General features: G+C 44.3%; 1 protein-coding gene across 2 annotated transcripts; it reads right to left on the reverse strand.

Annotated features, from left to right (window-relative positions):
* Window positions 1-23414: 23414 nt before the first annotated feature.
* LOC111156955 (fibroblast growth factor 1) lies at window positions 23415-41045 on the reverse strand. Of its 2 annotated transcripts, none has more exons than XM_022518129.1 (3): window positions 40843-41045; window positions 28153-28256; window positions 23415-24002 (listed from the first exon to the last, which is right to left on the reverse strand). In XM_022518129.1, exons 1-3 carry the CDS (start codon window positions 41009-41011, stop codon window positions 23808-23810), a joined length of 468 nt encoding a protein of 155 aa, XP_022373837.1. In that variant the 5' UTR covers window positions 41012-41045; the 3' UTR covers window positions 23415-23807. The 2 variants fall into 2 exon arrangements, with proteins under 2 accessions (XP_022373837.1, XP_022373838.1); XM_022518130.1 differs by having other exon boundaries at window positions 23415-23999; window positions 40843-41011.
* Between the last annotated feature and the right edge of the window lie 30853 nt (window positions 41046-71898).

Genomic DNA, 71898 nt, shown 5'->3' on the forward strand with positions numbered 1-71898 from the left:
CTGATTGAATGGCTTGCTTGTAAAATGTTCTTTCACTGGGTGACACGCCCTCACCCCCCCACCCCCTAGCCCAGTCAGGAAAGGTGAGGAAGTATACGATGTGATAAAGCAGGGCAGTCTGTCTCTGTCTGCTTTATCCCGTGTGTGTCCGGCTCACATCCAGGGCCCGTAGCTGCCCGTGGCTGCCATAAATCATGTCCCAGGGGTTTCCAGAGGCTTCCAGAGGCCAGAGCTGCCAGCGTAGCATGAATTACCGTGGAAACATGAGATAGCTGGGAGCTGTCTGTTACCATGTTCTTCCTGCGGGCCCTTGGTTTACATCCAGAGTTTCCCACAGCTTTTTTTGGTGTGCTTTCTAGATGGAGCCTTAAGATTTGGGCTTTTGTGGGATTGTCTACTTCCAGGTACTCAGAGTCATGAAACCAGAAGGTTTTCTGGAGCTGTCATTATTGAACGACCTAGGAGACTCATGAGAGAACCCAAATTTCGCCAGGTTTGTACCTCAGAGAAAGTACTCTAAATGTTTTCCTCATTGTGTTGTGATAGATGTGTGTTCTTATCATCCAGGACCCTGTGGACATTATCACTGGGACACAGACACCTTTCTTTTACCCAAGTGAATAGAGTTTTGTTCAGGAAAGGTATCCAGGCTAGAAAGACAGTGTGATTTTATGGGGATGGATGAAGTGCAGGGAGAAGAATTCCTTCTAGGAATAGAAATATGGATGCTTTGTTATAATTTTATAAAACATATTTTCCAGACTGTGATCTTTGGACATTTTTTTTTTTTTAATTTTTATTTATTCATTTGACAGACAGAGATCACAAGTAGGCAGAGAGGCAGGCAGAGAGAGAGAGGAGGAAGCAGGCTCCCTGTCGAGCAGAGAGCCCGATGTGGGGCTCGATCCCAGGACCCTGAGATCATGACCTGAGCCGAAGGCAGAGGTTTAACCCACTAGGCCACCCAGGTGCCCCGATCTTTGGACATTTTGAGAGAGGGAATTATGGGGAGCCCAGGAGTGGCTATACCTCTCTGTTCTCTCCAGCCCCTGCTACTCTCTGTTTGTCTCTTCTAGATACCTCATATAAATAGTATCATAAAGCATTTGTCCTTTTGTGTCTGGCCTGTTTCACTTAGTTTAAGTTTTCAAGGTTCATCTGTGTTATAGCCTATCGGTATTTCCTTCCTTTTTATGGCTGCACAGTATTCCCTTGTATTTAGGTCCTGCATTTTGTTGACGCATTCATCTATTGATGGACACTGGGTTGCTTCTACCTCGGCCATTGTGAATAACACTGCTGTGAACATGGGGGCTCTCGTATCTGAATCCTTGCTTTCTGTACTTTGGCCAACCCTACTTCTTAATTTAAATTGGTGGTGTGGGCATGTATGTTGGAATTATTTCTATGAATCTAGTGTTTTTTTTCTCTGAACCTAGCTGTCATTGTTCTTTGTATTTAGCATTCTTTTTTTTTTTAAGATTTTATTTATTTATTTGAGAGAGAGATAAGAGAGAGTACAAGCAGGGGGGAGAAGCAGAGGGAGTGGGAGAAGCAGGCTCCCTGCTGAGCCAGACCCCAATATGGGGCTTGATCCCAGGACCCTGAGATCATGACCTGAGCTGAAGACAGACTCTTAACAAGCTGCACCACCCAGGCACCTCCGAAGTGGTCTTTAATAAATGTTTTACATGATGTACATTATCTAGCCTTTGCTATACATTTCATCACAGAGTTGGCTGAGCCATTAGGAGAGGACTTAAGGTTAGGGACAAAAGTACCTAGTGAGAAGTAACTCTGAAGGGTCTGTGCTTTTTTTTTTTTTTTTTTTTTAACATTTTATTTATTTATTTGAGAGAGAGAGAGAGAGCAAGAGAGAGCGAGCATAAGTCAGGGGAGGGGCAGAGGCAGAGGGAGAAACAGGCTCTGCCCTGAGCAGCTAAGCAGTAGCTCAGTCCCAGGACCTCAGGATCATGACCTGAGCTGAAGGCGGACGCTTACCCGACTAAGCCACCCAGATGCCTCTTGAAGGATCTGCTTTTATTTGTAAGAAATGTCTGAACCTACCTAGTGTCAGATAGCTCAGCTAAATTCCTCATGCATTTAGAGTAATTGGAAGTAGGGCCAGTCTGAACTACAAGAAGTACAGAAAACAGATTATGACCCTCAAGCATGGACCTTTAGGGCCAAGAGCCTAATAGACTTGCCTTGATTAAAAGATAGCTATAACTTATTTTTAAGCAGCTTCATTTGTATACAGTAGGAGCTGAAGTCACTTTAAAAAATGGTGGTTTTTTTCAAGCAGTGAAAAGTTTATCCTCTAGTGTTACTAGTTTGCTTATTAAATTTCTCTTTCTAAAAAAATATTTTTATTCTTTTTGGTGGGGGGTTAGGGGCAGAGGGAGAGAGAGAAGCCCAAGCAAGCTCCACACCCAGTGAGGAGCCCAGCATAGGGCTTGATCTCAGGACCATAAGATCACGATCTGAGCTGAAATCAAGAGTTGGATACTTAACTGACTGAGCCACTCTGGTGCCCCTTAAATTTCTCTTGACAAACATTATAAAGATAGTTCAGTTTCATCCAAGCCTTTCTTACCATAAATTACCATCCCATAAAGATTAAAACTGTAAGATTTTGTTTTAAATAGTGAGCCTGCCTTCTTGGTAGACTAAATATATAGTGTGGTTTTTGTTTTGTTTTGTTTTTTTGTTTTTTGTTTTCTTAATGTTATAAGCATTCTTTTGCCCCTAAAGGATGACAAACCCTCTCCTTTATTACTGTGCTGCCACAGCCTGCCACTAAGACTAAGGTTCTCACCCTGGAGCAACTCCGTTGGCTTAAAACCCTTCATTTCCAGGAGGCTGTTAAATCTAAGGGTGGTGTTCTTGTTGTTGGTGGTGGCGTATGTGTATTTCTGTTTCAGAGAGGATCTCTAAAAGGGAATGTAAACCTATTTTGGATTGCTTGGATGTTTACCCCGTTGCTCAGTCTGGACGCATTGTTACAGCTCCCAGGTTTGCATGGGAATTCATGCTCACACTGGGAGCAAGGGAAAACTGTTGACTTTCCATCACAGGGTAGACTTAAGGGAAAACATGATGTGGAAATTGAGTCTTCAGGAGGCTCACACCAGCAGAGGCATTCCAAAGTGAAAAACCTGATGTGATGGCCACCTTTTTCATTACAGGCAAAGACTCGGCCAAGAACCAGCTTGTAGATTCCAAGTTCATTAGGACTTTTTACTTGAATAGAAATTTTTTTGGTATTGTATTTTAAGGTGACTCATTAAGTGTCAGAGTGATGGAACAGAAGTTAAAATGGGTTTATTATCAAAGAGGACAAATTATAACAATAGTAATAATAACTGGTGAAGCCCATTTTATGTGCTGGGCACTGGGCTAAGTACTCCTCTCCTCTTGTTGCATTTAGTCCTCATAACATCACTGATTTGGGTCTCACTCTCTTCATTTTAGAGGAGAGAGATGGGGGCTTAAAGAGATTAAGTCACTCGTCCAAATCACACAGTGGCCTTTCAACCCAGGCAGCCTGACTCTACTCTGAACCTGCTTCAATGAAGGAAAAGACAATTTTAGAGGTTCCTGGGCGGCCAGTCAGTTAAGTGTCTGCCTTTGGCTCAGGCCATGATCCCAGGATCCTGGGATCGAGCCCTGCATTGGGCTCCCTGCTCAGTGGGGAGTTTGCTTTTCCCTCTCCTTACACGTGCTCTTTCTTGCTATCTCTCTCTCTCTCTCAAATATATAAAATTTTAAAAAAATAAAATAATCACAATTGTAGCCATTTGTCTCAGCAAAATAGCATCATCTGCCACACATAGCTATATTTTACGTTTTATTGTCATAATTTTGCTTATAATTTCTTTATCAGTAAATCCTATTTCTTTATAAATTTGTTTTGGTTTAATAGGTGTTTAAGAACGATAAGCATAAGGGTTTATACCTACTTTTATATATTTGTATGTATTTAAGTAATATTATAATAAAAATGGCTTAGGTCAACACTGGCAACCCACAGCATTGAGTCATTAGCACCCTCAGCACATTAACACTGTTTACTTGAAATAAAATCTCTTAATAGCCCAAGAGACTGGACATATTTGATGGATCGGGAGTGAAGAGGTAATGAGAAGGCTAAAAACAGAAGGGGTGTTCAGAAATAGCTCTGCAGCTGGTTGCAAGGTACCGAAGGGAGGGGGGCGGGATGAGGTCGAGATCTATTTTCTCTCAGCACTTTGAAGACCAGATTCTGTTCTCTCTTGGCCACTGCTGTTGTGTTGACAAGTCTGCTGCCAGTATAAATGCCACTTCGTAGGCAATCCCTCTTTCCTCCACCTGTTTTGAAGATACTCTCCATGGTTTTCTCCCCCCTCACAGCTGTTCGTCTAGATGTGGCTGTAGTTTTGTTTCTACTGTGTAGGGCTCCATGTGCTTCCTGAAACTTAGGATTCATGTCTTTCATCAACTTTGGAAAATTCTCAGTAAACATCCCTTCAAATACTGTCTGTCCACATTTCTACTCATCTCTCATTCGACAGCTCCTCCTGTCTTTCTTTTCTCCCTGAACTTTTGTTGATTTCACCATGTTACGTTCTGGTTAATTTCTTCAGATTTATTTTTCTCTTTACCCATATTCTCTCCCATATGTCCAGTATAATATTTAACCCATTCCTTAGGACTTTTTTTTTTTCCTTTGAGAGAGAGCAAGAGAGTTGTGCAAGCTGGGGCAGTGGGGGCAGAGGAAGAGGGAGAGAGAGAATCTTAAGAAGGTTCCATGCCCCAGCACAGAGCCCGATGTGGAGGTTTGATCTCATGACCTTCAGATCATGACCTGAGCTGGAATCAGGAGTTAGATGCTTCACTGACTGAGTCACCTGGACTCCCCTCATTAGGGCTTTTTTTTTAGTGGAAGAGAGATAGTTCATCATTTACATTTTAAAATACATTTATTGAGATATCATTTATGTACAACAAAGCACACCCACTTAAATTATATATTGGAGGGTTCTGATGAATGTATGTGCCTATGAAACCCCCACCACAATAAAAATACAGAACATTCCCATCACTCCTAAGAGTTTCCTTATGCCCCTCTATTAAGTTTTCAGCAATTCTTTCTTCAAATATTTTTTTCTACCCTTTCCTTCCTCCTCATCTGCCATTGGAATTCTGATTAAATATGTTTTGAACATTTGGATATTATTCCCTCAGGTCTCTGAGGCTCTCCTTAATTTTCCTTAATCTTTATTCTTTCTGTTTCTTGGTACGTCTGTTGCTCTATCTTCAGGTTCACTAATTCTTTCTTCTGCCCTCCTCAATAGATAATTGAGCCCATGTAATAAACATTTTAAATTTCAGTTTCTGTGTCTTTCAGATCTAGAATTTCCTTTTTTTTTTCCCATTTTTCTTTTGAAAATTCCTAACTGTCCTTTCAGTATGGTACCATATTTTCTTTTACTTCTTTGAACATATTTCTAATAATTGCTTTAAAGTCTGCTAAATTCAACATCTGGAGGCATTCAGAATCAGTTTCTATTGGCTGCCTTTTCCCCTGAATACAGAGCACACTTTAACATTTCTTTGTATGTCTAGGAATTTCTGGTTGAAAATTGAGCCTTATAGATAATACGTTATGGCAACTCTAGATTCTCTTTTATTCTTCCAAGGTGCATTTTTTTTTCTAGTAGGCAATTAACTTGTCTGGACTCCAATGTAATTTTTGTCACCCTTGGGTATGCAGCATCGAGTATCTCTATTCTTACGGCTTCTCATTGCTACTTTTTTCACCTGGTCCTTTGGGAGTTCTCCACTTCTTGTAATATAGTGGTTAGTCAGGATTTCAACAGAGATAGAGGTCTTGCTTTTAGGGATTCCCCTCTCTTTAATTCCTAGCTATTTGGCTGGTTTGGGGCTCTTTCTCTGAACTTTCAAACCTGTAAAATTCAACTTTCTGGTTCCTGACTTGTGCATGTTTGGGAAGTTAAGTCAGTTTTGAAGAAAAAAACCAGCAAACTCACAGATAGGGCCGTACACAGCTTTCTTACTGAAGAGCACATTGCTTTCTGGTTTCTGCCCATTTTTTCTCTAGGCCCCTTAGCACCTCTTCCCACACATGCGTAGTTTAGCTCTTGGCCCAGGATTTGGACAGAGTTTATACTCAGAGTTTTATACTCCTTCTGTGGTTTTTCTGCTGCCAGTACTTTTCCTGTAGATTTCTAGCTACGTTTTCAGCCTTGAGCTCTGATCTTTGGCACCTTAGCTGGTAAGGCTGTGGTTTTCCACTGCTGGTTTATTTATTTTATTTTATTTATTTATTTATTTTATTACAACTAGAGCTGTAAGGGTTGGGCATCACCCTCAGTCCGGGAAGACATAAACTCTTAATTCTGACTCCTTCCTGTGGCAGTTTTTTAAGATTAAACTCTCTTGCTTCTGTCTGCTTTTGGACTCTCTTCAGGGTCTAAAATACTGTACTTAGTTGTCCTCTAAAAAATATTTCTTTAATCTTATTTCTACTATTGTTGTCTATGGGAGGGCTTCATGTCTGCTTCACTCCCCTGACATTTCTGGAAGCAGTCTACCCATTAGGTTTTTAATTTCAGTATCTCTATTGTTCTTTTGAAATTTTATTTCACTCCTATGTGAGTTAAACCCACCTGGTGTTCAAGATAATCTTTTTATTTCTCACACTGTAAGTCCCTTCTAAAAAAGTGTATTGGGCCACTTTAAAAGTACTTCTTGATGGTCTGTATCCAGTTAGAACTCAAAAGTCCAGTGTCTGAAATGCTTGAGTGTCCCACAGCACCACTTTTGTCTACTGACTCCCTCTTGCTCAACATTTAATAAGTAATTTTTGTTTTGTTTTAGAGAGAGAGAGAGAGAGAGAGAGAGAATGCACATGTGTGGGCAGGGGAGGGACAGACGGAGAGAGAGAATCTGAGGCAGGCTCCATGCTTAGCTCAGAGCCGAGGCAGGGCTCCATCTCATGACCCTGAGATCATGACCTGAGCTGAAACTAAGAATCAGACACTTAACCAACTAAGTCACACAGTAATTTTTATGTTGTTTGCTTGTACTTGGTGTGTAAAGAATATCAGGGTCCATTGTCTTACATTAATTTTTAAGGGTATGGGTTCCTAGATGAGGCAAGTAGTATAAGTTTGTGGCCCAATTCTACTTGAGGGTAGGCTCATGATTATAGCTTCTTAGAGGGAGACTTTCCTTTCTCATCATACAGACTGAGGACAACCATATCCCCAAGCCAGGGGATAGATTTTTTCCCTGTGATCCATCCCACCACTGACAGAACAGCTCTTTGAAACTCCTGGTTAGTAGTTGTCTGTTATAGTTTCTGCTTACCTCCAGCTCAAGACCTCTCCTTTGTCACCCCACCCACCAGAAGACTTTAACACTTCATCTACTTGATTACTATGAGAAATGAGATGAACTTCTAATACTGCCAGTTCCCACTTACTACTCTGATTTTTTAAAAATATATTTTATTTATTTATTCGACAGAGAGATCACAAGTAGGCAGAGAGACAGGCAGAGAGAGAGGAGGAAGCAGGCTCCCCGGTGAGCAGAGAGCCCAATGCGGGGCTCGATTCCAGGAACCTGGGATCATGACTTGAGCTGAAGGCAGAGGCTTAACCCACTGAGCCACCCAGGTGCCCCACTACTCTGATTTTTTAATTTTCTAATTGATTTGACTTACTACTCTGGAAAGTTTTGAACAGAAAAAATTTTAAAAGAATGCAATAAACTTCCATGTACCCACTTCTATATTTATTCATTGTTAATATATTTTTTTAAGATTTTATTTATTTGACAGAGAGAGATCACAGTGGACAGAGAGGCAAGCAGAGAGAGAGAGAGAGGAAGAAGCAGGCTCCCTGTGGAGCAGAGAGCCCAATGTGGGACTCGATCCCAGGACCCTGAGATCATGACCTGAGCTGAAGGCAGAGGCTTAACCCACTGAGCCACCCAGGTGCCCCTATTCATTGTTAATATTTTGCCTATTTGCTTTTGTATGTGTATGTGTGTTTGCTAAACCATTGTAAATTATATATCATGATATTTTACCCCTAAATATGTTACAATACATCTCCAAAAATGAGGATTTTCTTTACAGGATTGTAATACTATTTCATACCTAACAAATTGTATTAATCAGGCTTCTTCAGAGAAATTTTGTGTGTGTGTGTGTGTGTGTGTGAGAATATGTATATATATATAGAGAGAGGGAGAGAATGTATATGTATGTAGAAGGGGTACGAGAAGAAAAGAATTATCTAAGAAATTTTGCCAGAAAATTCTCTAGAACCAAAAATCATGTATTTCTAGACTGAAAGGGTCCACCACTAACCTACCTCAATGTATGAAAAGATCCTCAGCAAGGTGCATCATTCTAATACTTCAGATACTGGAGCCAGAGAAGATAATGAAAACTTCCAGAGAGGAAAAGAGGTAACATTCAATAATCAGGAATCAGAATAGCATTATACTTCCTCACGTCAGCACTATAAGCTTAAGGGACACAGAGTAATGACTTCATGTTTCCAAGGGAGGGTAATTTACAACTGAGACTTCCATACCCATCTAGACTATCAAATGAAGACAGAAACACCTTCTAAAAAATAACTTTCCATTTACCATTTGTGAAAAAAGCTACTAGATGTAATATTAAATAGCCAGGGACTAAATCAAGAAAGAAGATTGCATGGGAATCCTGGAATAGCAAACCTAAAACAGGAGAGAGGCATGAGGAATCCCAGGAAAATAGTGGTGGGAAGCCACAGGGTCATGACGCTGCCAAAGGCCCTCACAGATCTGAGGACTCCAAGAGGGATGTCTTGATGAAAACTGAAATGGTAAAAAATGTGGTTGAATATATTGAGAGGCTTTTTAGAATCTGTCTGAAAGTTTGAGGCTAAATTAGTGATGAGTAAGCTGAAAACAGGGAAACGAAAGACAGGCACTTGTATGAAAAATGACATGAAATCATCCCCTCCCTTATGTGTAATTAACAGTTACAACATTGTACTAATCTGAACATTGAATCTTGAACTAACCAGTGATGTGACTCTTTAGGGATGATGGGAAGGGCCCTGGGATGGGGGTAAAGCTTATGTAGATAACTGGCTGACAGATCTACAGATAGCTATCTACATAACAGAGGTTATGTAGATAACTGTATCTTCCATAGAATGAAACTAATACATACTGTTTCATAAATACTGCTTAGAAATACAAAGTGAAATATCAGGAGAACTATCTAGAAGAAATAAAAGTAGTTGCATCTGGAGAGCAGGAACCGAGACCACATGGGGAAGGGTACTACTGCTATAAATTTTGTAATACTGTATTATTAAAACTGTGTGCCTGCATTAATTTGATTTTAAATTTTTAAATTAAATATAAAAAATTCATCAATTTCAGGATGTTCAATGCTCTTTGTAATTAATTAACTGTGACACACATAAAGTTGTGTCATAACATCACCATATTGGTAAAGATCTAAGTATTCCTTACCTTCTTCAAGGGCAGAGTGTTCCATCTCCTAAATTTGCACTGTCCAATGCTGTAGCCCCTAGGCATGCATAACTATTTTATTTAATATTAAATAAAATTCAGACTTCACTGTTGTAGTTGTACTAGTCACATTTCCAAGGGCTCAATAGCCACATGTGGCTAGTGGCTGTTGTACTGGACAATGCTGTCCTAAATCACTCTCAGATTCTTCTCTTCATCCCAGCTCATCGCCAGTATGCAGTATGGCATTTTGAGACAATGTGCAGTAGCAATTGAAGGTATGGGCTCTGGAGTTTCAATGCATGAGATCCAGCATGGGTTTCATCACCTCCTAGCTATGTAGCTTTGGGCACATCTCATAACCTCCCAGTGCCTCAGTTTCCCCATCTGTAAAATGAGCATAGTAGTAGCACTGATACCTCCTGAGGGTTGTAAGGGCAGATCGTGGTCATGAATTTACATGAGATGCTTAGCATCATGACTGGCCCATGGTAAGCACTCAGAAAAGGTTACCTGCTGCAGCCAATGTCCTCTCATCATACAATATCATTGTCATCGTCGTAATCCCTTGCCCCATATCTCTTCAGCCACTTCTGAGCTTGCATACAGCCTTGTTGGACAGTCCACACACAAACCGGCAGCTTTCCCTCAAGAGCCTGCCTCCCTTTTTCTCTCTCCCCAAGGGCTTCCTTGGGTGTTAAAGAAATCTGCTCAGTCTGGAGGCATAGCAGCTCAAAAGTGGGGGGATCTATACCTACAAGGGAATCCCTGAGCTGGAGAAGGGTAGCATCACTGGACAAGTATCCCACCTCCATGACTGGGGCAATTCTGAGCTGTCTTCTCCACAGCCTTGTGGAGACCCCAGTGGAATTGAGCCTCACTTGTCCACAGAAGGGACCTGTTCTGTGAGGCATGATTAGCCCTTCTCCTGTCTATCCCTGTCCTGTTCTCCCCTCCTGCACTTGTGCTTTTTGGGATCTCCTCCCAGCCTGTGCCCAAGTCATGGTCTCAGGGTCTGTTTTGGGGGAACCAGCATTAAGAAAATCATCACCATCACCACTGTCATCAGCTCAGGTTCTCCTCATCCCAAGAACATACATACTCTTTTATTTTTTGAAGATTGATTTATTTATTAAAGCAAGTGGGTACATGGTGAGGAGGGGCAGAGGGAAAGGGAGACAGAGAATCTCAGGCAGACTGCCCACAGAGTATGGAACCCAACACGGGGCTTGATCCCATAACCCTGAGATCATAACCTGAGGTGAAACCCAGAGTGGGATGCTTAATTGACTAAGCCACCCAGGTGCCCCCCAAGACCACACTTTTACAGTAGCTTTCTGATGAGTTTTCCCCATCTTCTTTTTCACACAACAGCAAGAGCTATCTTAGTTTAACATAAATGTAGAGGTATGACCTACCTGCTAAATGTCTCCATTGGTTTCTTCTTGCCCAAAGATAGAATTTAAGCTTAGTCCCGCAAGAAAGAATGTTCACAGATCCCCCAAAGCCTCCCTTATCAGCTTCACCTCTGGCTGGCTACGCTGGCTGGCTATGCTCCATCCTCTGAACACACCATTCTCCTCTGTCACTCTGTGTCCTCACGTGTGCCGTCTCCTCTGATTGGAGTGATGATCATAGCAGTAAGGGTCGAACACTTACCTTGCACCAAGCAGTGTTCTATGCAGTCTACACTGTATAGCTCATTTCATCTTCCCCATAACCTTGTGAGGGAGGTTTTAATATTTTCCCTGTGTTAGAGATGCAGAAATCACATACTGAATAGTGGTGCTGGGTCACTCCCAGCTTGTGCCATGTGCCTGGAAGGAAAGTGACATCACACACACACAGAGTTAACGTAAAAGAAATCCACTTTACCAGCTCAGGAGAGAGAGAACGTGGGGGAGGGAGGAAGGAGAAAGAGAACAGTAAATACTGTGGGTGATCTGCCTGACATTCTACTCCTGCGTCTGTGTGCTCCCAAGGGGAGCAAGAGTCTGCTGCTGTCCTGGTTTTCCAGGCCTCTTGTACTGGGAGCACCTGGCTGGCTGAAGGTGATTACAGGGCTTAATTTTTCACGGGGTTCATACAATATAGGTCCCCCAAATGCATGCTGGTTCTTCACTGAGATATGGTACGTCCATCTAGGGGCTTTTCAGGACTGAGCTTGACCATGGGGGTACTGACTCCTCTTTGTAAGTGGAATTTCTCACTCCTAATCTTCGTAAATGAGGTGAGTATCATCCTGCTTCCCCCTGCACCATTGCCCCATAGTCCCCCCCCTTTTCCTGCTTCCTTCCCCGCCTGGGAGACACCTGCTCATCTCTTCTGACACAGGTCAGACATCACCTCCTCTGGAAAGCTTTTCCCTAACTCCCCCGGAGAAGAATTTTTCCTTCCACCCGTGCTCCTGGAGCACCCCACATGCATTTCGTTCCGTGCTCTCTTAGGTTATGTTTTGACGGTTTTGTTTATAAACGGCATCCCCCAGCTGAGTGTCGGAGTCCTCAATAGACCCTTTTTCTCTCCTCTTCCCCCATGTCTGTTTCAATAACCTCCTCGACGGCAGAGACTCAGGAACTGTCTTCTTTGTTTGGTTGTCAAGAAGGCAGGTCTCCTCGTCTTCCAGAAAAAGCAATGAGATCAATTCAGAATTGTTATTATAAAGAGTTGGTCATGTTTCTTAAAGAATCTGGAGTGCCCGAAATAACCTATTCTGCCTCTGTTCACTTTCTGTCCTTTGAGTTCTTTGTTTTTCCCACAAGGTCACTGTTTGGCTGTAGGACTTTAAGAGCCCACTTTCTACAGGGCAATGTGGTCTGTTGAGTTTTCCTCATTAGAGCTGTGTAAATATGTTTGTGTTCTCTATTTTCATCCCCAGATTAAGACATCTCCGTCAACCAGCCAAATCCCCCCTAAACCCTGAAACTGGCACCATGTCTGAAGAGTTTCCAAGTTGCCTCTCTGTGTTGTTGTTTTTTTTTTTTTTTTTTAATCTTATGAAGGATGTGGGTTTTGGTTATGTGATTCTTTTTAAGCCGCTTCATTTGTTTTTGGACTGATTAATAGCATAGCTCCCCAAACTTGGACAGAAACGTCAAATTCAGAATCCCTGGAAGCATAGCAGTAAGAAGCTAATTAGCTCATGTTTTTCATATGAATGAGACTCAAATACACAATCACTGCTTCCTTGTTCTATCTCTCACCCTTGACTGTGCTGGCAAACCTTGCTCTTCCTTTTTCGATATGAGGGGATTTGTTGGGAACCAAAAACATTTCCCTGTACTCCACCTGCTGGATGGAATGAATAAAAGCCTGGGGGAAAGGTCTAAATATTTAGCAAATGTAACCTCAGCCCCCAAAGTTTCAAGTCTGGAATATATTTCACAGTCCCAGGCCAGAAATTTGCATGTCGATGCTGCGTATTTGTGTCCTTTGGCAGAGGGTCTAGAGAAGTGTTAAAATTCAGTTGTGTGGGGGAGAGAAAGAGGGAAAGAGAATGATTATGTACATAGAGCTTCAACTTGGTTATCTACAGATGTTGGAGAATGGAATCTACCTAACTTCCCTTTTCCATCACTGGCCTCTACTTTGCCAGCTAGCCTCAGTTCGCCACATGCTCCCTGCCCTTTGGTCACCACACTTGAGCCTCATTGGCATTGTGTTCCCTCCTGCCACAGGGCCTTAATATATGCTGCTGCCTCTATCTGGAATGTTCTTCACAACACACACTCTACCTCTTTACCTTGCGAGTTCTAATTCTTCTTTCATTTATTAGCTCACTTCCTTAGGGGAAGCCCTTAAATAAGTTAAATCCCCCTGTTATATATTCTGAGGACCCTGGATACTTCTCATTATAAGTGTTTGTCACACTTGCAGTTTTACATGTCTCTGTGTGATCCTTTGTATAAATTGCTTCCTAAAGTATGGTACGCATATGGCACAAATGATTTGCAGGTGTTCACTTTTTTTTAATTTTAAAGTTATATGTTTAGTTTAATGTGTATTAGAAAAAATATGGATATACTCATAGCTTATCCTTTTGTGAACATTTTAGCCTACATTGGGCCTAACGTCAGTAAAACTGTGAATCCACCATCCATAAGCCGGAGGAAGTAGAAGTATTGTGATCAGGCAATGGAGACACAGGTAGGTGAACATTTTGGAAGAGGTATGCAGATGACTGAAGTTTGGGAAGTAGGTTGATATGTTTCTCCTCACTAGAATGCAAGCTCCAGAAAAGAGCTCTTTTGTGCACTGTGTCTTCACCAGGCTCGGTGTATTTCTGGGCCCTGATAAATAGTTGTTGAAAGACTTGACAAGTGCTTCAATCAACAACGTAATGACTCAACAGGTGCCCCTTGTTAGTGAGTTGAGGCCAGCCGTAGATCAGACAATAACGAAAGAAGGCTAAGATTTCTCTTGAGAATCATCTGTATGGATCGCGCGCAGTGGACACAGACCAGAGCTTTGTAGACTTAGAGCGTTCAGCTTCAGATGCCCAGTGGCTTTGTCGAGTCATGGGGCTGCGGGGCCCTTTGCAGTTATCCTGCTCAGAGCCCTGCCCCTAGCATCCTGGGCAGGTGTCATCACAGGCTGGGCTTTCTGAGAGGCAGACAGTGAGGTGAAGATCCACCTGCCGGCAGTTTATTAGGCATTTGGGGATCCACTTCTGTGGGAGGGAAGGAAGCAGGATAGGGCAGAAGGAGAAGTGAGGCCTCCTTGGTAGGAGCCTCAGCCGACGTTTTGAGAAGCTCTGAAGCTGAAATGATCCTTGAGATCTGTCTGGTGTTGAAGCAAAGGAGCCGGGCAGGTATACCCTATGCAGACTGCCTCGGGGAGGTGTGCCCTTGAGTAAGGCGGGTGTCTTCACCTAGGCCATTCCTGAAGGTTGCTGATGGCTTCATCTTGGGAGGGAGACGTGGATGATGTGTCAGACTCTACCACAGGTGTCCATCCAGTGTCTGTGCGAAAGTCTGTGGGAGTGGCAGATACCAGCTGCTAACCATGGGTGTCCTTCAGCCACAGCTGGAATGGCTATAGTTGTGACAAGTTTTTTTTTCCCTTTATGCTGAACCAAAACCCCTTCCTTGTTAAGTTCCCTGTACCTATTCTCATTTTGACCAGCAGAGAAAGAAAACCAAAATCACCCTTGAACTAGCTGAAGAGAGTGAAGACAACTCATTTTAAATCCTTTACCAGGGGCGCCTGGGTGGCTCAGTTAGTTAAGCTGCTGCCTTCAGCTCAGGTCATGATGCCAGGGTCCTGGGACCAAGTCCTGCATCGGGTTCCTTGCTCGACAGGGAGCCTGCTTCTCTCTCCACCTCTGCCTGCCGCTCTGACTGCTTGTGTGCTTGCATGTGTGCTCACATTCTCTCTCTCTCTCTCGTAAATAAATAAAATCTTAAAAAAAAAATAAATCTAACCAAACACAGTTTCTTCAGCTCTGTTTTTGCACATGTCTTTCTGGCCCCTTACTACTCCTGTGTTATCTTCCACATACTTTTTTTTTTTAAATTTGTAAGATTTCATTTAAGATGTGCCATATAAAAGTAAGCTTGGAGATGATCTAGACTTTTATCCTTTTTTTTTTTTTACAGATTTTATTTATTTGAGAGAGAGACAGAGGTAGGAAGAGAGTACAAAGGGAGGAGCAGAGGGAGAAAGACAAGCAGACTCCACTCTGCATGCAGAGCCCATCATGGGGCTCTATCCCAACACCCTGAGATCATGACCTGAGCTGAAAGCAAGAGTTGGATGCTCAACTGACTGAGTCTGGGTGGTTTTTTAAAATATTTTTTTAGAAAAATTTTTGTCAAATTTTTTAAAAATTTTCAAAAATTAAAAAAATTTTGTTATTTTAAAAAAATATTTTATCTATTTGAGAGGGAGAGAGAACGAGGGAGAGAGAGCACAGGCAGGGAGAAAGGCAGAAGGAGAGGGAGAAGCAGACTCCCCACTGAGCAGGGAGCCCAATGCGGGGCTTGATCCCAGGATGCTGGGATCATGACCTGAGCTGAAGTTAGACCCATAACCTACTCAGCCACCCATATACCCCAATTTATATCTTTTTTAAATGAACTGATTAAAAGCAAGATCTTTCTAAATGTGGGTTCATGAAAACAATCTCTGGGAACCTGAATGGAGATTCTAAAAGATCATTTTTAGCTCTATCTTATACTATGTACAATTTATATTTATTATAAAACAATTGCAAATGTTTATTCAATCCTTTTTGTACGCCACATACTGTGTTAAAAGTACTTGCGTGCCTCCATCTCAGTTCATCCTCTCACCAAGCCTGTGAGGCTGATACTGTTTGGATCCTCACTCTTTGGAGGAGGACATAGAGGACAGCTAGATTATGTCACTTGCCCAACATGACCAGGTCAGTAAGCAAAGGAGCCAGGATTCCAACTCTGCTGGTGTGATTCCGGAACTAGCTTCTTCTCTGTGTCTATATTGCATTGGTTACAGTTGCCTTAAAATAACAAGTGACCTTATTATTTTCCTAATAAAATAAAATAAAATAGCAAATTATTTAATATCTCAAGGAAGGACCTTGAACATATGTGATGGTCTTCAGAGAGGCTCAGAGAGCAGTGATTTTTTTCAAGGGCGTAAACCAGAAAAAAATGATGCCTTCATCTAGGGACTGTCTGCCTCCATGCTGACAATAAGCCTTTTAAGGGCAAGGCCCACATTTGTTCATCTCTAATGCTATGTCTGGTGGAGTATCTAAATCATGGTTGTGCAGGTTGTCAGTTGACTGTGTCTGCTTGCGATCCATCCCTCTTTGCCTCCTTTTATTGTGCTGCAGCTGGACCCTGACGATGATGTTTCTCCTTTGCCAGCTGATGCAGCTTTGGCTTTGTCAGCAGAGGGCACCGGAGGGACACTTGAAGGGTTGTCTTTGGGGTTCTTGTGCTTTTCTTCTTGCTCCCGAGGCACAGTGGCCAGCGGTCAGCTTCCAGCGCGAACCTCCAGTGAGTCGCCCTGGCTGGGCAGGGCCACAGGCTGCTTCTAGGGACACTTGTTGCTGCCACTTGGGAAACTCCTTGAAGCGCTCCAGTGAGATCCATCTCCATCCTTGGGCCACAGACACCCCTTTGCTTGTGGAGTCTGAATCTCATCCCTGAGAGAAGGCCCTCTCTCAAGTTTCTTCCTTCCTTGAGTACTTGCCTTAGCCTTGGGACAGAAGCTGCTCTCTCCATCTTCTATGCCAGTATTGCTTCAAGATCTCTCTACCCACTCAGTAGTTAATCCCTCTTTATTAGTTAATAATTCTTCCCATTAAAATTTCCCTGTTCTGATGACTGGTGTGGTCTCAGTTTGCAGACCTGACCCTCACGAACTCAATGCTAGATGTTAAATAAATGACCAGTGAATGAATGAATGAGGGAGGGAATTGAGGAAATGTGCTTCATTTTCAACATATTCCTCCTGCTTATTCTTGAGGACTCGACGGTATGGGGTAGCCCTCTGCCCTGCCAAACTCTTCCAAATGTTCAGGTTGTTGAGAGTTACGAAATTTCAAGCAGTCTATAAAACCTACCTATCTTCTTCTTTTCAGGTAAATATTCTATGACAGATTCCAGTGGCACCACGGATTGGGAAACAAGTTCCTCTCTCATATGTCCCCTCTGCACACCCGCCCTGGATTTACAATTTGGTCCTGTAATATCAGAAGTAATCCAGCCAGTCCTAACACCTGCCCCATTTCCCAGGTCACACTCATGGCTCCTAATGGAGGTGTTTTTTTATTTGTTCATTTTCAAAGATTTTATTTATTTGAGAGAGGGAGAGTAAGCATGGAGTGAGACCAGAGGGAGGAAAGGCAGAGGGAGAGGAAGAAGCAGACTCACCGCTGAGCAGGGAGCCTAACTTGGGACTCAGTCCCAGGACCCCGGGAACACGACCTGAGCCAAAGGCAGATGCTTAGCTGACTGAGCCACCCAGGCACCCCCACAGGTGTTATATTTTGAGAAAGCCATAGATCTTACTGTTTACTTCTGTAGGGAACAGCTGAACTCTCAACACAGTTGATATTGCAGACTACGAACAGTCCTGTTTTTACATTCCAAACAGAACATGTTAGTGTATGAAGACATCCCTGTAACTCACTTTGGAGGAGAAAGCTCTGGGTCAAGGCATATCAGTAAAACTGCTCTTATATTACCTCTGGGTAAGATTAACAAAAGAATTTCTCTTAAGGCAGGAAGATAGGGAATGCCAAAGTCCCAGTGATGTGCGTTCCTGTGTCTACACCTACATCCCTAGACACAGCAACCAAGTGAGCCAAATCCTGAAATTGAACACACTTCCAAACAAGGAGGGCCCAGCCCTTCATTAAGGCTGATAGAGGAGCACATCAAGGACATGGTGAGGTTTTGCTTGTTTACATAATAAAATAGACACCAGTGTTTAGCTGCTGAATGTGTAAATGTAGCCTGTGTGACAGTGGGTAGCTCAGAGGAAGGAAGCAATTTAGGAAATACCTCCTTCCCACATCACACACATTCTCAGAGCCATCAGAAGACCCCAAAACTAGGCCCTACAGTACATGTGTTTTATAAAGCAAACCCACCCTCCAGCTTCAGGCTGTGTGTGACCTGGTTTCTCTTTTTAATTTTCTAACTGGGGTGGAAAGCTAACAGTGTAGTATGTCATGGTCAATATGTCAACCACAGAGTGGGTACAGTGTTACAGAAAGATCCCGGTAGTCATTTTAGTGCATTTCCCCATAACTTGAGAGAATGTTCGATGGATCACTGGGGTCCCGAGTGCCCTGTGTCAGATCCCCACATCTCAGGCTTGGAGTTCTCTGACTGGGTTTTAGAGTAAATTTTATGTACAGTAGCAAGGGAGTTTCTTTCTGGGGCTGGAGGACAGGTCTGAGGAGTGGAGGGGGAAGGTGGGGGTGTGCCGCTTTTCACAAGCCATTACTGCAATTTTAACAGTTGTCAAACAAATGCCTAATGATTTTGAAAAAGAGAAGTTACAAGTCCCATGGCTAGGTTGGGCTTAAGTATTCCTATATTGCACTACAGCTCCTTACAGATCATTTTTGTTAATTTGTACAAGTGCACATGAAGGCACGTCTTCGAGGTATCACTATCACCATACTCCTCAATATAATGGCAACCCAAGGGTATTTAGGGTTAGGATTCTCCTCCCCTCCCCATCCCTTGGCAGCTAGGACATCGCTCAGATAAACGTGGAAGGCAGTGACTTCAGTCACACTTTTCCCTTTTGCTGTCAAGTTCACCCGTAAGAATCCGATTCTCAGCCAGCCTAACCCTCCGAAACATTTAGGGCATAGAGTTACTTTTTTTTAGTTGGTTCAGCCAAGATGAAAATTTTCGAATCCCTGTATAAGATGCATTCCAGTAGCAGTGGTGTTTATCTTGTCACTGAATTATGGTAGGAAGATAAGAGGGTCATTGTCAGAAAGTGATGGAGGCGGGGGAGGATGCTCAGAGACCCTGGGTGTCTCACCTTTTCCTGGCTGTCTACTTTACAAGTCTTGTTTAGAAATAGTTATGAATTAAGAGTTTGGGGATGGGGGAGCAAGAGGGAGGAATGAAGTGAAGACAGTGGGAGTTAGGGAGACAATGCCCTCAGGCTCCACAGTGATGAGAGTTTCAAAGGATGGGAGGGGGCCAATGTCCTCAGGGCCCTTCCATCAGAAATCTGCTAAAAACATTGGAGGCTTTGCAAACAGTGGTGGTTGCCTGTGGGATCTGCATCATTACATTCATTATGCATGATTAGTAGCAAACCAACTAGAAGAATTCACCAAGCCCTCAGAACAGATGGTTCCTGGATAACAGGATGTCCCCTTGTCTTTGAACAAACTGTCTTTGAAAACACTAAAGTCGTAATACAGGATCCCTCATTGGGTTTCTTCATCTTTGGGAAGAAGACCAGTTGCTTTGAGCCAGTGTTTTTCAAAAAATTGTGATTGTAACCCATTAATGTTGTGACCCAATTTAATGGATCTTTGACCAGCATTTTTAAATGGAATGTAATGGAAAAAATGCATTGTCTGTGTATAGTTTCCTGCTGTTTTTGTTTTAGTTGTGTGTGTATACATATGTATGTACTGGGTTGTGATAGAAAATGTAGTTCTTACTGTGGATCAAGCTCCAAAGAGTAGGAAAATATTGGGTTTAGGTGACTTTAAAAGGAAAAGGAGTGATTGATGGTGGTGTGTAATTGGTAGATTGGACAAACTCTGCCCAGCCATTATTAATAGGTACTGCTTGTTGAGAGTGTGTGTGTGTGTGTGTGTGTGTGTATGCTTGTGTGTGCGATCTGACTCTGTCTAGGAAGAAACAATATGCTTTCTCCTAAGAATAAGAAGTCCTAAGATTTAGGGGTGCCTAGGTGGCTCAGTTGGTTAATGCCTGCCTTCAACTCAGGTCATAATCTCAGGGTCCTGGGATCAAGCCCCCTTGTTAGCGCTTCTTGCTCAGCAGGGAATCTGCTTGTTTTTCTCCCTCTCACTCTGCTCTTTCCCCTGTTCATGCTCTGTCTCTCTGCAAATAAATAAATAAAATAAATAATAAACAAATAAATAATCAAAAATAAATAAATAAATACAATAAAAAGAAGTCCTAAGATTGAGAAGTTTATTTAAAGAGATGTTGCTTAGTATGAAAATAATATCAGAAAATCTGATGGGCAAATTAATATCCTTTGTTAGGCCCTTGAGATGAAAGAGATGCACCCTTTGCCATTGACTACAAGTTGTAAGTCCTTAAATTTTGGGGGGGGGGGTCATAGAATGTTTGCCTCAGCACAAGCTGGTCAACTGTATGATAGTAGCATAAATTTTCATAATTTTTACTATGAAGAAAAAATATCAGTTGATTTAGTTATGATACTTGGCTATTCAGGGGGCAAATCCCTTGAACGTACTTCCCTGATGGATCCCTAGAAGAACACTAATATTGCCTTAGGTTTCCAAACAAAATGAAAAAGTTTTCTACCTTAGCTTTCCTGTCAGCTTTTATGGTATCCTCTGGTGACAAGCTGTGTCTAGAAAACACAGGAGCCACACCTGTCAGGTGCGCAGGGGAAAGATGGGGGAGACCTTCCACAGGAAGATGAGACTGTGTTGTTTTAAAACTCAGAGAGACATTATCACCTTTTAGTGGAACATTTATTAATACTTGTAAGGTGCCCAAAAAAAGAGCAACAGTGATGTAAAATGATAGACGTCTTCTTCATCAGAGGTCTGCTTTGTAGCCCATGGTCTCGGTTGGTTTAGGCAGTACGTTCCCCAAGGCTGAGGAGTCGGGCTCTGTCACTTCTGACACAAAGCAAGGACCTTGATCTTCAGGACCACTTGATGCTCTAGTCAGTTTTTGATAAGTCCACACTGTTGGCTGGAGGAGGCTCTAATTATCATCCCTCACAAGGAAACAGATCACTAACCACCTCCATGTTGGGAACAATCAAAAGCATAAATGCTCCTGATGCTTCATACAGAATGTCAGGCAATTCTTAACAGTTGGCCTGAGAATGAATCCAAATGAGAGGCATGTGACAAGCAGATGGCTACATGACTTACTCAAGGAAGAGAGAGAGCACAACAGCAATGCTCCATCCATGTTTAAGGAACTAGAGCATGTTCCTTGTGGCGGGGCATCTGACAACCACCCCCCCCGCCCCAACAAGACCTGACAGGCTCTTTTCCCAATTTGAAAGCAGTGCCCCTGAAGCCGACATGGTTCTACGGTTGAAAATAGTAGGTTTACCTCGCCATGTCCTCTGACACCTTGATAGGGATTTATCTTACACTGGGTGTTGCAAATTCTTCCAGAACCTGGGTTTCTGGGTCTTGCTGTTTGTTCAGCGGGAACCTATACAGTCTGCGTTTTCACTTGACTGAAGTAAATGAATCCACAGCGTCTTTCATCATAAATATAATGCCCTGGGAGAGAGTACAGCAGTGAACCAGACAGACAAGGTTTCCAGGGGCCCCAGTACCCAGGACAGTGCCTGGCACACAGTAGGCACAAAATACATATTCACTGAATGAATGCATGAATAATGACTGGGCAGAGGTTGTGGAGGCCACCGTAGTGTTTCTTCTAACTGCTGTGGATCTCTGAAACCACAGACTTCCTGTCTCATCTGTTAGCAACATTTAATTTTTCTTGGCCAGTGTTATATTTGAATTTGATTCATACACTAAAAATTATGGACCATTATAAATATCTTAGATTTCCTCTCTCGGTACCCTTTTCTGCCAGATCTTCAGAGTAAGGAGATATTAAACCACACTGCATGATCCCCATCTTGCCCGTAAGGATTTACTAAAATAACATAGAATTGTCTTATCCAAGTTACAAAAACAAAAATTTCTGAATGCAGAATGATATTATGAACCATAGTATGAACTTAGTTCAGTTCCTCAGTTGCACTGTTGCTTTGAACTTTCACAAATTGTCTTCCCCCCATCATAAACATGACAATTCAGTTAGTAAAGAATTATTTTTCCATTAGTCATGTCAATTTCTTATACCATGAGCTAATATTCTCAACAGTTTTTATCCACAGTTATATCTTTGCTTCAGAGTCCCCACTTTCAAAGGAAAATTGGTAATAGCACAATGGAAAATGAAGTACAATCTCTTTTTATAGGTAAGTATAGTATAAGTAGTAGATAATTGAAGAACTTATACATCATAGCCTGTTATTTTATTCTCAGTGGCTGAATGCTAATCAGTTAACTGACTTTTGAGCTCTATATTTTTAAATGTGACTAAAACATACAGTCTCACAGTAAATGTAAATGGCTTATTAAGGGCCTTTACATGGCAACAGTATCATATGTCAGAGATGAATGGTGTTTCTAATTTGCTAGCCACTTGGGTCAAGTTTACTTTAAGCAGGAAGCATATTTATACAAGTAATCGTAACACAAATGGTCTCTTGAGAAAAGCTGTTGGTGAGGGTTTAACATTTTTGAAGTATGCTTTTGGATCTCTTCTAAATGGGTATTTTATAGCCACTGGGCCAAAGCGCCTTAAATCCATGATCCGTCGCACCAGCGTCACTGCTGCTGGTGCTGCCTAAACGCTCAGGAAGTCTCAGGGTGTGTATGTTTCTAAGGGGGAGGCAAGAGAGGGTCAGGGGGCTTGAGCCACGTTCCTTTGCTTCAGCACTTTGCTACATAAAGTGGGGGTGGGGGAGAGGGCAGCAGCCCCTGACGTCCCCAGGGCATGTTAGAAATACAGACTGCACCCCAGTCCCACTGCCCCAGAATCTACACTCGATCCCAGTCCGCTTGTGATTTTTAAGTCTTGCCTGGGACCCCAGTTCCTCTGTTTTCTGGGGACTGGGCACAAGTCATGGTGTCCGTCTCTCTTTCCTCCTCACTTCTGGAATCTACCTCTTTCTAGGAAAGCATCCCCTCAGCCCACATTTCCTTTCTTTCTCAGCACTCCCACACTCCAGACCCAAATGAATTTACCAACATTGGATGTTTTCGCTTTTATCAAGAGCCCACTTCTTATGCTGCCCGTCTGACATCATCCTGGGGCTTCCTGCTCCCAAATAATCTTGGGAAAGTCAAGGCATCATAAGGACTTCCAAAGCTATGGATGTATTCTGCTTTCTTGCGACTAAGCCTCCCATTCTTTGTTAATTCTGCATTGAGAGCCCATCCTCCTAAGCTGTCCACCAGAACCCAATCTCCATTTGCCATTTTAGTCCCTTCTCTTTGGGGCGGGGGGTTGATTTCTTTGTCCCAGTTTCCACTCATGGAACACTGCCTTCCCCTAACCTAGTCATAAACTTCTCTGTTAATATATGTGGGGAACTGAAAGGACGAAAGGGCATCATGCGAGATGTTTGGGGAAATCACCAACAGAGTTTACTCAGTAGAGGGAATTGTATGCAGTTACTAATGACCCACATGGCAGGCCTCTGAACACACTTCATTTGGCCACACCTTTGCTTTGAGAGGCTCAGCCTATAGCAGGTGCCCGGAGGCAACTGGACATTCACACACCCAGACTGACCAGCCAGTTGGCCCCTAGAAGCAATTTGTTCCCTCTGCTCCAAACTGTGCTGGGCTAAGAGGCTCTGCAAAAAAAAGTGAACGGGGCATTTAGAAGCGCATTGCTTACAGATTCAGGCTCTGTGGGCCAGGGGTTAGTGCAGCCATGGTCAAGGGAGCAATCTGGGGTCAGTTGGGTGAGGATCCCCTCAGCCTCCTCTGGAGTGGTCGGCACCCAGAAGAGATTTCTTTAATCAGAGGAGACTGGCAGGGGGAGAAACAGAATTGCTTTCTGGCCATAGTGAGTCCGAGGACCGCGTTTGCAGCTTCCATTCTTCTTGAGACCTACAAACCAATTCTTTTCGGCGTGCTTCTTGGATGTGTAGGTGTTGTAATGGTTTTCTTCCAGCCTTTCCAGGAACAGACATTCCTCATTTGGTGTCTGCTAAAAAGATAAGACGGGAGAGAGGAGAATTATTAGTGACTGGTTTTCAGTGTGGTTTCTCTGTCTGCTAGCCACTGTGACCTGGGGCCAGTCTACGGAGTCTCTTTGTGCTTTGGTTTCTTTCTCAGGAAAAGCGAGATTATAATGGGACCTGTTTCTGAGGGAAGTGGTAATGGTAATGACTTAGAACAGAACCCAGCACCTAGTGAGCCTTCAAATTCATTTACTGTTTTTGCAAGTTCCCCTTCCTTCTGCTGTCCTCAGGACCCTGGAGTTCCCTGCTGGGGAGGTCCCGAATGATCAGCCGTAGCACATCAAAAGCAGGGCTGAGCCTTTCGTCTCTAAAGGCTGGCACATAGACATGACCCTGAAAAATGGCCAAAATTGGTAAAACCAAACTGTGATGTGGTGGGGATTTTTAAGTTTGGACTTGAAAAATAAATGACAACCTACTAATATTATTTTATATCCTGGCAACTTTCACTAACAATATCAGGATTTTTATGTTAACATTGTTTGGGATATAAACACTTGCACAAAATGTGTCTTAAGCATAAAACATTATTCTGTAACTTAAAGGTTTTAAAAACTGAACATAGCTTTATTTTTTCCTATGTATAAAAAATATCTACTCATACAAAGAATTGTCCTTTTTTTTTTAAAGAATTGTACTTTTAAAAATCACAACTTTACTTTAAGAAAGAAGGAAAAAATTAAAATAAAACAACAACACCCCAAAGCCACCCACCCAGGTATAAGGGCTGCTAACAGTTGATGGAACATACTTTCACATATCTTTACGTATGTACACACGGAGGGACATAGATAAGGCCATATGGATAGAGACTGATGATGTTAGCAAAATGGCATGCTATCACTGCTTTTAAAAAGAAGTGGGAAAGAAACCTATGAAAACATTCAATCTCACAAGAAAATGCAAATTAAAAATAATATAACAGGTTGGCTATAATATCTGCAAAGAACAAAAAAAATTGCAATGCTTGGTATTGTGAAAGCATAGGACATAGGCACTTCTGTGCACTGTTGGTGAGATAAATTGGTGACAATTTTCTCAGGGTAGTTTGGCAATATGTATTACCTTTGACCCAGCAATTTCATTTGTAGGAATTGAGCCCTAGGAGATAGTTGAGCAAGTATAAAACGTTATTTTCAAGGATGGTCTTTGCAGTACTGGGTATAATGGGAACACACTCGAAGCAACCTACATCTTTATGGAAAGGTGATTGGTGAAGTGGCTAGGGGCGCACCCATGCAGTGGAATCCAGTGCAGTTGCCAATTTATTAATATGAAAAGATCACTAGGACATATTAAATAGTCCAGTTACTTGAAAAATAGCTACCAACAATTACTGTTTTACTTGGAATTCATCTGCTAGAATGTGGTAAGAAGGACCCCAGGCATTTGGCTTCCTATTTCATCAGGATTTTCTAATACATTTGTTATACTTGAAGATAAATGATATAGGCTGTATATCAACTTTGTGCCAGTTCCTAGTCACGTGATCTAGTATTATCTCTTCACTCACAGTGGTGGGTGATGCCCTTCCTGGTGGTTTCCAGTCTTGTTGTTCATCATTCTTTATTCATGGGCATGTTTGTGTATGTAGCTGTAAGCCTCACTGAGGGAAGAGGTGGAAACTTGTCAGCCTTGCATCTACCCAGCCGACGCAGAGTCTTGCGGAGGATAGGTGCTCTCCAGCTAGGTGGTGACTTTCATTTGCTTCTTGAGAGTGTGGAAAGCAGTCCATAAAGTTCCCTTTGGTTTGTAAGGAACTCTGGAACAGGAAGTCTCCTGCTCCTTATTCATTTGTAGTCTAGTGGAGTGACATCTGGGTGAGACACTTTGGATCCTTTTAGAACAAGATGGGAGATAAGGGTAATATCTGATTGGGTGACTCTTGCTATCTCTGCAGGAACTTATCCAGACATTAGTGTTCGATGCATATTGCCGGGTGTGGAAGGGGGTGGGCAGTGGTGGACCTGCGTGGGTTGCTCACTCCTGTGTAGGGAGGGTCCCCCATGACACCCCTCAGTGGGCGTCAGGCCTGTGTTCTGTGACGAAGCTGAGGACAGCCACGTCCCTCACCTGACGTCTGTGTTACACTAGAGCAGTTGACACACACAGAGCGGCTGAGTCACAGGCTGAGTCAGCAGGCCGCATCACGGAACTTCGTCTGTCCCTCCACCAGGATTTGTCAGTAGTTGTTATGCATTTGGTGCAATGCCAAGGGCCTGGAGATTAATAGTTGATTCATAACTATTTTTAAGATGATTTTTTTAATATTTAGCTCTCTTTTTCCCCACTATATGGGTGACATAGGCCTACTGTAGAAAATCTGGATAAGACAGGCATTCACATATTACACCATTGGATGGTTATCACCCCTAGAGATAACTATATTAATATTTTGATATATAATCTTTCAACTTATTTTCTAAAATAACATGTCCTTTCCCCAGGCATAAAAATTTGTACCAGGGTGGATTAACACCTAAAACTGGTTAGACATGTGAGGCAGAACTCAGAGATATTTTAGAACTTATCATTATTGGTGGAGAAATATATAAATTATCAGATATGATATATTAAGATTACCCTCTGAATATTTCCGGTGAAGTATGGGGATGGCCAGGACTATGGTGGGAACCTAGAGGAAATTGGATTTGGGGATTCTCCCTCAGTATTTTTATACAAGTAAAAGATGGTTATATTAAATGACAAAATGGATTTAAAAGAGGAAAAGCCATAAACTATAAGTATAACCTGGAAAATAATGAGGAAAAGGGATTTATAAACTTATTATTCGTCTTCTAGCTCTCACTGATGGGGCACCTCACACGTGTCGGCAATATCGGTGGGTGGGTTCTGTGCACTCTCTCGGACCCCTCTTAACGCCTCTATGTGACAGTCACCACCCATTACTAGCCTCATTTTAGACAAGGCTCAGAGGAGGCAAGTAACTTGCCAAAGTTGCAGAAAATTTTCAGTTTTGAGTCTGAGATTCAGTGATTGATCAGTTGATTGATTTTATCACCAAGAAGAAAAACCACCTTAAAAAAAAAAATCTGCTTTCTATGTAACAGCTACTGCCTATCTCCAAACCCTTTAAAATGGCCCCATTTGATCCATATTTCAGTGAACAGCCTACAGGAGGCTGCTCATTGCTCTGACAGTGTCGTCTCCTGACCCCTAGTAGGCGGCATGAGAAACCAAACTGTGTTCACATTCCCAACCCTGCCTGAAGTTACAGCTTCAAGAGGCAGTCTTCTGTGCCCACTGCCCCTTGGCAGTTTGATGTAAGTTAAAGAGAGGTTCAGACCAAAACCCCCTACTAGCTGCCTTTTTGTAGACATCTTCATAAAAGGGAAGAAAGGGGTTTGGCCAAGCCTCAATGATCAATTGTTAAGATATAGAGAAAGGATCACTGACATGTGGAAATAATTTCAAACCTTGGGCCCACTGGCTTTAGTTCTCTTTCCATTTAAATCTTCTACCAGAGATACCAACAGGGGCAAAATTATACTGTTTCTTTTCTTTTCTCCTTAAGACTGATACATATACTGAGTCAAACCCGTGCAAAGCATTACCAAGGAGAGGGTCGGAGCAGAAGATGTGGAAGATTTTTAGCTCCTGAATAAACTCTGAGACTGTGCTTCTCAAGGACATGTGGCCCATTCATCATCACCTCCCTTCAGGCCTTAGACATGGGAGCCACTTGCTAAATATTTGTTGGATGACGAGTCGCACGCTGGAGTCTAGGCTCTACAGTTTTTGTGAGAAGCGTAGAGAACACATAGCCTATGGTGTTGCTCCAGAAACATTGTGGGAATGAATGAATGCAGTGGGAATAGGTATTCTGAAATGACTGACTGAGGAGTTACTGAAATTTCAATCAATGTCTCCTCTGTGTCCAGGCGATAGTATGTTTGAGTATTTTGAGAGAGCACCACAAGAAACTCTTTCATGCCTGCGCCTAAAATAAGGCAGGGTAGAGGGTGGGAATCCTGCTGGAAAAAACAACAAGCAGAGACTAATTGTTGCTTTCTAGTTTGCATCACTCAACGTAACACGATTTCTGGAAACCTCAAACCTTGGCCGTGTCCGGAAGCATGTCAGCCTCATACTTACTGAGCCGTACAAAAGCCCATCGGTGTCCATGGCCAAGTACTGGCCAGTCTCGGTACTCTTTATGTACACCTCCCCCACGCTTTCCGCACTGAGCTGCAGCTGAACTGAAACAAAAATAACACGAGCAAAAGTAAATAAACACTAAACCTTTGCCGATAGGGCCTGGCGGCCAGGACAGTTAGCCATGGAAAATTTTGCTCATTCATTTCTCAGTGCCCTCAAGGATGAACCTCACAGTAATCAAAACATAGAAACACAGTTCCTTTTTCTTTGCCCTCCAAAGAAAGCTGCCCTTTGGGAATGATGTTCTTGAGAGAAGGAGAGATGATGATGGGCGTGCCTGCCATCCCCCTGTTGGTTACAGAATGACCCCTCATGCTCTTCCTCTGTCTCTACCCCCTCCTGGTGGGGAATCACCATGGGAGGAAGAGACGTTCACTTCCCTGGGTGCTGCAGAGTGGCCAGCTGGCCAGCCTGACTGTGTTCCACTTTAATTAGCAACCTGCTTTGGGAGGGCTTTTTAGGGCCCCAACCTGTTCGGCGTGGGAGCTTCTTGTGGACAGATTGTTATTTTAAAAAATCCCATAGCGTTTTTTTCCCAGACAGAGAGGTCCCAGGAAGTTGGACCGGTTAGTGCATCTGAAACTCAGGGAACACTCCCACTGTGAAGTTCAGTCAACGGCCAGCCTCTGTGGCAGCCCAGCTGGGACAGAGGCTGATGGGAACCCTGGCTTCTCCTCGGGAACACAAAGTGGATGTCTGGAAATGCAGGGATGGGAATGGTGGTTCTCATCCTGGGGTGATGTTCGCCAGGTGACATCTGACCATGTCTGGGGACATTTTGGGCTGTGTTGGCTACAGTGCAAATGGTACATCGAGGCCAGGGATGCTGTGACATGTTCTGCAATGCTCAGGGCGGCCCCCACAACAAGGAATTATTGGGAAACTATGAGGCCAAGGCCAAGGACCTGAGTTCCTCTGAGTTAGACTCCCCATTTACACTGGTTAATACCCTAAGGAGCCTTGCCCACTGCTGGACCACTATCTGGAGTATAGCAGCCATTCAATAATTCTTCATTTGTTCATTCTCTCCTAGTGGCTCTCGAGGGGGAAGATCCTTTGATGGCTCACATTTGAGAAGCAAAATTAATTCTGGGCTCTCTAGATGATGTCTTTGGTGACTAGACTGTCACAACCATCGTGATGACTAGGGGTAAAAAATCTAGCTGAGGACCAGTGAGCACCCCGTTCTCCGGGAGGACAAGCTGGTCTCCCTACGGGTCGGCTTAGTCAGAGGCTGGGGGGCAGGGTGGGCTAGAAGGAACATGGGGCTCTGGTTGGCAGCTGGAGACCCCTCATTGCTTTTCCTTGTTTTCCTGCTTTAGTTAATTTCTTTGAATAGGAAATACATTCACCTGTTTCAAACTTGGAAACCGTGTAAGAGGAGACAGAGTGTTCCTTCTGTTGTCTCTGTCCCCCAGCCTCCCAGGTGCAACTGTTGGGGATACAGTGATAAACAGGACAGATGAGACACTTGTCCTTCCTCCCAGAACACATTCTCTGGTGCTGGGGAGAGGCAGAGATAAATGAGTAAACCCCTCCTAGATCTATTTTATGTGTACCCTTCTAGAGAGCTTTTATGCACATCTGGGAAATACATGTTATCCTTCCTGCTTTTTTTATTTTTTAACACCAGTGGTATGATACACACATAACTGTGTACCTTGTTCTTTTGTTTGTTTGCTTAACAACCGACTAGAGATCTTGCCAGTTAAGCACTGAAAGAGTTAACCTAGTTCTATCAGCCAGCTGCTCCGCGTTCTACTACGTGGCTGTACCATAATCATTTAACCACTTCCTTATTAATATGTTTGTATTTTCCCATTTCCTTCTGTTTTCCTTATCTTCTGATTCATCCCAAGAGTGATACATAGTTACTCACCCTTACTGAAGATGCGGTTCTCTTGTCCTTGGATGTGTTTGCTACAGAGACTCGGGTCTCCTCTAGCTTCCTGTGGTCAGTGCAGTTTATCTAATTCACAGGAAGGAAACTGGAAGCCACTGATCTCCTTTCCCACGGGTCCTCCTGACTTGGGTTAGTCCAAGAGGGTAGTCATGAGAGAACAGGCCAGAAGGCCTCCATCATGATCTGGGCCTCCCCTCTAGCCTCACACCACACCACTTGCTCGCTCACTCAGCCCGCCCCACCCATTTAACTCTCCCGACACGTCAGGCTCTCTCCCACCTCAGGATTCCTGCCCACGCTTGACGCTTTGTCTGGCACCTTTTTCCCCCTGATGTTGACACAGTTGGTTCTTCTCCTCATCCGGGCCCCAGCCTAAATGCCCCCTTCTCAGGGAGGCCTTTCCCACCAAGGCCCCCACAACTGTCTATACACAGCCTTGTCCCTGCCAGTGCCACCTGAGTTCCCCCATCGTCCTCTTTCTCAGTCTTTTGTTTCCTCTGTGGCACTTTATGTGGCAAACACCTATTTTTGTCATTTAGGCGTTTGCTCCTTTGTTTCTGCCTCCCCAGGAGAATGTGTACCTGGGGAAAGAGCAGGGATCTTCTCTATCTGGTTGTCCGTAGATCTGAAGCCCCTCCCGCTGGGCCTTGCCCACTGGCTCAGCCAAGATAGATTTGTCTAATGGACAATGTTAGGCCAATATTTGCAGAGATGAACCTGCTGTCCATCATCAGTAAGCTGTGCACTTTGAATTGTGTCTCCAGTGATGCTTTGTGGAATGAAGTAAGAGGGACCGAGCTGAGCATTCCAGGCTCTCCCACCAGGCTTCTGGGTGACCTTGGCGAGGCTCCTTAGCCTAGAGGCCACAGTCTCTTTATCAGTAAGAGGGCAAGCCTTTGTGTCTAGCCTCTAAAGTTTTCCCCAGCTCTAAGAGTCTATGAAGCAGTAAATACCTTTCACAGCAATGCTGCATGCAACAGAATATTGTTCGGCCCTAAAAATGAACAGAGCACTATTACGTGCTACAGCGTGGATGAGCCTTGAAAACATGCTCAGTGCAAAAGCCAGTCCCAAAGGACCATATATTGTATGGTTTTATTTAAGTGAAATGTCCAGAGTCGATGGACGCATAGAGATGGGACATAGATGAGTGGTAGCCAGGGCTGAGGAGGAAGGTGGGGAGAACAAAGGGGGAATTCCGGTTGAGAGATCCAGGATTTCTTTTGGAGGGGATGAAATTGTTCTAAAATTGAATGTGGAGATAGTCACAAGTCTATGAATATATATATATGTAAAAAAACCATCAAGTTGTACACCATAAGTGGGTTAATTCTATGGTATATGAATAATATGTTGATAAAATTGGGGGTTTTTTTTAGCACTTTGTGCTTTCATTGGCTCTTATGGTCTTCAGAGAAGTTTTACATATATTTCTCTGCCATTTTCTCGGCATAATCTTGATGTTTAAGAGAGACCGAGGGAAGGGACTGACTGTGTAGGGATCACCTAAGCGTGCCAGGCGTCGTGCTAGTTTCTGTTCTGGTATAAACAGTATAAAATTAGAGTATGGGTTCCAGAATCAAACCACACGAATTCAAATTCTAGCATGGCTGTGTATTAGCTGTGTGATCACTGGGCAAGTTATTTAGCTCTTGTTGCCTTATGCATGATGATAGCACCTGCTTCATGGAATTGTTTTGAGGATTCAATGATGTAATGCATAGAGAGGGCCCAGGACCATCACTGTCATTTCCACTGAGCTACAGTGACTCCATTGCTTTTCCCAGCGTTGTCTGGAGGAAGGTGGCAGTGACTTTGTCCTATAGGTGAGAAGACTGAAGCTCGCTGATGACATGTTTTACCCAACATTTAACGTTGTGACCAGGGCCCAGCTCTGAGTATTGCAAGTATCCTGTGTTTTCTTCTCTTTAAGACAACACCTTGGGCTCCAGTGATGGGAAAGATGACTCCAAATCCAGCCAAATTCTCTTTTCTTGCACCCTCTTGTGTTCAAGGTCAGACAAGATGTATAAGATGGCAAATGGTCATCCAGTATCCCACTTGCAGCTCCTGGTTAGCTGCTGGGACTTTTTCCACCTGCCCACACATTATATAGATATTTATTCAAACACATTATAGGTGCTACAGAAATCCCAAAGGACAGGTCCTTTTGTGTAATCAAGGAAGATTTAAAAAAAAAAATGAATTTTATATTTCCAAGCAGTTTTAGGTTCACAGAAAAAATGAAGGGAAGTCAGTGATTTCCCCTGTGTCCCCTGCTGTCACACGTGTGCAGCCCCTATTATCAGCACCCCCATCACAGTGGTCCATTTGTAACAAGTGATGGACCTACACTGACACATCATTATCAGCAAGGAGTGTTTTTAAAAAGATTTTCATTTCCTAGCTCATTTCTGTTCTCTGCCTTCCTTAGTCTCCGTTCGTCTTTCTGGGGTGGGGGGCAGGTAGAGTCAGCTTCGTTGTCTGTGGACTCCCATGATGGCCACACGAAGGCCTCACGGAGGTAACCATGAGCCAGAGCTGCTTGGCACAGGACTCGGTCCTTGGCCATGAGCCCCAACGCCAGGCTTGTTGCACTGGTGAGAGTTCGTCTCAAGAGTTTCCTCTGTAAATATTATTTCTCCAGGATGTCCAAGTTTCATAGCTCATTTTCACTGGATTTCTTTCTGGCTAAGTTTCCTAAACATATATCCTTTGCGAGCGGGCCTGGCAGGAAGGAGTAACACCCAGCCAAGGCTGCTCGTGGAACCAACGAGGTGTCCGGCTCCCTCCAGTGACTTCATCCACTCTTCTCAACCTCCAGCTCTGGCAGCTGTTGCCCGGGAGGAGCGGGAAGGAGGGCGTGTGAGAAAGGGGGCTCCGAAAGGGGAGGGGAGACCACACAGCCTGGCCCAGCACCAGCTCCTCCCTCTCAGAACAGCACCAGGGTTTGGAAGCTGCTCAGTCCACACACATTCCCTGCCCATCCATCCCTGGCATGCTGAGAACTGCACCCCATGCCACACAGGGACCCCACACTGGGAGCCGAGGGGGCTCAGACCTGTGATGGTAAATATGCCCACTTGAGAAACCCCGCTCATTTTTCAGCTAGAAGCAAACACAAGTGCAACACCCACAGCAGAAACTCTCTTTCTCTCTCATATGTATTAAATAGTATTATGATACATACACATATGTATTAGGTAGAATATATATATATATATATATATATATATATATATATATATATAAAAAAAAAAAAAAAAAAAAAAAAAAGAAAAGCAGAAAATAATGCAGAGTGAAAAAAGCAAATTGCAAAAGAATATAGTAAATCCTTGATGAAATCCTTTATAAAACACAAAACAGTGTGCATAGTTCATGAATATATAGGGAGTAAAATGAGAAAATGTGCCTTAGATTCAGAACAAATTCCTACCAGTTGCTGCCCTGGGAAGGATGAGGAGAAGGGCTGAGTCTGCAGAGGGCAGTGGGAGGAACCTCTCTTTTGTCCTAGCTCTTCATTTTGTTAAAGACACAATTCTGAGGCAGACCCAGCCATCGGGTGACCCTGGTTCGGTCTGAGTGGTGGGGCTTCTGGTGACTGTGGACTTCTTTTCGGGGACATCGTGGTTGTATAAAGCTCAGCTCTTAGTCAATGCGCAAACACTCAGAGCTGGCCAAGGCTCCTGTTGCTTGCTCTTGACCACTGGGGCTTGACCCAGGCCCCTTGCAGACCCAAGCACAGGTGTCCATGAAGGTGAGTCTTCTTAGGGGGTGATGGAGCCAGGAAAGTTAATGAAGCAGGACAGGGATGAGGGGGCACTGGGGCTCCCCCGTTCTCTGCTCAGTTTCCTTTTCTATCACCTTCCACCAGGTTAACCAACACCTGCACGAACAGGAAGAAGCAGCTTTTCTTTATCCTGAGCAGGAATTTAGGACTTCCTGTCTGAGATAGGAGGGTCCTTGGCTCTAACCCATTCCCAGGATGAAAAGGCAAGTACTTTTTCAAAAATGAGACAAGTCAATTAGTCCATAGAGTACTTATTGTTCCACTTTCGATTTATCAGGAGAAATGGAAGCATTTTTTAATTAAACAACTTTTTTTTTTTAATTTGTCGCTTTATTTTACTTATTTATTTTTTATTTCTTTGTTGTGGTTCCCCAGTTTGCCCAGCTCTGCCCCTGCCTGGGACTCCTGCCTTCTCTGCCCCCAGCTGGGCCTCTTCTCTGCCTCTCACCAGCAATTTTTTTAAAGGTACTCTAGCTAGACATCAGTTTCCTAGAGAAATTCAAATTTACAAAGCAGTATAACATTTTTTATACACAGGCTATGTTTGCTTGGTGGATTTGTGACCATCATGTGCCCAGTAGAAACTGGGAAGCACAGAAGGCTGTGCTGTCTAGGAATGTGTTCTTTATCAAAACTAAAGATCAAGGTAATCTCCACCTTTGTGGATCGTGCTCCTCCCTGCCCCCCTGCTTACACTTTGAATCCCTTCACGGGGCTTTTTGCTTGAAGGAGTGTACATAAAGGTGAACCCGGAGCTTTTGGGGGGACGTGCCAGCCCCAAACTAGGCAGTCTAACCTGTTTTTCTGCCAGAGCTCTGCCTGTATCTCTGGTGTTCTCTTCTCCACGGTGCCTTCCATTAGCTCTTAGCAGTACTTTTATTCACAGGAAGATACATGATTCTTATTTCCAAGGATAGAAAGAAAGAAAAAGGTGCCAAGAGCCTGCAGCTGCCAAGACAAAGGGAGCTTTGGGGCCCTGCACATGGTTCCGCACCCCAAGCCATCCTCACGTCTTCCTCTTCTGCCCCTAGAAGTTTTTAAAGATAAGATATCAGCTGGTGCGTTCAGGGCACAAATGAGTGCAGAGGGAGGTTCTGCTCTGGTAGCATGCCCGTGGCCTTTAAGCCTACTTTCCACCTCTGCTCTCCAAAGAGAGGCCAAAAGAGATTACGTGCCTAGTTTATTCTGGGTCGGAGACTTCCCGTCCTTTGCCGTGTTTACTCAAAGTGAGGTCAGCCTCATTCAGAACTCAGTGAGGTTGTTTTATGTCAGTGGCATTTATAATTAAAGTGTAGCCACAAGCCGAGCTCCGTAAAACATTAGAGGAAGATGGAGAAGTTTAAAAAAAAAAAAAAAAAGTGAATTTGTGGAAAGAAAATTCCAGTGGTTTGGAATACATATATGTATGAAAAAGACTTTTCTTAGAATGTGTAAAGGTGTCTGCTTCTGCTTTAGGGTCTGAAAAAAAGATCCCTGGAAAATTTCGATATAGTCCACGGACTATGTGATATTAAAAAAAAAAAAAAAGTCTTTCTAGAGATTTTTCTGCATAACAGATAAAGGGTGAGTGGGATGAAGGGCAGGGAGACCTTTGGCATCCTATCTCACCAAGGTGGGAACAGCCCGCAGGGGGTGGGGGAGCATTTCTGCCTGAAGACTGGCCCTGCTCACTGGCTTCTGCCAACAGGGCCCAGTTGTGCCCACCCTGGTGATCTGAAAAGCTGTCTTGACTTGCAGCACAAGCCAGTGGGGAGCCAAGTGTCCTTACCATGAGGTGCCAAGTCATAGCAGACAAACTGCAGACTGCACGGTCCCAAAACAAGGAGGTGGGAGGGATTTTACTTAAGAGGAGTCTGCCCTTATAAAGGACTGCAAAGTACCATTTCTCTGACCAGTGAACTCCCTTAGTACCTTTAGGATGTGGTTTGATTTATAAATATTTGATTGGCACACACTTCGCTCAGGAACCTTTCCATTTGTGCGGTGAACAGTGCCAGTAATCCTGCTCCCCACACAGCCTCTTGTGTGCTTGGGAAAGCAAGGGGGTGTGGGTCACAGCAGAGGCTGCAGATCTGGGATGCTCACAAACTTGTTCTCCATTTACCATTCACGTGTTCATCCCATTGAGGAACAAATCATGTCCCCTTTGGCCTGAGAGGAAGGTGCAGCAGGAAGGGCAGAATCGAACATGGAGCCCCTTCTTGCTCTGCCCACAACAGTTCGCTCTCTCTGCCAGAGAAGTTAGACAGGACAGGGCTTGCTGGGCCTGGGCCCATTTTTCCTACATTCCAGGCCATGAGAGCTCCAAACCTAGAAGGTCCTGGCAACACCGAGTTGAAGAGTAAGACTAAGTTCCGTGAGCAAGGCTAACATTCATTTAACTTAACAACCTACAGAGATCAGATGGTTACAGGAAGAAGGTTAAGTTAGCCTAGAAGTGATGATGATGGTGAATAACATTTTTTGAGCACCTGCTATATGATGCTTTTAAGGTTCCTCCTTTACTGTGACATGGGAACTGTTTTTAAAATGAAGAAACAGAGGCCTGTGGGGAAGTAACTTCCCCAGGGGGACAAGGAACTAATGAACAGGGAGCTGCACCTACACCTCTCTGATCCGCATGACAGGCTGTGTGAATCCAGTACTTTCTTTCTTTCTTTCTTTTTTTTTTTAAGATTTATTTATTTATTTTAGAGATAGAGAGAGAGAGCACAAGTGACAGGGGCAGAGGAAAAGGGAGAGAGAATCTCAAGCAGACCCCGTGCTGAGTGTGGAGCCTGACACGGGGCTCGATCTCACAACCCTGAGATCATGACCTGAGCTGAAACCAGGAGTCTGAATTGAAACAAAGAGTGAGACACTTAACTGACTCCACCACCCAGGTGCCCCTCCAGTATGTTTATTTTATCAGTTCTTGGGGGGAAACCACCATCATCTTATTGATGTCAGGGGTGGTAGTGGTATATGAAAAGAGTCTTAGAAGAGGAAGCTTCCTTAGAAGCAGCAGCTATGGACCCCTTTCAACTTTCCCACTTACTGAGTGATCACAGGCCCTATTAGCTCAGTGTCTACAGAGTGATGATTATTCATAACTTTGTGAGATTATGGTTAAGTGGAAATGCAGGACTCTAACACAATACCTGGCATTTATCAGGTGCTCAATAAGTATTTACTGAATCTGTTGTTGAACTTGAATTTATCTGCCACCAATACAATTCATTTACTCATCAAATTCATATTTATTGGGTACTATGCCAAGTGCCAGTCAATGAACTACACACAAAATTGGATTGTTGAGCTCTAACAGACAAAGTCCCCATCCTCAGGGAGCCTAGTGGGGGCAAAAAGCATTAAATACTCACACAAGTGAGTGTGATTATAACTACAGGGAAATATGCATGGCACAAGAGGCACTCCTCAAATGTTCTGTGTCTGAAATGGAACTGGTCATCTTTCCCTGGGCCTGTTCCTCTTCCAGGATCCTCCCTCTCAAGGTGAGGCCACCATCTGCCCATGTCCCAAAGGAAAGCCATAGGGGTCCCCATGAACCTTCTTGCAACTTAACATCCATTGCCTTGTCTCGTGGTCTGCAGATCTTGACTCTGATGTTTCCTGGCTTTCCTAGAATGGCGTTATAACATCTTCAAAGCCTGTATGGATCATTGCTTACAGCTGTGATTTGAGGAGCTTTGGGAACGTTTTACTCAGGCCTACATTACAGTGGCCAGTGCACAAACACCTGTCATAGGTTTATACTACTCCAAGAGAGGCCTTGTGTTAGGTACTTGGAAACTTACTCTCCTGGAAGTAGGAAGAAGATAAGTTTTGAAAACACTCCAGTTTTGCCCAGGGCAGATCTGCTGGTTGCAGACAAAGAGAAGCCACAAGAAGAGTTATTTTTTGCTTTGTAGAGCTGGAAGACATGCAGTTCTACTTGGTATGATTTATGTAGATTTATTTCAATATTTGATTGGGTTTCATATATATTCTTCCTGACGGAAGTCTTAGAGTATGGCTCTGTGCCTGTGACCACAATCTCTAGTCATGCTCAAACTAATGATCTAGGAATAGAAACCATCCCCTTGCCGGACCATGCTAATCAGTAAACCAAGGTCATTTACTCTCTCTGACCCTGCCCTGTCCAGATTGATTCTGATTCAAAATAATCTGTGAAATGAAGAGGGTGTGTGACAGTACCACCACTGGGCAGTAGATGGCGACAGAAGTACACTCAGCGTGTAGAGAGTCCTGTTGCCTGCCGGATCGTTTAAGACCTTTCAGCCTTTTCAGACACACAGAGCAGTGTCATTGTTCCCATTCCCCAAGGTGAGGAAGCTGAGTCTCAATATTATTCCCAAGGTTAGACAGCTGGGAACACTGGAGACATCTACATTTCTAGACAGGAGGGGTGATTGGAAGGGTCTTCGGGCGGGGGAACTTAACGTTTATTTTGCAGAGCATTTTATGCAAAATGGGGAAAATGGTCATTGTTCAGTGCTGTCCCAGTTAGAAAGGGACAGTGCAAGAATATGAACTCAAGCTTTCTGACTCCAGATCTAGGGCCCCTTGAGTCTGGGGCGAGTATCTGCATTATCCTGTCCTCTTGGCACTGATAAGTACAGAGATGGATTTCTGCTCACTCACCCCACTTAACTCTGATTTCTGTCCCCCTTGGCCCTTGTTCTTAGTTCTGGAGTAAATAAATAGGTGAACACAACTCTGAATGTTGCCAGACAGGCCCTGAATCAAAACATGAATCTAGACTCTTGACCTTCCTGGGAGATAATATTACAGAAAATATGAAGGGAAGGTCCTCAAATATTATACTGTATTTCCACTTGCTGAGTTGAATAGTTGGAAGCTTTGAGGTGATGATGATGATGTCAGCAATATTGTACTGAGCTGTTCCCATGAGTCAGGCACTGTGCCGGGGACTTTAACTCGATCATCTCATTTAATCCTCCTGAGAAACCAGCGAGGCAAGTTGTTTTATTCTTATCTTACAAGTGAGGAAAGTGAGGCCAGAAAGATTATGTAATTATAGCCCAGGTTCACTTGGCAAACAGTTGTTCCAGCATTACTGGGATGTAGACCTCCTCACACCCACTCCTACAGCTTTGTTGTGCTGCATTCCAGGGGTTCCTGATGTCCTAGGTCAGGCGGCTGAATCCACAGCACTTTCAGAAGTTGTCCGAATGTTATATACCCGGAATGCAGTCAGTAGTATTAATGATGGAGTGACAACAATGAAATAAAATGCCATTTGTATAGAAATTCCAGTACTTGGAAGTCCTAACTGTAGTGTCTCATTTCCCAGAATTCAAGATGTCCCAGAAAAGCCAGCCTAACCCTGAGGAACACGGTATCATGCTTGTCTTTCCCCAGGGATTCTGAGCACCAGAGAGCATTCCCAGTAGTTCAGAAGATGGGTAAGACTTATCAGAAACATTTAAAATCCTGGAGGAATCAAAGCTTCTTTCCCTTGTGTTATATGGGGTAGATCACACAAATTGTGTAGCTTGCCTCACACAGTGGACTACAATCTAAGTCCATTTGTTCACAGTAGATGTTACTTATATACATGTATATGTTTAATGTACTAAACAGAGTCCTTTTTGCCTCACTCTGGTACCTAGTTTTCATCAAATACAAGGCGTTCACTAGGCCCACTTGAAGACAAGCTATCAAAACAACCCCCCCCAAAAATCTGACCCTGCAGCTAGAAGGCCCAACACCAGCCTTCCTGCTCTTTATCTCAAGGGTATGCCTGGTGAGTGGGAAGGAAGAGATTGCCTTCTGCTTCATAGATGGCAGCTTCCGACCCCAGGACCTTTGCATTTAAAAGTAGAGTGAACACCACTGAGGTGGTCATTTCTGCTTACAGCCTGCAACTTTTGGTGCATATTACATGACTAATTAAGACTATTTGGTAAATCACATCAAGGTCAGTATTTTGCATTCCATTTTACAGCCTGTTCTGTAGAACCTCACTTTCCACCTCTGCTGTTACTGTGCATCTCTTGGTTTCCTCTACACTTTTCTTTTCTTGATTCGCAGTGTGCTTCACCCATCAGATCACTGACTCTCTAAGCAGGAACTTAGGACTTTTGGCTTCTCCACAACAGCTAATGCCTCAGTGGTCTCAGGGACTCCCTGATAACAACCCAAAAGGGCCCAGACACCTAATGTCAAACAGACACACCACCGTGAGAAGTACTAAAGCAGAAGGAAGAGGTTTTTATTCTTAGAGAGTCACGGAGATTCTTTTCCCTCAAGTCATACCTCAATTTATCAACACCATCTGAGGGCTAAGCTGGCAGGAGAGCCTGAAAGAGAGAGCCTTTGGCTCCCACTGCTCCCGCTCTCCAGTTTCTATAGGGTATGGAGAATGACTTTACCCCTCCCAGTTACCACAGCCCCATCTGCGTGATACGTAGAGTGAGCGCTGCATAATTTATGATGTGTAAGACTATGATTATGAACTAGGATTTCACAGATCAGGCCTGGTGGGAGCATAAGCTGGAGAGTCCGTGACCATGAAACTGAGCCCAGGTCTTTGTGAAGGGTTCACTGCTCCTCTGCCCCTTGTGGCTCGTCCTGTCAGAGAACAGGCAGGGCCCTCACCAGCCTTGGGAGCCAGGCCTTTCTTCACTAGTGCCAGAAACCCACAGCAGTTGAACAGTGGAAGCCATATCTGCTCTCAAAGCAGTTGCGTTAGGACAACAGAGAGCCCTTTTAAAACTTGGTATAGGACCCCTTTAGTTAGGCTGGACCTCTCACAATGTGTTATTTTCTTCACCTAGACCCTGGACACAAGCTTCTGAGTGTGTCAGGCAGAGAAAGGGTACCCATATGTAGACAGCCTCCCCACTCGCCTCCTTGACTGAGAAAGACACCAGGAAGGCAGGAGGCTGCAAGAGGGATGGGTGCTTACTGTGCAGGTCGCTCCTGTCCCTTGTGCCGTCCACTGTGCCATCTGGAAGGATCCTCAGGAAGTGGCCCCCGTTGCTACAGTAGAGGAGTTTGGGCTTCTTGTAATTCCCCACAGGCAGATTAAACTTCTCCATCAGGGCGGTGAAGGTTGTGATTTCCCCTTCAGCCATGGCTCAGCGGCTACTGGTTATGGTGCTTTCAAGGCTGTAAGAAATCAGACAACCCTGTAGAATGTCCTTCCGGTGAAGGGGACGCGTACCCTTTCCAGCAGGGAAGGAGAGCCTCAAGGCACGGGGCTCCCGGTTGGTCAGTAGCCACAGACAGCCCAGGTGATGGCCACTGGAGACGGTCCTGTGTGGTGGGCAGCAGTGAAGGAAGAAAGGTCTCTGGCCTGGGAGGGATTTTCAGGACATTTCTTACTTCCCAATTGGACACAGCTTTGGACCAGGCTGTGCATTTTTTAGAATTTCAAATTTAATCACTTGGCCAAGGGGGAAAAAAAAAATAATGTTTTGGTCCCTCCTTCTGATCCACACATATCCTCAAATTAAACACTGGAGTGGCACTAAAATAACACCTGGGCCCTGGCTGAAACCCACAAAAGCCGAGTGGCCGGCACTGAGGTTTTGCTGTCCATCCTCCCACTGTTTTGGCTGGGGACTGCCGGCCCCGTGGACATAGACAACTCTGACAGTCTGACTGTTGGGGACCTGAGAAAAAGGGATGGAGGCCTTGCAGACCACCCACGATAGGGACGATGAAGCGTTCATGCATAAAGGGTTTGCTGGTGGGAACAGCACCAGAATGGGGAACAAGCCTATGGTGGGCGTTCCGTGGGGGTTCTAAAGGGCAGACGCCACACCAAAGGAAACCTGATGAGACAGATCATGATGAAGGGTCTGCCGGTTATCCTTCCCCAGCTTTCCTTACCTCCTAATATCACACAGAGAAGGCAGGTCTGTCCCTTGTACAAAGGCTATCTTCCTCCTCGTTATTTTCAAATGAGACCTACTTATTCTGATGAGGAAACCGCCATATTACACAGTATAATCCTCTCATAATGTAGACACCCACTCTGTCGAGATTTATACCATCAGTGTAAAGATGTATCAGTGCCACAAAGCTAAGTTTTAAGAAGCAAAAGTAATGAACATTAGAATTTTAAAACCTCTTCTTGCCCCACCATTTAGGAGAACAACGCGTTAGCCACTACAGGGCTACTCAGGGAAGAGGCAAAGAGCTGGAAGATGACTTCAGGAGCTTCCTAACAAGAGTGAGCAGGTGGTGGTTGTGCACAGTGATTATCCAGGGGCCTTGTAATAATCATGACCATCATCATTCACGCCTCCTCCATTCACGCAAGCAAGTTAGCTTGCGTGACATTCCTTAGTACTTTTTAAGACAGACACTCATATTATCCCCATTTTTTCTAAAATGATGCTGAAGCTTTCAGATGTTCGATGGCCTCTCTAAGATCAATACCTTCTAGGTGGTGGTGCCGAGCCTCAAAAGGAGTGTGTTGAGGGCGCCTGGGTGGCTCAGTTGGTTAAGCAACTGCCTTTGGCTCAGGTCATGGTCCCAGAGTCCTGGGATCAAGTCCCACATTGGGCTCCCAGCCCCATGGGGGGTCTGCTTCTCCCTCTGACCTCCCCACTCATGCTCTCTCTCACTCTCTCTCCCTCTCTCAAAATAAATAAGTAAAAATCCTTTAAAAAAAAAAAAAAAAAGGAGTGTGTTGAAACAAAACCATCACTTGCCCTTAACACCAGGAAAAGGTGAAGAGACTTCACTGATACTGTATCATTGCTGGAAGTGGGATTTTTACCTCTTGTGTGGCACAGACATCTACTCCCATGAGCTTGTTATGCATTAAGTTATTAATTTGTGACCCAGATGTTGGTTTTCACCAACTTTTGTCCCCATGTCAACCTTGAAGCGAGATTCCAGGCATATTGTCATTCCCTGGAGACCCGACAACACCAGGCATTAGGGAGACTGCCAGTCTTCTGCATGCCCTGCATTACTAACCATCCACCCATGCTTCCATGCATCCATCCTTCCATCCATCCATCCACCCATCCTTCCATGCATCCTTCCTTCCATCCATCCATCCACCCATCCATCCACCCATCCTTCCTTCCGTCCATCCATCCATCCACCCATCCATCCACCCATCTATCCATCCATTCTTCCATCCATCCATCCATGCATCCATCTATCCTTCCATGCATCCATCCATCCCTCTATCCATCCATCCATCCATCCATCCTTCCATCCATCCATGCATCCATCCTTCCATCCACCCATCCTTCCATGCATCCTTCCTTCCATCCATGCATCCATCCTTCCATCCACCCATCCTTCCATGCATCCTTCCTTCCATCCATCTATCCACCCATCCATCCATCCATCTATCCTTCCATCCATCCATCCATCCATCCATCCATCCATCCATCCATCCACCCACCCGCCCATCTATCTATCCATCCATCCTTCCATCCATCTATCCATGCATCCTTCCATCCATCCATCCTTCCATCCATCCATCCATCCTTCCACTCATCCATCCTTCCGTCCATCCATCCTTCCATCTTTGCTTCCTTCCTTCCTTCCATCCTCCATCCATTCCCAGGGCGGCCTCACAGAACTGCTCACATGGAAAGCAATTCCATCACAAGTCAAGGCAACAAATTTGAGTAATTTTTCTGGTGACTTTGGAATTAGGGTTCGTGCTGGAAACCTCTCTTGTTTCTTTTGCTCCAGGCATTTTAATGTCTGTGGTCCATGTCTTTTAGTCTGCAGTCACAGGGGCCAGTCACGGACCCCAGGTTCAGCCGTGCTTTGTAGTTCCTCTAACAGCCCCAAAAGGGAATTCTGCATATGCTACATAAACTGTATTTAAAGTCAAGCCATCCCAAATATCCCCTTCACATATGGTCAAACTCTGTCTAGCTCTTTTCAGATAGTATAGTACCAGATCGAAGATGTTCTTTATATATCTGCAGACTTTACCTTGTGGGGCATATTGCATTTCCTTCCCAAATTCACACTCTCTCTTCCAAACCTTCTCATTCATCCAAAAGCCTCTACATCCATGGGCCCACCTCTCCCTCTCATGGTTTCTTTTTCTGTCTGCTTAGCCCTTTTTCACTCAACCTCTCAATTTCTCTCTCATTCCACTTCCTCACTCCCCTTGCTTCTGGATCCCCTTCTGATATAAAGCAGTTTAGTTCTTCCAAACGTGGACATCTTTACCCATCACCTCTTCATTAACATGCAACAGTGATCAGATCCCGGTGCCTTAAAGTATAGCCAAGAGATAATAAGTATTTTTTTTCCCTCCCAAGCACTTGCTAAGTTGTATACTTAATTTGGTACAGGAGACAATAATTATATACTGGTGGTTGCTATTTAACTGTACGAATAGCTATTCGTATTGCCGGTCTTTGGTGGACAGGATTTTGTTTCTCATTGTCCCTGGGTTTCCTCAAGTGGAGGTCCCTGTGTGCCCCTGACTGTGTGGGTATCAAGGATGGTTCCCTTCTAGATCTAGCATTGGTGGGGAGTCTCCATTGAGTTGTTTTCTAAGTGCTGGTATGGATTTGGCTCTATCCATTTGCCTTCTTGCTTCTATCCCCTTGGTATGAAGGGGGACCAGAAAGACCAGAAGGCTCCTGAGGTTGGAGGCTCCATCTCTGGCCAAGGGTTGTCATAATGCTCACATTCTCATGTACGTCTAAGCCTGACAGCCTGGGCTTGATCACTATGGAGATCTTCCCAGGTAAACAACCTTGTCCAGAGGCCAGCAGGTCCTCAGGTATCCCTCTCCTCCCAACCACAGTGCACCCTGCAGTTATAAAGCCACAACTCTGCTCTCTGACTGCTCCCTCCAATAAGAGGGACAGTCATGGGGGTGGCTGTACTGACTTCTAATTGCTCTCACCACCCTGCAGTTCACATCCTTAGCTGGAAACCTGAGGAGAACACGTTGACTCCTGAAACTGAGCCTTGAGTCAACATGAAGCTGATAGACTATGGCAGTGGGATTTATGAATCAGCTGAAACATACAAAAAATGAAATCCTTTTTTGCTGCTGAAGAAAACCCCAGAGGCACAAAAAGCCTTTATTTTTTTGGCTTTACTTACAATTTACCTATATTTTAAGCAGTAGTTAGTCCTAAGTTCCTTGCCTACTCAGGATTCCTTAAAAGAAAGGAGTAAAGGAAGCCTATGACATGATAAAAAACCATTAAGCAATAGCCTTTACGGGCCCTTGGGGATTTTCACAAATTGTTCTAATGAATGAATCCATTAATCCATGACTACATGAAATCAGGCGTTAACCATAATGGAAATTTATAAGTTCTGCTTCTTGTGACTATTCTTTTTTTGTTGGCTGTCAGGGGTGGGGCTTATCTGTGTATATCCGTTGAGGGATGGAAAAAAATCAAGCCCCGTGGACTCTATGTCATCCCTGTGTGCTGAGCCCAGCCCTTTGAGATTTGGGGCGCTGGTGACATTTTAGGGAAAGCCAGATTTCTTGACTTACCAGTGACAACAAAGTGAGGGCAGTGTGATGCTTGTTGGAATATCTGTGCTAAGACTACCATATTTCGTCATCTGTAGCTACTCAAAAAGAACCTGAGCTCTGACGCATGAACAGGATGGTAAATATACGGGCCTGCCCAGCAACACAACAGTCACTTTTCAATCTGGGGTAATGAGTAACACCATATGGCCCCAGCTATGCAGAGGTTGACTCTGGGAACCTCGGCGAATCATTCACTCCTTCTGAGATGTTTCTTCTAATAATCCCCATCCTGTCTACCTCATAGAGTTGTCTGAAGGGTTAATGGGCACAGTATACATAGCACTTGAAAAGTACGAAAATGTGACCTGACCTGTAGGAGATACGAATAACTGGTTCTCTTGAACTAGTTGAAGCCCGGTGTGGTTTAGGTTAATCAATGGCCATCGAATGCTTAATTTAAAATAATTTTTCAGTTGGTATGCAAATAGAGTTTTTCATTCCCTGTCATATTTGGGAGAAATTAGCTAAATTCCTTCCCCATCATTTAAGCCATAAGCATAGCAGAGAGGATGAAGGAGGTGAAGGTAAGCCATGGTTATGTAAGAGAGAATCCAGATCCCCATTTTACACTCAGTTCTCGGCTTATCGACAGTTGTTGAAATGACATTATGAAATCCACTATTTCGGAGAGCATTTGTGCTCAGTTTGGCCCGGGTAACTAAGCTAGCTGGAAAAACTTAGAGTTCCAAGAACCAAGGAGAGGCAAACACTGATATATTTGTTTTTAACCCCTGTCACTGCGCAGGTAATATAAAATACCCATGAAGAGAATATTCTACAAAGTGTATAATGCCACCAAAGGCATACATATAGGCATCTGGCAATCTGATAATTGGACATGTGTCCTCCAACCAAGGATATGTAAAATAGGTCTCCCCTTTGGTTCCAAATAGGCTCTAAGTCTCTATCAATGGCATCACCCAAAAGCATTAACTCTTTGTTAGAGATACTAATTAACGTTGGTTTTGTTGAGTCAAATATTAAATGCCTATTAAATGTTAAGAGCAACTGCTTAAAGAAATGAAATAGAATGCAGTGATTCCAACCAGCAACTAGTAGGGATAAGGGAAATGAGGTGAAAAAAATAAAACTGTACTTATCCAAAGGCATCCGGAAAAATAATAGAAAATCAAAAACAGTGCTCAAAATGAGGTGGCAGAAATAAATCCAAGTATATTTATAGCCACAATACAATGTAAATGGGCCAAATCTATTAACTACTGGATTTTTAAAAATTCCACCTACGTTCTGATTACAAGAGACATGTTTAAAACATAAACTAAGGACACAGGAAGGTTAAAAGCAAAAGGCTGAAAAACAGATACCAGACCAATGTTAACAAAAGTTAAAAGTCGGTGTGGTTATGTTAATATCATAGAAGTTAGGTCTAAGGCAAAAAGAATGATGAATGATAAAAGGGATCACTGCATAATAAGTGGAATAATTCACCAGAAAGATATAAAAACTTTAAGTTTATGTATACTTAGTGACTTAGCCTCCAAACATATGAAACAAAAATGAAGAAAAATATGAAGAGAACTTGGCAAGTCCACCATGATAGTGGGAGACTTTAATACCTTTCTGTCACAAACGTTAAAACAAACAGACAAAGCTTAGTAATAAGGGTGTACACTAAAGTGCACCAAACTTAACTGAATGAATTAACAACAGAACCCTGCACCCAACAATTAGTGAACACTTGCAAAAACTGACCATGTTCCAGGTCATAAGGCAAGAGTCAACACAAGTAGAAGAATCCATTCTGTTCTATTCTGTGGGTAGAGCAAAAATCACTCCCACTCATCCCACTGGTGACAAAGCCCATTCAACTGCACCTTTTTAATGTCTCTTAAAATCATCCTTTCTTCTCCGTCCTCACACTGGCTCCTTCCTGCCGATGCTGCGCCTTGTCTCACCTGGGCTGCAAAGGTGTCTTCTCTAGCACTGCAGCCTTCCAACCCACTGTTGACTCTGCTGCAAGTGTCCTTTCTAAGGCAGGAGTCTGATCATCCTTCTGCTGAGGACCTCTGGCTGTGTTCGTGGCTTGTCTGCAGCCATCAGGATAAAACCCAGACACCGCCATGACCTGGGAGGTACTCATCATCAGGTCCCTGCCTAACTCTCTTGCCTTTTCTCTTACTGGCCTGTTTTTCTTGTAGTCCCCCCACACCCTCACACTCACCCAGATGCATTCTTTCTCCCTCCCTCCCCCTTCCACAGTGGCTGGGCTAGGTCATCCTCTCCCTTCAAAAATTCATCTCAGATACGTCCTCCTCCAGAAAGCCGATGTGGACGCATCCCCAGCCCTAACTTCCCTCCTGTCCCTCCACACCACACACACCAGTTTAGATTTTAGTTGATTCCCTCTGTGCTCCTCTAGTAGCACTTCATTTACCCTATGGAAGCCCTGGCTATAATTGCCACGTATATCTCCCACTGAAACCATCCAGTGGTTTCCCATTGCTTGGGATAAAGACTAAGGCCTTATCCCTATTGTCTCATAATGTATATGAGTGTCGAGTCACTGTGTTGTACACCTACAACTAATAGAATATTGTATGTCAACTACGCTTCAATTACAAAACATACTTACAAGTTGCCTTTTGCTTTTTAAGAAAAGTTCTAAGGCCTTAATGGGCCTGTAGGGTTCTGAGGACCAGCCTTGGCGTCCCCACATGCTGCACCACCCACCACGCTCTTTCCCCACACTGGCCTTCCATTTCCCTGAAACCCCTCCGCCCCTGTTCACCCGGGATCTTGGCCTACATGGTTCCCTCTCTCTAGACACAATTCCTGTCTTTCCTTCCACCCCAGTCGCCTGGTGAACACCTACATTTTGTTCAAGTCCTAGTTTAATTGCCAATTCCTCAAGGAAGCCTTTGCTGACTTTCTGGAACTGGGTCAGGTTCCTCCCATTCTCATTGGACCATCTAACATTTCCTCCGAGCTCTCTTACTATATTTTTAAATTACACATTCATTCTTGTGATTATTTAATTAATCTCTCCCTTTATGACTGGACTGTCAGCTCCACGACAGTACAAACCAATCTGTCTTGCTCACCATGGGAGCCCAGTGCCTGGCAAAATGCCTGGCATCTAACGGGCCCTTGATAAATATTTGTTTAATGAGTGGCTGAGTATCATTTAACTAAGGTTACATGACTGTCTCCTTTACTGGTCTCTGAAGCTCCAGAAAGAAGCTCTGACTCTTTTTCTAGGCCCAGAATTTATTAGCAAATGCCTACATGTAATCATTGCCCTTGGCGTATTTGTGGATTGAATACCAGGCCAGTCTTTTCATAGGAGCCTCTAGTGGAAACATGTTATCAGAAGACCTACTTAGAAGGTGGGGTCCTTACAGGTATTAACAGAAAGGCTAAACCAAGACCCCAAATGTATTTTAAGTGGGTTCAAATTAGGCTGGAATACCCTGCCCTTGGTTAAAAGCAGACCCAAACATATGAACCCAAATATACCCCATCTTGTAGAAGACACTTCCTTACTTTTTCAAAGGTGATATTTGGGAATTGAAGGATCTCAAAAATGGATCAGATCTTTTAGTCTCAAGTCTGACTTCTTTATCGCACTGCGGAATAGTCTGTGAGGCCTAAAAAGAGCTCTAGGTTTTATTATTTCTGTCAGGGAGGGCCAGGTTGGCGGTAGCCCACCTCACACCCTCTGGTGAAGGAAAGTTTGCCTGAAGAGAGGGAGACAGGGTTTTCTTCTGTCATTTCCCCCTTCTTCCCTGCCTTAGGGGTCTGTACTGGGTCCTGGGTAGGAATGTGGCTGTGGCTCACTTGCGGGGCTAGCATCGTGGTCTGCTGCTCCCGGGCAAGCTGTGTTCCATAAGCAGCAAGCTCATCTTCCAGAGTTGGTCTGGGAAACTGTGGACGTGGCCCTGGGGTAGACTCGACCACGTGTACAGGAGGAGGTACCTCCAGGTTTGTGAAAGCCAATTTTTAAATATTCAGGTTAGTAAATCATTAGTGGGCTTGAAATTAGTCCTTTTGAGACTATTTACACCACAGAAATTGGAAAATACTATAATCAGGGCTTTTTTTCTCTCTCTTTTTTTCCCCTCTACCTCCCTTTTTTCCTTCAGTTTTTTCCTTCCTTCCTCCCTCCCCCACACCCCCCTCCCCGCCTTCCTTTCTTCCCTCCTTTTCTCTGATAGCTAGTTCACCAGCATACTACTAGACTCAGGTTTCAGCCCTGGCTGGATACTCACTAGCGAGGTACTCACTCGGTCTCACAGAGCCTCAGTTTCCCCGTCTGCAGAATGGCCCCCGTTAGCTACCGCGCAGAATTGCTGTGTTCAATGATCACATGTATAAAGTGCTAAGCCCAGCATTTGAAAACTTGTAAGCAGTCGCAGACGTTAGCTTGATTATCATTTTCTGTGTAGCTTGTTGTTTTGTTCTGCCAATCCCCTGTGCTACTGACTTATCATTGAACAAACTTGAGTTTAACATTTAGTAGTATTTTGGCGATATTTTTTAAAAATATCATTTTCTAAGCAATCAGTTAAAGCTTACCATTTGCTGATGTGCCGTGATGCCTTCCTCTCATTTACTCAGGGACTGAATATATTGTGTACTAGTCACCATTCTCAGTGTATTCATGGGTTTGTGTGTTACTGTCCGGGATGACAGAGAGCCTGTGGGTTCAATGTCTTTCTCTCCTATTCTTTAATTTAGAATCCTTCTAATCCTCAAGAATCCCCAAGTCACTGAGAATAAACCATCCCCTGGCTTCCAGGATCAAATATTATTTGAGGGAGATCAAGATGTCATGCTCTAGATGCCAACCACTTCTACTCAGCACCTGCCACAGGCAGACTGTTCTGGAAATTTAAAAAAGAAAATAAGGAGAAAGAAACGGAAATGAAAAGAAAGACCTAAAATCCCTAATCTACATTCTGAGATGCAAAAAAGCTCTGAAAACTAGACATTCTTTCATAACTCAAATTGGGGCCAAACCTGATCCAAACTGTCCTGAGACCATGTAAAGTCTTTATTTATCACCCTTTATGTTAATATTTGTGTAATCTGGTGCAGAATCACCAGTGTGTTTGATGACAGGGCATGGCCCCGGATCCCACTGAAGTTCTTCCATAATATACAATATACGTACCAAACCACCTGTCTAAAATCCCCTAGCGTCTCCATTCAGAAACATACCTAGCCCCAAGGCTTTTTAGAGAAGGGATTCTGGGCTTGCAGTAGAAATCACTATCTGTCTTTAAGGAGGTTATAATCTGGCCATACCAGATCGATCCAGCCGAGCTTCCGGTTGGAGGGGCAGATATGCATGGACCACGTGTAGCCTGGAAATCCAGTTTAGCTGTTTCACCCAACAGCTCAATCCCACTCTTAGCCCCTGCACTGCTTCATGAGGAATAGGAAATAGCAGAGACACACACATTCCCGGGGAGCTCTTCCAGTATCTGTTATTTGTTCCCTGGGTTCTGGCTCTTCCTCCCCCAAAACACACACCCTCTTAGAGCATCATTCCATTGGAGGTAGGGCATTAGTTTAATGCTTGGAGAGAACACCCTCCAAGAGGAGAAATGGCGCACTCCCCGGCGCAGCGACGTGCCTGGCAGGCCACAGGCCTGTCTGAGCCGTGCGGGTGCCCCTCAGTCTGGAGCATCCTGCGGGCTCTGGGCCAGCCTGAAGACCTCCATACTTCTTACGTGAAAGTATCCTGCCTGCAGGCAGATGCTGTAGAGCCCTGGGCTTCCAGCCAGATGCAAAGTGGTTCTGAAGGGGCTCGGGGGCCGTCCTCGAGGCTGTTCTCACTGATGTGCCTCCGAAACTCTTTTGAAAATGTTGTGCAAGTTACAATCTCCAGGACCAGCCCCCAAGGACATTCCTTTCCCGAAGACAGCAGACCTTCCAGCTCGCAGGGATTCAGTCTGTTTGTTAGGTGTTTTTTGTTCTTCCCTCCTGACCTATAAAATTTGGCTTCTCCGAACTCAGTCTTTTGAAATATGTGTTTGTTATCTCTTTGGAAAGGCTGAGGGCTTGCCCTATGGTGTGTTTCCCGATCGCCTGTTCTGGACATACCCATAAATAATCAAATAAGTTCATAAATCAAAAAGTAGTGACCTTTTCTTGAACATTTACTATGTACCAGGTACTGTCCCAAGTGCTTTACATACATTATTTTAATTAATCCTTGGTGAAGTTCTGTGACATAGGCATTGCTTTTCCCTTTCCTTCTTTCCTTCCTCCCTCCCTCCCTTCCTCCCTTCTTCCTTCCTTCCTTTTTTGCTCCCTTCCTTCCTTCCTCTCTCTCTCTCTCTCTCTTTCTCTCTCTCTTTCTTTCTGTCGGCTGAGAGATAAATGAATAGAGTAGTATTTTCTATGTAATCATCTACCTTACCCTGCTCATGTCCCAAAGATTAATTAACTGAACAGGGAGGCTGCCCTGAACTGAACTCAAGGCATGGCTTTTTTATCCCCAGTTTGCAGCTAAGGACACCAAGTCTGGGAGAGTTTAAACAGTTTGTCTAAGGTCACGCAGATAAATCAGTGTCAGAGTCAAGATCTGAATGTAGTGTTTTCTAACCACAGAGTTCATGATTTTAACTGCCAAAGATATACGGGAAAGAGACAAAAGGCCCTTTGGATAACTGACCCTTAGCTTCTCTATTGTGTTTACTCCCCCCTGCCCTCCCAGTCCCTATAATTCCTGTAGCCCCATCAACAGATGCTTGTGTCTATTAAATGGAGTCCTTGCAGGTCCCTCCCTTGACCCAGAACGGCCCCTCTCTCAGTGCTATAAATACCCCACCAATACTTTTCTGATCATCACTGTGATGCTTCTTCCCCAAGATGACCCAAGATGGCAGTCAAGTCCCTCCTGGCCTTTGTCACAGTAGAATCACTTGCCATTGCTTTCAAAGGGCTGGGGTGAGGCCAGAGCCCACTGGGGGAACGGAGTGGATAGTCCTACTTCCGACTGGGCTGGAAAGGCCAGGAAAAAGGGAAGTTCTTGTAGACCTGGGCTTTGGTTTCTGCTGTGTCTCATTAACCATTTGTCTGACTGGGCAAGTCATTAACCTATCTGATCTTCGCCTGCCTCCTCTGTAAAATGGAGCCATTGAGCATGCTGATCTGGTGGCAGTGCTGTGAGGAAGGACTAGAGCCGGGAAGGCCTGGGAAGGGCCACACCTGTAGTTAGCACCTGGGAAATAGAAGGCATTGTTATTGTTGTTCATGTGAGCCTATGGTTTCAGGCATTGGTTATTTACATTTTTATGGCACTTGGAGTCTCACCAAACATTTCATATGAGTAAGCAGGCATCTCTGGATGCCTGTTGTGTGTAGATGCTACAAGACATACTTGGTGATTATTGTTTATTTCCTATTCCTCCTATGATGTGGGATAGATGAGCCCTTTCTCTTTTTCTCTAGCCAAGAGAAGTGTGACACAGAGAGGCTGAACAGCTTATCAAAGCAAATCTGTGGCTTAGCCAAGAGCAAAACCCTGAGCCCCAAGACATAATTTATTATGTCAGCCCTCTGTTGGTCAGCCTCATTTCCAAGGGCCCCATGCGTGTTCAGAACACTGAAGAGTAAAAAGAACAAAACTCACATTTCTGCCAAACAGATGATCTCCAGGCGTCTCTGGAAGAATGGTTAGCAATCCTGGTGTGAAGTTTTGTGTTTAAGGTGCTTGGATACGAAGGAGGATTGTAAACCCCGTGGAGCTCGTTTCACAAGTCAGAGTCTATTCTGGATCTTGAAAGTGGGCCATGGAGGCCCAGGCTGTGCCCCAGGAGAGCTACATTCCTGCAGAGGCTTCTAGCACTATGCAGGAAGCAGGCGGGGGAGCAGGGCCCAGGATTTGCAAAGGGACCCAGTGGGTGTCTCCGCCAAAGGGCAGGAAGAAAATAATAAGCTATCCCAGCACCTGCCTGCCGGGGCTTAGTTTTTGCAGAGCCTTCATTAGGACAGTATAAGCCTTGTTTCCTTTTGCATGATTTCTTTTTAAGGACTTTGGCTATTTTTAGAGGCTCCTTTCACTTGCCAGCTCCCTTTGATCCCACAAAAAAGTCTAAAAGGGACCATTCCCCCATCTGCACATTTTGCCCCGTTTCAGCAGGCCCAATGGCTCTCATAGTCCTTTGGCCATGTCATTGGTGTTCCACACAGTCCTATCCACAGCCTAGCTGTTGGCAGGAACCAGGTGGGTTTTATGGGAAGGAGATGAAGTAAGAGAGTATCACTGAAGGCCCTGGGCAAGGACTGCGTTTGATAAGGGATGAAAGAGCTTGGAAGTGTGTTAAAATCTTGTATCCAAGAGGGTAAACTAAGAGATAAATTTCTACCCCCAGTGTCTAGCATCTCCGGGAAGGTGCTCATTGCACATCGCAAGCATTGGTAGGTACCAGTAATCTTGATAGTATGCTCATCTGCCAACCATGGCCTCTCAGGGGAGTTTGCATTCAAGTTGGCAGGTAGTTCAAAGCAGAGTTGGCTTTCATTCCTTCAACTCCTCATGGTTCTTCTCCTTGTTTATTTCTTTTTTTCTGACTGACCTTTCAAAGCCATTTCTATCTTGCACCATCCATTGCTCCTTGCTTATGTTTTGAGATCAAAGTACTACTCTGTTGGGTGGGGTTGTTTGAAAAATGGACAATTTCTACATTATTGGCCTCTGAAAGTAGATTAGGCAACAGGAGGCAAGAAGAAACGTCAGAGGGATTTTTTACTTCACTAGGCTGCCATCTTTTTGTGCGTAATTTCTGCCAGCTTTTAAAGGTCATACGTTCCTTGGTTCCTCCTTGGTGTTGGTGAGTTCAAGGGGCTCCTCGGGAATTCCATAAATCTAGATGTTTAGATGGGCCCATAGGGATAGGACGGACAGAAGGCAGAACATTTTCCGGTGTTTTCCAGTATTATATTCTTGATTCTTCAGTGGTGGGAAGACCTTTCCCATAGATGTGTTTGGGTAGAATATAAGTTAATAGTGTTCCTTTTCAAAACAGTTCTCCATAGGAGAAAGTCATTAGGTTATAAAATTTCATATTCTGTGGTGGGAGTTTGGTTGATTTGGTTTGCAGAAATTCTTCACAGCATTTTCAGCAACATAAGTATTATGGGAAGCAGGATATCTGCCTGCCGGAGTCTAACTGTGTTGGGCCCACCCTATCTAGGCGGCTCCCCTCACTTCCCTGTCTATAATTCTGTAACACTTACGATAATTTATGATCTTATGTTTGTGTTTGCTTCCTAGTTATTGACTGTCTCTTGCCAACACATCTCCCAACACGCACATGCACATGCACATGCACACACACAGTGGATTATAAGCCTCATGAGGACCCACATTCAGGCTTGATTTGCTCCCATGTGAGAGCACCCAGATGTGTGCCTGATGTACAGTGATTCCTCAGTAAATATTTGGGAATGAATGAATTCAAGAAATATGTTCTTAGGAAAGCTGTTTGGTTTAAAACACCTAACTTACAAAAATAATCCCTATGGAAAAAGGTGGTATTTAAGTTTAGTTTCCTTTCTGTACAGTCCATTTAAGTGTGGTAATTAGTGTTTGTCAGAGAAGAGTGTTTGCCTAGAGAGCTGGAATCACTGGTTATCCAGATAGAACTTCTAAGGAATAGTATGAGGCCCATCACTTTCTTTTCTCTCATTTAACCTTCAATCTGTACATCCTTTCTTTCTTTCTTCCTGTATTCACTAAATGCTAACCAATCATGGTAAACACCAATCATGGTAAAACAGGGATAATGCTATACCTTCCTCACTCGATTGGTTTGAGGGTAAAATGAGATCATTGTATTTACCAGTTTCTGGCAAAGTTCCTAACATGTGAAGAGCCTGATAGGTATCAGCCATTAACACTATCAGAAATATTTATGGAATGACTGAGGGGAGGGGTGTGGGAGGTTGTGTGAGCCTGGTGATGGGTATTATACAGGGCACATATTGCATGGAGTACTGGGTGTGGTGCATAAACAATGAATTCTGGAACACTGAAAAGAAATTAAAAAAATAAAAATAAAAATAAAAACAAGTATTTATGGAGCGACTGTGGTGTACTTTTTGTCTCAGAATCAGGAAAAAGAGTAGCATCTGTACCACCAGGGGGCTTGCGATGATTTTTGTCGTTAATTTTCTTTGCATACTGTCTACTTGAAGAGCAGAAGGTGATGTGGTGGCCTCTTGGTTTACAGGTGGGGAAGGTTAGCTTAGCCAGAACAAGAATGAGGAAATGAATAAAATATAAAAATTTTAAGTATAAACACTATCAGTATTACAGACGTTTTCCTTTTGCCTCAGGTTCCTTATGAGGCTTGGCATAGCACTGCTGCTGATCCTGTCTTTTTAAAAGAAATTTGTTTTGCTCATCAAGGATTGTTTTTCCCTCAATCTGATTTTTCAAAAAAATATTGCATGAAAGGGGGTGCACACAGGCTCAGTCAGAAGAGCACATGACTCTTGATCTCGGGGTCATGGCTTTGAGCCCCACACTGGGTGTAGAGATTCCTTAAGAAACACATAAACTTCAAAAAATATTGCACTTGGGACACCTGGTTGGCTCAGTTGGTTAAGTGGCTGCCTTCGTCTCAGGTCATGATCTCAGGGTCTTGGGATCAAGTCCCACATCGGGCTCCTGGCTCAGCGGGGAGCCTGCCTCTCCCTCTGCCTTCTGCTTTCCCTGCTTGTGCTCAATTGCTCTTTCTCTCTCTCTGACAAATAAATAAATAAAGTCTTTTTTTAAAAAAAGAAAAAGAAAATTTCTAAAAATAAATAAAAATAAAAAATATTGCACTAAAATATTATTTGTCTTGGTTTCTGAGTAAATTTTGTGCCCAAAGCAAGTGCCTCCCTTGCCTCACCTTAGTCCCAGCCCTGTATGCTGGTCGAACTCCTAAGCTCTTACGGTCAAGTCAGGAGCTATCAAATTTATGTACTTAGAACCTACTGTCAACACCCAGTCCATCTGCTGTCTTAACTTCTGAAACAGCCTACATCAACTTCTTGTTTGTAGCCTTCTATAGCTTTTCATTCCCATAAAGTAAAGTCTGAATCCTTACCATGGCCTGCAAGCTCCTGGATGGTCTGGCCTGACCTCCCACCATTCCCTCCCTTTACCCACTGCATTCTACTCACTCCTCCACTCCTCCACTCCTGTCTTCTCTTGGATTCTTGAGGCTAGTGTGGTCTCTTCCACATGGCTGCCTTCATACACATTGTTGTTCACTTTCTAGCACTTTCCCCTGGCTGGCTCCTTTTACTCTTCAGATGGCAGCTGAAGCCACCTCCTCAAAGGTCTTCCCTGACCTCCCAATCTAAGTTCTGTCCCCACCTCTGCCTCCATTAGTCTCTTCTGTACCTCCTGTTCACCATTTGTAATTAAGTATATATCCATCCATGTGTTGACCTGTCCGATGTCTTCCTCACCCAGTGGACTGTAAGCTCCTGGAGGGCAGAAGCCATGTTTATTTACCATCTTCTCCTCAGCCCGTAAACAGTGCCTGGCACAGAGGGGATGCTTGATTATTTGTTGAATGAAAGGGAATGAGTGAATAAATCAGTCTTCAGCTTGCAAAATCTTGACCTGGGGACTCTGCCACATACTAAGGGACTTTCGTGTCCCATTCTACTCTTTGTTATCTTGACCTTTGCTCTTCTAGAGCAAATGTTTTTCCCCCAGATTATTTTTATTGGAAAAAGTGAAGCAAATATAGAGATAATTATTGATTGTCACTCAGCAAGTCTCTGCTCCCTATCACCAACATCCTCCTGGAAGCTTGCTGCAGGATTCCTGGGAACCACAGGAAATAAGGCCACTAAACCACTTGAAATGCTTTTATAAAAATAGACCAGCCTTGACCTTCTTCCTGTGGAAGGGCCTCTTTCCTCTGCACAAACATTGCAAAGAAATGTTATCTGCTCTTAGAAACCTCCCACATCAATCATCCTCCCAGCAGGATTTATCTGGACTTGGAATCCTGTTCTGAAATGGTCTTCCTACTGGCTGGGCCATCACCTGAGCAAATTGCACGTTTACTATTTCTGTGCTGTTGTTTTTATACTGCAGTGACAAGACAGACAGCAATCAAGGCCTGATGGACCTTGTGGGGACCTTGTGGGGACAGTTCAGTGTGCACTGATACACCCGCAGGGGCAGTCTCTTCCTCCCCAGAGCTTCACGCCACTTTCCTTGGGACCCCAGTACAGATGTGCTCCTCATTTTGATTGCTATCTCCTTATCAAATTCCTTATTTGTGAATTGTATTTAAACTACTGATGTGTGGCTTTACTTCAGTTTCATTTCCTTGTTTAAAGGAAGCTTTCTCTCTCAAGTATTAATGCAAAAGCATCCCATGAACAACAGAAGGCAGTCTCGAAGTACAGTGAAGGGCAGCCGTGGTAAGCTTCTGCTTAGGCTCTGCTTCCTGCCCTGGCAGCCCTTTTGCTTGCAGAAAGAGGGAAGCAATTGAAAACATAATTGCACCAGCCCAAAGCTGTCTCCGTGAATAAAGTCATAGTAACTGAAGGAAACTTCAAAGGGGGCTCCTTTTCTCTCTACAGTTTGATCGAGAGATACCTTCCTACCACTCAGAACTTCTGTATCATCAGGGGTCCCTGCCCTTCCTTTGTGAAACAAAGGGTTAATAGGGTCTGTTGCTCTTCAGCAAATAAGCAGAGGATGTCAGTCCCCTTAGGAGCCCTCAAATATAAAAGAGGGATAGAAAAACAAGAAAATATAGATGAATATCAGTAAGAAGTCTTTAAAGATTGTCGCTGATCCTATCAGCCAAAGATAACTTCTGTTAACATGTCTATTCATAGGGATAGAAGCCTTTTACAAAGGGCCTTATATATAGGAATATCGCAGATTTTCTGAAACAGAAAGACAGCTTTCTGCTTTCTTAGATTTCTGCATTGTTTGCCTGATTTCTGTTTTGTTGCTATCTTTATTTTTCATTTTTCTTATTTTGGCTTACTTTTACTTTACTTTGCCCTTTTATTTATTTATTTTCTTACTTATCTACCTATTTTAATATCTTTTAAAAGATTTTATTTATTTGTCAGAGAGAGCAAGCACAAGCAGAAGGAGGGGCAGGCAGAGGGAGAAGCAGACTCTCCGCTGAGCAGGGAGCCTGATGAGGGGCTTGATCCCAGGACTCCTGGGGCCATGACCTGAGCCAAAGGCAGACGCTTAACCGACAGCTGCCCAGGTGCCCTTATTTACTTATTTTCATGCAGAATATTGGGTCATCAATATTAGACCTTAATTTTTTTTTAATATGAGTAGCTAAAGATAAAATTTCCCTTTAATAGTTGTTTTAGTTGCCTCCCCAAATTTTAGTATGCTATAGTTTGTATATTGTTCAGTTTAAATTACTCTAAAAATTCTCCTTACCCTATAAATGTTCTTTTGAAGGATTATTTCAAAGTGTGTTGTTTAATTGAAAATATTTGCAGTTTTCCTAGTTAGGTTTTTGATATCTCAGTTAATTACTCTGTGATCAGAGAGTTTATTCCATATGATTTCAATTCTATTCAATGGATTCAGGCTTGATCTGAAGAAAGTAGAATCACATGATTCCACTTCGTAAAATTATACATATATATCAATTGTTTTATACTCTGCTTATTTATAAGCAGACTTGACTAAATACATTAGGATTGTTTTCCTCGTTAATAAACATGAATCTTAGGACACCTGGGTGGCTCAGTGGGTTAAAGCCTCTGCCTTCAAGTCAGGTCATGATCCCAGGGTCCTGGGCTCTCTGCTCAGCAGGCAGCCTGCTTCCTCCTCTCTCTCTGCCTGCCTCTCTGCCTACTTGTGATCTCTGTCTGTCAAATAAATAAATAAAATCTTTAAACACAAATAAATAAATAAGTAAATAAATAATAAACATAAATCTTCATCTCCATTTGTAATGGCTACAGAGGATTGTAGGATTCCGTATTGTGGACATGCAAAACTCTGTGAGCTGATCTTCTGTTGGACACTTGGTTGTGTACTGTTTGTCACTATTATAAACACAACAGCTATAGTCATCCTTGCACCCCGTGCCTTGCACCCTCCCCTCCTCTGGGGAGGATTTATGGATGTGGAATTGCTGGGGGAAGCATGTGCATTTTGTTAAGGTTTTCACTCAAAATATTCAGAAGGTTTCTGCCTATTATGGGTTTCAGTTCCATTTTATACTCCTTGTCATCCATGTGCTTCCCTTCTGATTTATATGTCTGCCGTTCAAGGTAGAGGAGAAATTAATTTGAAAGTTTCAGACCTGCTGACTTTGGTTTCAGAATCACCACATAAAGTGGGAGCCTTGCCCCCCTTGTCTCAAGGTGCTCTGAGGGTGCACAGCACCCTTCTTGGGATTTCACCATAGGCGTTTCTGGATGCGTGACCCAAGCCGAGGGTTGCTTTTCCAGCGTGAACTCGGGCACTTGCCAGAGTCCATTAGGCAGAGACTCAGGGGGAGCCGAATGCGGGGAGGCAGCGTTGGCCGTGGGCAGCCTTGGAGTTGTCTTTTGACTGATGCTTGGCCTCTTTACTGCTTTGCTGCACCACCCCTGCCTCTCCGCTCTGACAAACCACTGCTGACCTCTGGTCAAAGCTCAGCTCCTCTCTAAATCTGCCGGCATTGATGACTCTATGACCCAGCAATTCCCAGACCTCTGGTAAAACTACCTGCCAGTGCTTTGTGTCTGTCTCTTTAATCCACTGTGAATTTGTAAATTTACCATAAATTCTTACAAGGGGGACCTCACCTCCCACTTACTTAATCTGGGGTTCTTGAGCCTGCCGCAGAGCGCAATGTAGTGAAGGCCGTCAGTAACACGTACTGAACTAAGAACATGCTTCATCTCCCAGGCGGAGGTGAGGCTTGACACAGCCTAAAATAAAAACGGCAGACGACTGAGAATTCTCGCTCATGTCGCCTTCCAAATGGGGTCTGTCCTTGTATTTAAAATAAGAGACAGCCAAGATAAAGGTAAGAAATCACTGTGATTGAGACCGACGGGAATTACACCGACGGGTATTACCTCTGACTCACCCCTTTCTAGATAGATGCGTGGCTGCCGGCAAGCCGCTCCTGCCGTCGGAATCTGTCCTCACGTGAATGGTACCTGCTCACAGGGTGGCTGTAAGGATGGCGTTTGGTTGGAGCGTGTGCATGACTGTCTTTCATATTTTGGGAATTCACAAAAGACCAGCCTCCCTCCTGGGTTTGGGCTGTAGAGTCTCCTGCTCCCCTCTTCCTTTCGTGCCATGGGCAGGGGTGGGGGGATGCGCCTTAAAGGCTGCTTGGCTTTCTCTAAAGCACACCCCACTCCACCCTTCCATAGAGGAGAGAAGTGCTTGCTCTGTTCAGAGGAGTTCGCTTTCTTCCTCTCACAACTCCTGAGATCCAGGTAACAAAGCCTCTTCAAGTTTTTAATCAAAACAGGGTAAGCCTCACCAGAGATCCACAGATTGATTGCTCATTGTTTTATAAAGCTGTCTGTGTTGCACTAGTTCTTTTGATTTTCTTAGGCCTTTTCCATTTACTTTAAACAAGTGTTTCAGTACCTGACTCTGGGGACCCCAGGAGCACATCTGAGTTTCTTACCTGAGCTGGACCTTAGGGCAGTGGACACAGGGCAGAAACTCTGCCTTTGACTCCTGAGCTTTGTTCCTCAGGAAGGGTCCTCCCTGCAGGGGAGGGTGGAGGGGGGGGGGGGGGGATCTTGTGAGGGCCCGTGCCCCAGGGGTTTTCATTCACTGGACCTGAGTCAGGGGCTGGCGCTTGCCAGCTCAGCTCATCTCCCCACAGGATTCTGATGCAGGCCAGAGTGGACAACCCCTGGCCTGGGAAATCCTTTCTTTCTACAGCAAGAGAGAGATAAGGAATCCAGCCTGTAAAGGGAGAGGCCAGCTTGATTATTTTTTCTCCTTTTTAGCAGAGTCACTGAAATGTCTCCAAATCTACTCTCCTTGTTTTCTTTAAAAGCAGGGGCCCGAGGGACACTGCCCATTTTGATATGTTTATTTTTTTTCTCTTTCTTTCCATTACTCATATTTCCTTTACTGAATTATTGTTTGTCCTTGCTGGGGGGAAGAAAATAAGACAGAAGGTAAGACAAAATGAGTGAAGGCTCCAGGTCTTTCTGGCCTTGTTCTGCTGTGATAGGCTGGGGCAGGAGGGCTCCTTGTCTCTGTGGCAGGGGCAATAGGCCACTGGTAGACACACCAATGCCTCTTGACTTGATTTCGATTGTTTCAGAGCTCTAGCTTTCAGAGCTCTAGCTTACTGACCATGGTGGCTCATATTTCTCTGAACCCAACCAGAAACCAGTTCTGGAGAATTAACTGAGGCCTTGTCATAATATACATGCCCATGATAAGAGGAAATCAAGCTTGGGGTGGGGGTGGTCATTTAGCTTAGGAATGTAGTGAGATTCTGGGGCGCCTGGGTGGCTCAGTGGGTTGAGCCTTTGCCTTTGGTTCAGGTCATGATCTCTGGGTCCTGGGATCAAGCCCTGCATCGGGCTCTCCGCTCAGCAGGGAGCCCACTTCTCTCTCTCTCTCTCTCTCTCTCTGCCTACTTGTGATCTCTCTCTCTTTGCCAAATAAATAAATTAAAAAAAATCTTTTTAAAAAAAGGAATGTAACGAGGTTCTGTTACGTTTCTGTTTCTCTCTGCCTGTTGTTTTAGTTGATCATGTTGTTCCTGTCAGTTCAAAGACTGGAGTCCTCATTTATTCACTTGACAAGCTTCTGCTGTGCCAGACATGAGGCATGTAGTGGGGAGCAAGGCAGATGCAACAAGGACCTTCTGAAGTTCACATTCTAGTGGGGATTACCCACCATAAAAGGGATTCCCAGTGAACTGAGTGTTGCAGTGAAGTCCAGGGTACCATGGGAGTTAGATAATAAGTGACCTACAGAGCCTAAGAGATGGGAAGACTTGCTAGAAGAAGTGGAATTTATATTCCTAGTGAGTAGGGAAAAGAAGGTATCAGGAAGAGCATGTGCAAAGGTCCTGAGTCCAGGAAGAGCATGGTTCACTTGGGGAGAAAATAGTCTGCTGTGGCTGAGGAGAGATGACTGTGGCTGGAGATGACAGGGTAAGGCCATGCTGAGCACTAGAGAGTTTTCTCTGAAGGACAAAGCAATGAAGGCTGGGATGTGACATGATCAGATTAGCTTTTTAAAAATGTCACTCTGGCTGCTCAGTGGAGAAGTAGGGGAGGTGAGGCAGAAGAGGGAACAGGGCAGCAGCCCAAGTGAGAGGCAGCGGGACCTCAGATAGGGTGAGAGAGGTGGGCCTAGGCCAAATGTGGTGTCCACGCTTCCCGGCTTCCTAGCCAGTATCTCCCGGATCCAGGCACAGTAGCCTTCTCTGAGAGAGCCGGCCGCATTCAGCTAGGGTATGGTACTGAGAGGTGGGAGAGAAACTTGGATTTTAAATTCCTCACTGCCAACTATACCAGAAAATACGATTTCTGCATTTGATGGTGCTGCTTTGAGAATGTAGGTCTCATTGATCTTCATGAGCAGATTGAGAAATGGGGCACCAGGGCATCTTCACAGACGATGAATAACACTGAAGAGCCAGCATGCCCTTGCTGCCTGGCCTGCCAGTCTGAGCATCAAGGACTCCTGTCCCTGCTCTTGTCTGTCCTGCTGTGACTCACCAAATAATGGGACGGATCCTCTGCCCCTCAGCTGCATGCGTATGACCTCAAGAACTGCATTTCCAAGTCATGCTGCTATACTTTATACAAGACAGTGTCACCTCTGAGAGTTTTAAGGGCACATCAGACAGCCTGGAGGGGAGGGAGCAGACCAGCCAGCTCTTGAGACACCTCCTAGTCTTATGAGGCCTTGGGGCCTCGTGACACTTCGAAGAGACGGCTGAGGTCATCTCAGGGTGCTTCATTCATTCACTCAGCAAATGGTTGTTAAGAATGTGCTGTGTTCCTGGCCCCACTTTCAGATGGTGAATAAGCTGGCAGTGTCCTTACCCCATGGAGCTTACATTCCAGTCATCTCCCAAGGCACAACCAGTGACCCACACTGCCTCCCCGCTCTATTGGTCTTGGTGTTGAATAAAAAGGCCCATGTTCCCTGGCATTGGACCCTTCAGTAGCCTCCAACAAGAGTGAGATTCCATTTTACAAATGTGCCAAGCTTGCTCTCACCTCTGGGCCTTTGAACTTGCTTTTCCCTTGGCCTGAGGCTCTCTTTGCCAACATTGCTTCCCACCCCCAGCACATCCCTACTTTTACTTCAGACTTCACCTCAAATGTAGAGGACTTGCCACCAGCCCCAGGACCAGGCCTAGCCCTCCTGGGGGTGGGGTGACCCTTATCCCTCTGTTCTTCACTGGTGCTGTTTCCTGGACTCTCTCTACCCCTTGACTTCATGCCGTTAGGGCAGAGCCCTTGTCTATGGCACTCAGCTTTGTAACTGCAGTGCCTCGGACAGTCTTGGTGCATAATATATGCTTACTAAATGGTTACTGAAAGAAATGAGGGCAGGAGGGGGAACAACGAGCTGTACTGTGCTGTGTAGTGTGTGGATTTTCCTGAAAACTTTATGAACCAAAGCCTAAGAAATTGCTAAATGCCAGTTGCCATACTGAACTCCAGGATGAATATATTTTTCTAAAGATTTTATTTTTAGGTAATCTCTGCACCCAACATAGGGCTCGAACTCACAACCCTGAGATCAAGAGTCACACACTCTACTGCCAGAGCCAAGTAGGTGGTCCCAAGTATGAATATTTTTGATTGATTACATCCATGTAACATTAATCCTACATATTTTCTAAAACCATTGATCTCTCCCTGTATAAACTAACAGATCAGAGAGATGAAATAGCCAGGGGAAGGATGAGTTGATCTATTACTATTCATTAATTCATTCAACAAATAGTTAGTAAATACTATGATTTATCGGGCACTGAGGACACAGAGGCAACAGAAAAGCCAAATCCCTGCTTTCCTTGTCTAGTTTTATTCCTGCAGGGGGAGATACTGCATTTTTGAAAAGCAAACAGCTGACTAAGACAGTCTGAAACAGTGCCAATTCCTCTCTCTGTCCATTGAAATCAGACACTGTGGCCGGAGAGGGTGACCACACCAGCAGCGGGAGAGGGGTGGGGAGTCTCAAAGGAGGTCACACTGAGCTGTGACCTTTGAGGATGAGCAGGAGTTCAGTGGGTGGGGTCAGGGACGTGTGAGCACCCCATGTGTCCCAGGGTGTTGCACCAGCTGGGGGACACTGCATGATCCTCAGGAACAAGGAGCTGGCCCATTTCAGGGAAGAAAAGTCAGGATGTTAAACTTTCTTCCAGTTTTTGGCCCAGAATAGGCACAGGACTTGAAATAATTCACCAATTAGGGGGCCACCAGAGTTCATCTAAATTTTCAAAGGACAGATGCTTCTCTGAGGGCCAGTGCTGCCTCCTTTCTGAACCTGTCCTGATCCTCGCCAAGTTCAAATTCATCGTTTCCTCCTGCAGCATGTTGGCTGGTGCTGTTTGTGGTAGTCACTACATTCTACCCAGCAAGGAGAGTTACTTGTATCCTCTGGTTGGCCTCCCTGGTGACTTCTCACCTCCTTGAGGACAGGGATTGGATCTTACGCCCTCCCTTCCCCTGAGGACACACTCTTGTCTCGCACTTAGTAGATGCTTAGTAGATATTTCCTGACATTTATTAAATCAAATAACTATGATTTCTGGCTAATATTTTAAAAACATACCTATTTTAAGAAGAGTTTTTGGGCACCTGGGTGGCTCAGTCTGTTGAGTGTCTGCCTTCGGCTCAGGTCATGATCCCAGGGTCCTGGGATGGAGCCCTGCATCGGGCTCCCTGCTTGGCGAGGAGACCTACTTTTCCCTCTCCTTCTGCTGCTCTCCCTGCTTGTGCATGCTCTCTCTCTGTGTGTCAAATAAATAAATAAAATCTTTAAAAAAAAAGAGAGAGTCTTGATTTGGGCAATGGGAATGGTAATTCAGAGCATAGAACTCTTGAGGGAGTTCTGCACCCAAGATGTTCTAGTCAAGAACGTCAGATGCCTGAGGTTTTCTAGTGAGGATGGCGGGATAAGCAAAACAGGTTGTGGGGGGCCCAGGAAGAAGCAGGGCCAGGAGAACTAAATGCCTAATGTGGCCGTTTTGGTCTCGGTGGTGGTGGTAAAAAGTTACTGGAAATCATCTTGTAATGGTCCCTCCAGCATGGCGTCACAGATGTCCATGTTTGCTCTGAGATTTCTGCTGCCAGCTGGTTAGTCGGTTGATTTAGGGATTGTTTAGGGTTTCTTGTTTCCTTGGTCATTTCTTTCTTCCAGTGGGTTCATTTTCCATATACAGAATGACTTTTCCTGATTAATCTAGATATATGCAACTCAAATGTATCTTTAATTATCATTTAATTAGTATGTTTAAAGTTGAATTAGTGTTCAAACTGGAATTTATATCACATGGAAATTTGGTATCGCTACTGGAAATATATAACCAGCACCAGCTGCCACAAAATGTAATTGTAACAGTAAGAATGAGCAAAATATAGCATGTTCAGAAATTTAAAAAAATAAGAAGTTTATAACCGTAAAGTCTAATTAATTTGTGCTGTCTTATGAAGGGTTTCCTAGATGTTATGTCATGATTTCATGTGGCAGGACTGGAGCATACTGTTATTCTCGTTTTCATAGATGAAAAAACTGAGCTCTTGAGCAAGGCAGAAAAGTTCAGCCACTCCCAGAGTTAGGAGGTCTTTCCATCTGAATTATCATTTTAGGTTTTTGGTTTGCAAATGGCTATGTGATGGAGACCCCAGGAATTTCAAGGAGACTAGATGGGTGGGGCCTGAGATGATTCCCTGTTAAAACATAAATTTAGGTATGAACCATTTGCTTTTGTAAGTAAAGATAAAATCCAATGAAGCATTGAAACACAAAGTAAAAAAGCAAGGGGAGAAGGGAGCCCTGCACTGGGGAGAGTGAAGGGATGCGCCCACTGTGAGCAGAGGCTAACCCTTGGCTCCCTGGGGCCCCACATGGCTCACCTGGCTGCAATGTGGCCTCAGTTCAGCCTGAGGAATGGCTCCCTGAGAACAGGGTTACATGGAGACGAGAAGGAAAGAGAGGGCCCAAGTGCTTTGCTTCTCTCTTGGCTGTAGCTCATTAATTAAACTCAGATTCATTTTCCTTGTCCCCTTGGACAAGGTTAAAAAATCCTGACAGAGGCCCGAGGGAATCGTCCTGTGGGGCCTTTCCGGGTCAGAAAACTCACATGCACTCTCCTTTGTTTACATCAGCAAATTCAACTGCATGGTGCACACGCTTGACCGGCCACTGACTCTCAACTCAAACCAGATGTCTGGGCTGCACAGAGGGAAGACGCAGGGCTCCTGAACCGGTAGGACTTTTTCTTGAGGAGTGGGGGGAAAGAATAAGAGGTGGAGGGCACTGGGTGTGCCAAGAGCTGACGATAGCAGGGTGTGCCAGACCTGGCTGTGGGCTGACTTGGGCCACATGGGTACCCGGACAAGATACTCAGAGAGGACTGGAGAGGCCCAGTTGCACTCCTGCCCAAGAGAGCAGAGTTTCCATGTATGTTGAACTCGGGGGTTTTGAACCGCCTTTGGCAGGGATGTCGAAGGAAATGAGGTCCCCTAGGCTGGAGAAGGAGAAGTGGGATCAGAACCAGGATTCCACTCAGAGCTCAGGGCTAGAAACTGCTTTTCTAGTTTCTGTCTATGTAACGTTTTTTTAATATTACGCAGATGGTAGATGATGAAATAAATCTCTCCTGATAAATGAATGGTTATCTAATAAATGATGAGGTTAGTTGATGAGTTACTCATTATGATGAGTTACTGATTATAGTAGGCATTTTCAGGTAATGCTTACCAGTTAGAAATGTTAAGTGAGTGCTGAACAATCACATCCTCCTTAAAGAACCAGGCATTTTCACATATGCTCTATGCAGTCCATCCCATCTACACACTTTGAACAAACAGGCTTGCATTACATACCACACTCTACTACTCTGTGAACTAAGAGTCGCTTAGTAGATTTGCAAATGGAAGACTCTGATATGGTTTTTCCTTGAGGAAAAAGGTGAAATCAAGGCAATAACAATTATTTCAGATATGAAGAACTGATTTTACAAGACAGTATGACATACATATATGCACGTTGGAAAGTGAGAGTACAAATTACACATGCACACACACACAAACACAAAACACAAATACTCAGAAATGTGACAACGGCCATCATTGAACGGTAAGGTTACAGGTGACTTTTGTTTTCTTTCTATTTTTCCATATTTCCCTCATTTTTTCCCACAAGTACCATGTATTGTATAGTTAGAGAAATTTCTATTTTAAAAAATCCATCAAAAATGCTGTATATACCTCTCACTGTAGTCTAAGAGTTAGTATCTTGACTTACTGCTACAAGTTCCTCCCTCAAGGCTCCCTCTAAGAAAAGAGGCCTTTTCCCCTTCAGATAAAATTTGAAAATTTCTCTTTGGAGCAATGCCTATCCTTAAGATTCAATATGGTACCCATGGGAGAGGTAAGAGGTAAGGGACGAGGCTTCCAATCCCTCATGACATGCACAGAAAAAAAATGATTTCTCCTGCCATAACCGTTTTTCTTCCTCTGACCTTTATGTTCTTGTGGTTCTTGTCAGCAGACTCTAGTTAAAGTAAAGCAGATCTGCATTTGCCTCCTGCTCCACCATCTGCTAACCATGGGACTGTGGCCAAGTCATGGATAATCTTTGTGCCTCCGTCTGTTTGTCTGTAAACTAATAGGCTTATTATTGGAGTAAATGAAGTAATGCATGTAAGCTCATGTTAGCATAAGCAGTCAGCGTCGGCTATTATCATTATTATCTCCTTGGCTTGTCCCTGTCACCTTTCCCAACGATGATATGGAGAACATTTTTCTGATTTAACTGGTTTTTATAAGTTCAAGGTATCCTTTGAGAATGGGGCCTTCCAGAAAGGCCCAAGGAGCCCTAAAACAAAAGGGAAAGGCTTAGAATGTCATTGTTCCTTACCTGCAGCACAGGGCTTGTTTCCCCACAAAAGCTTCAAAGTCTGGTTGAACAGCAAACTTCACTCCCTGTGGAAACCCCTGGGAGCCGGGCTGCCTGGCCCCATTGCCTGCTTCCCTCAATAAGCCAGGGCTCTCTTTAAGCTGTTCCTTTTGGTTTCTGTGACTCAGACTATCTTAGGTCATTCTGAGACAGGCTTCTCCTCCCCACCTTCTCTACTTCTACCTGCTGTCTTGGACATTTGTCATCCTTTTGACTGCCCAGTATCTGAAGCCACATCCCCTATTTGAGGGATTACCTACCCCCCAGGGTCTTGGCCTGGCTACACCCTTCCTGTGATATTGGACCATCACCCCTTCCTGGTGATTCTCGGGGCAACCCCAGGTTCTCTAAATTCTCTTTCTGTCGATTAGCAGTAGAAGTCAGTTTTGGTTGCTTACAATTTAGAAACCTAGCCAGCTCCTACGCTGGCATAAATCCTTCAGCTGTGAGTGCTTCAGACTCCCTGAGCTTCTCATGTCCTATCATTTCTTATACTCTACCAGTTATGATGTCTTGCAATAAGTGTCTGCTCATCTGCCCCAGACCGGTAGCTCCAAGGACAAGGACTAAAGCCATCTGGATGACCGCAGATCTCTCGCATGGAACAGAGTTCCTGGTGCATAGCAGGCCCTCAGCCTATGCCACAGGAATGAACAAGCAAGCAAACCTTACCACACAGGCAGGGACCAGAACAACTACAGTAGTTTCACTTGGAGAATCAGTTAACTTGCCAGCTTTCTGATAACCTGGCACCATTCCCAGTCTGATTCTAGGGGAAGCCAGATTTCCTTTAGGCTTTGGCAAGGAAGAGCTCTTCCAGCAGCATCTTGAGTGGGAGGGTGCGATGTTGGCCGAGTCTTGAAGTGGGTGAGTAATCCCCCAGGCAGCACTTAGCTTTCAGCTCTGGCTTAGAACGTGGTCATCTCCTGAAGCTCCCAGCTTAAAATGGAAAGTGGCATTACTCATGGTGAAGAGCAGACAATAAAAAAACATTTAGGTGGGGCCCGACACAATGGAGTGAGTATTTCCTGATGATGGATGAGAGCATCTCAGCCCTGAGCACCCTCAGCCCCAGCTGACAGCTCAGTCATAGCAGGGCTTTTGAACAACACCTCTAACTTAGCTCATCACTCAGTACCTTGCTCTTCGGGGTTTCTCAGCCTACAGCAGGCTTGCTGGGAGGAAATGCCCCTCGATCCGTATCAGTGGGTAGTATAAAGCAGTCGTTGTGAGCATAGGCTTCGGCGTCCAACAGACCTCTGGGTCTGAATCCCAGCTCATCTATTCTAGCTCTGCGACCCTGAGTAAGTTATTTAACTTCTCTGGTCCTCAAGTTCCTCATCTGTAAAATGGGTTAAATGGTATCTACTACAGGTCGTGGGAAAAGTAAATCAGATGATCTGTATAAAGCTTTTATCACAACGCCTGGCACATACAACACCTGGCACATACTCAATGCTCAGTAGATGATGGCTGCTAGAACTGACGATGTCATTTGACCATTTGCCTCCCAGAGCCTCTATTACTTCGCCATTCTTTCTGGTTTTGTTTCTCTGTTAGGCTCACTTAGCCCCCATGCCCTCCTTGCAGGAGTGATCCCTTACCTCTGGCGCCCTCTGAGCTCTGGCTACACCCCAGCCTCCCTTCGTGGCCACTACTCTCCATTTCTGTCTTGTTCTCTTACTTTCTTGCTGTCTGCCAGCTTGTGTACCAAGAGCCACTGCTCAGTGTCTGACCTGTCATTGTGTTTTCCCCAGCACAGAATCCATGCCTTGCACACCACGAGGCAAAAATGCACTGTAATAAATCAACCTGATTATAATGAAACCTCCTGGACAAAATGGGCATGAGGCTATAAACTGAACTGGACTCAACACCAGTTTCTCGTGCCCCACCGTAAGAGACATGCACCCATAGAAAGCAAAGCGGACCACAGTCCAGTCTTAGCAACTTGGGCCTTGGGCAGCAGTGGTGATAATTACAAAGGTAGTTTTTGTCTTGGGAAAGAATGTACCACCAGCTTTTCCAATAATAGGCCTCTTTGGTGAGTTCATACATGAGATTCAGAGTTTATTTTTGTTTTTTTTTTTTAAAGATTTTATTTATTAGAAAGATGGAGAGAGAGCACAAGCAGGCAGAGCAGCAGGCAGAGGGAGAAGGAGAAGCAGGCTCCCCACCAAGCAAGGAGCCTGATGCAGGGCTTGATCCCAGGATCCTGGGATCATGACCTGGGCTGAAGGCTGACGCTTAACACACTGAGCCAGCCAGGCGCCCTGAGATTCAGAGTTTTTTAAAAGGATATACTCTTGGCCTAAAGCACGCAGTACTATTTAGAGACAAACAATGGCATATGTGTGTCAAGACTTTTAGCATCATACCAGGTGGTTCTATACCAATGACCCAGAGACTCAGCAGTCATAAGTTCCTCCAGCAGTAAGAAAACCTGTCACCTTTGATCACTGATGACTAGATTAACCTCAGGTGATCATCTCAGAACATGTCCTAATCCTCATTTATTCAACACTTTCAATGAGTAGCCTTCTATGTGCTGGGTGTATTTCTGGATATCATGGGTAGATGTGTAGATATCATGGAAGATGCGGTAGAAGACTAGGAGGCAAGCCTTGCCCTCTAGGAACTTACAGCCCAGCAGGGCAGGTAAATTTATACAAACAACTCATGGGGGCTGGGAGGGAATGTGAGAGATGCCACAAATGAGGCATCAGGGTTTAATGGGAGTCCCCAGGAGGCACAGCTCACTGATAACAGATATGAGGGAGCCGTGGTTACTTGAGATGGCTTATAATACAGGACTAGGGTCTCAAAAGGCCAAGATTGGATAGAGGATACTGCATGCGAAGGGACAGAATTAGGAAAATGCATGGTGAGAACCGGGATCAGAATACTCTGAATTAGGACTGGCTCATATAGAATGGGTTCTCAGGGGTGAGGAGTAAGGCTGGAAAGATAATCTAGACAGATCTTAAGTCCCACTTCCTGTTCAGCATCTCCACTTGGATGTCCAGTAATTATCCTAAGATAACCCAGACATAACTGTTGATTTCCCCCATCCAGTCTGCCAACCTCCCTTTCTCAAGTTTTTCAGATCTTGGTAAATGTCCGCGATGTTTCAGCTGAAAAACAGAGACGTCCTTTTCTGTCTTTACTTCCCCTAAGCCCATTCCATTCATCAGCATGTTCTATTATTTCTTGTTCCAGGCTCCATCCTCTGTCTGCCCTCTTCTGGGTTCTCCATCACTCCCACTGTGTTTCAAGCCACCAGTCACACCTGCCTCCTGTTTTAACCCTTGGTCTCCTCCAGCAGCTTGCTTAAGTCAGATGACATGGCCTCACTTAGGGAA

The sequence above is a fragment of the Enhydra lutris genome, unplaced genomic scaffold (genome assembly GCF_002288905.1).
Source record: "Enhydra lutris kenyoni isolate GAN:26980312 unplaced genomic scaffold, ASM228890v2 scaffoldscaffold50, whole genome shotgun sequence".
NCBI classification, from domain to species: Eukaryota; Metazoa; Chordata; class Mammalia; order Carnivora; family Mustelidae; genus Enhydra; species Enhydra lutris.

What these genes read in the sequence shown, in the direction of transcription:
- LOC111156955 (XM_022518129.1), bottom strand. Translation starts at nt 41,011, where the DNA reads ATGGCTGAAGGGGAAATCACAACCTTCACCGCCCTGATGGAGAAGTTT. An exon ending in GGACAGGAGCGACCTGCACA is followed by an intron (nt 28,257 to 40,842) that starts GTAAGCACCCAT and finishes TTTTTGTTTCAG; the next exon opens with TTCAGCTGCAGCTCAGTGCG. An exon ending in ATGGGCTTTTGTACGGCTCA is followed by an intron (nt 24,003 to 28,152) that starts GTAAGTATGAGG and finishes TTATCTTTTTAG; the next exon opens with CAGACACCAAATGAGGAATG.